Source organism: Ovis aries, chromosome 2 (assembly GCF_016772045.2).
Source record: "Ovis aries strain OAR_USU_Benz2616 breed Rambouillet chromosome 2, ARS-UI_Ramb_v3.0, whole genome shotgun sequence".
NCBI lineage: Eukaryota > Metazoa > Chordata > Mammalia > Artiodactyla > Bovidae > Ovis > Ovis aries.
In genome coordinates, this window is record NC_056055.1 from 41224058 (window position 1) to 41296146 (window position 72089).

General features: G+C 38.7%; 1 protein-coding gene across 2 annotated transcripts; it reads right to left on the bottom strand.

Annotated features, from left to right (window-relative positions):
• Positions 1–3731: 3731 nt before the first annotated feature.
• Positions 3732–56311, bottom strand: ADAM7 (ADAM metallopeptidase domain 7). Of its 2 annotated transcripts, none has more exons than XM_060410890.1 (23): positions 56097–56311; positions 54547–54650; positions 50852–50928; positions 45426–45504; positions 43766–43842; positions 41770–41962; positions 40139–40192; positions 38678–38749; positions 35378–35547; positions 31351–31435; positions 29587–29717; positions 27849–28023; positions 26284–26373; positions 25152–25347; positions 24405–24507; positions 19538–19724; positions 15066–15146; positions 13550–13628; positions 12531–12636; positions 12054–12153; positions 8000–8068; positions 6282–6338; positions 3732–4780 (listed from the first exon to the last, which is right to left on the bottom strand). In XM_060410890.1, the coding sequence occupies exons 1-23, from the start codon at positions 56176–56178 to the stop codon at positions 4736–4738; spliced, it is 2412 nt and encodes an 803-aa protein (XP_060266873.1). In that variant the 5' UTR covers positions 56179–56311; the 3' UTR covers positions 3732–4735. The 2 variants fall into 2 exon arrangements, with proteins under 2 accessions (XP_060266873.1, XP_042099059.1); XM_042243125.2 differs by having other exon boundaries at positions 8000–8071; positions 56097–56310.
• Positions 56312–72089: the final 15778 nt, after the last annotated feature.

The window sequence follows — 72089 nt, forward strand, 5'->3', positions numbered from 1 at the left end:
AGGCAAAAATTGAATTTGCCACATCTCAGCTATTATTTATGTAGCATTTACATTGTATTTATAACTATTAACAAAGGTACTATTTTCTTTGCATTGAGTATTATAAGTAATATAGAAATGATTTAAAGTATACATTTGCATTGCATAAGTCTTAGACTCTCAGTCTTGTTAGTCGCTCAGTCTTGTTAGTTGCTTAGTCTTGTCTGATTCTTTGCGACCCTACAGACTGTAGCCTGCCAGGAGCCTCTGTCCATGGAATTTCCCAGGCAGGAATACTGGAGTGGGTAGCTATTCCCTTTTCTATGGGATCTTCCAGATCCAGAGCTGGAACCCAATTGTCCTGCACAGCAGGTGAATTCTTTACCATCTGAACCACCAGGGAAGCCCATAGGTTGCATGCAAATAATAGGAAAAAAAAAAGGAACAACTTCACCATTTTACGTAAGCTACTTGAGCTTGGGAGGAGGTTAGTCTCCCGGGGGAGCCTGGAACTAATCGTCCGTTGATACCCAAGGAGGACTGTAATGGATGCTATTGGGAATGCTGCGTTTGTTTTAGTTTGTGTTGTTATCACTGCAGTCCTAGACTTCCCTGGTGGCTCAGAAGGTAAAAAATCTGTGTGCAATTCAGGAGACCTGGGCTCTCTACCTGAGTTGGGAAGGTCCCCTGGAGAAGGGAATTGCTCACTGCAGTCCTGGCAGGACTGATGTAAAAATATACTTGATATTCCTTGGCACCATAACATTTAGATAATATAGTGTAACAAATATAGATTTTAATTTTTCAGAGGATATTTTAAAATGACTTGCAGAAACTTACATTGCAGAATTCATCCCCTGCCCATCCTTCACCCTTTGAGATGTACAGCCACTAGTATCTCTGATCAATTTGACTTCTTTTTATATTTTATACTGTTTTTTCTATGGGGTTCCCTGATCCTGCATCACTCAGTGGTTGGAGATTTGGGCACTGGTTTTGTCCAAACGCTGGGAGCCTATAAACCTTTGGCCCTCAGCCACTGATCTGCATGTGGGCTGGGGAGCATAGTCAGGGTTCAGCTGGGTTTCGCTCCAGTCTTGGATTTTCCTCTTTGTGGTGTTCTCCTGAGTACTCAACGCCCAGGCAGGTCTTTCCCCAGTTATCTGGGAGGATGTGGGAGGAGCATCAAACCTACCATGCTTCTCCTATGCCCACATCCTTTTTGTACCATTTTAGGCTGGTCCACTCTCACCCTCCTCGTGATTACAACTTCAGTCTAACTAAGGTGCATCTTTGTCCTGTTTGTTTCCTATTGGCACTTTTAAAAATTAATTAATGAAAAATTAATTAATAATTAATTAAGTCTTATAAGTGGAATATAGTTGCTTTACATGGCTGTGTCAGTTTCTGCTGTACAACAAAGTGAGTCAGCCATATGCATACACATACCCCTCCTTTTGGGGATTTCCTTCCCATTTAAGTCACCGCAGAGCACTGAGTAGAGTGCTGTGCTATATACACACACTGAGTAGTGTGTTCCCTGTGTTATACAATAGGTTCTCATGGCTGATATATGTTTTGAATTTCTTCTTCCCAACCCACAATGGCCCACCGAATGTCATTTAAAAAAATATAAATGCAAAATTAGATAAAAGGTCTTAGCGGCACATGTGATGGGCCCTGAAGAGCCCCAGATTCGTTAGCTTCCAGATAAATCCACCTCTGTCCAGGGCAGAGGGCACTTGACCTAAGTGCAGAGAACCAGTCCAGCATCTCAAGACACAACATTCCAAGCTGGTAGCAAGTTCAGTCTAAGCTGAGGCATTAATAAGGGTTGTTTATTCATGACTGGACAGCAAGATCTTCAGGGGGCTGAAGTGAAGGGCAGAATTGCTAAGATAGTAGGTCTAGCAGGTGTGTCCATTCCAAGGAGGAGCCTTGACAGTGCTTGTGGATTCAAGGGATAGGATTCAAACCCTGAGGAAATGACAAGAGCCAGAAATTTTAGGGCTATAAAATAGTAACTGATCCGCAACCAGAGACAGAACTCTGTCTCCAAGGGGACCACTGGTTAGAGGTAGCTGTGAAAATGTTTCTGAGTCTGTAGACAGTATTAAGGACATGGAAACAACCTAGATGTCCATCAGCAGATGAATGGATAAGAAAGCTGTGGTACATATACACAATGGAGTATTACTCAGCCGTTAAAAAGAATTCATTTGAATCAGTTCTGATGAGATGGATGAAACTGGAGCCGATTATACAGAGTGAAGTAAGCCAGAAAGAAAAACACCAATACAGTATACTAACACATATATATGGAATTTAGGAAGATGGCAATGACGACCCTGTATGCAAGACAGGGAAAGAGACACAGATGTGTATAACGGACTTTTGGACTCAGAGGGAGAGGGAGAGGGTGGGATGATTTGGGAGAATGACATTCTAACATGTATACTATCATGTGAATTGAATCGCCAGTCTATGTCTGACGCAGGATGCAGCATGCTTGGGGCTGGTGCATGGGGATGACCCAGAAAGATGTTATGGGGAGGGAGGTGGGAGGGGGGTTCATGTTTGGGAATGCATGTAAGAATTAAAGATTTTAAAATTTAAAAACTAAAAAACTAAAAAAATAAAAAAATAAAATAAAATAAAAGAAGGTCCCTAGGAAATAGAGCAGAGAGAGGCATTTGAAACGAATGTAAAGTCTTGAAGGCCTAGGGTGAGTGATACGGACGAGCATGATGAATATTACTTAAAATTAAAAAGAAGCTTAATTGTCAGAAGGCTCCTGGGGTTGTTTGAAAAACAGGGCAGCAGATTAGAAGTCTAGAATGATTATCTAGGCAGGAAGCAACGAAGTGGGAGCACTTAAGGAATTCCAAACATTTATAATTGGAGAGAGAGAAATTTGAAAAAAAAAATCACTACAAATTGGTAGTTAGTTGAATGTGGAGCCCAGGACAGAGGAAATGAGTGATGATGGAGAGTTTCCTGAAAGAGATGTGGGAACAATAAGGAAAGTAACAAATAAAAAACAAAATATGATTATTTTAAAGGGAGAATAAGATGTCACCAAAATGTATATTGTTCATCAACACATGTATTGTTCAAGGGACTGGAATATGTGAACATCTCTCCATTTTGTCCATGAAAAAAAAAAAAAACAATTTATAGTTGATATACAAATGTTGTGTTAGTTTCAGATGTACAGCAAAGTGAATCAGTTGTACATATACATATATCCACTTTTTAATATTTTTCTCATATAAGTCATTACAGAGTATTGAACAGTTATCAATTTTTATATAGATATGTGTGTATATGTCAATTCCAATCTCCCGATTTATCCTTCCCCCCAGCCCTGTAATCATGTTTGTTTTCTACATCTGTGAGTCTATTTCTGTAAACAAGCTCATTTATACTTTTTTAGACTTCACATATAAGCAGTATCACATGATATTTGTCTTGGACATGAAGATTATTGCTTGCTTTAATGAGGCTAGTGTATATGATACAGACTTTTTCTTTTTTTCAAAAATTTACATAAAATGTTTCAATTAGCATGTTTTGCTTTAAGCATGCATTTATCAGTATTCTGTCTCAAGGAATGGCTTTAATAAGACCAGATGCTTATTGAAAGCACACTAGGTATAAAGTGCTGAGTCACTGCTATCCTTTGCTGATTTAACTAGCTCCTCCCATCAACCAGTCAACATTGCAACAGAAATTCACCAGGAACAACCAGCTTTCTTCTTTCATTTGCAGCTTTTATTTCATTGAATCAGAAAATTTGCATTTAGCACTTAAAAACTTTATTTCAGTAAATGAAAAAATGATTGCAGCTAGCTTGAGCAGTTAAGAAAAAAGAAAATAGAGAATATGGGAGAAAATGATGAGATGCACCCTTATAAGAAAGAGCTGAAATCATTCCCAGGACAATCCCACATACCAAAATCAAATGGAAACAGCACAGAAATGCCACACTGGAGTGCTCAAACCCATATATTGCAAGGATCTCAAAAGCCTTCAAGGGAAATTGTATTTCCTCTCTGCTGGAGTCAATTTTTTGAAAATTTTGTACGTCTATGAGTTTTCTGGCTAGTTCTTAAAGAAGTCTAAAAAATTAAGGAAGTTAGAATTGACTTCTTGGCTTTTTGAATGACCAGGAGAGCTTCATGTTCTCTTTGGCCACCCTCACAAGTTTAAGAAAGATATGGTAGCTGAAGTGGCTATTCTTTTTCCTCCTTCACCGATAGGGAATGATCAGAACAGCCATTGACCTTTTAATTAGGTAGTGGAATCTGATGCTTCCTGCATGGATTTCCTTGGCATCTCTGCAGGAGAGAACTTTATTTAAACCATAATTAGTGGTAATTATGAAGTACTTTTATGTTCCCAAAGAAATAACCTGTAATAAAAGATGTTTTCCTTCTTAGACTCAACATTGTAATTTACTTCCAAGTTTTGACTCATGTTTTAAGTAATTAGATTACTATTTTGTAAGAACATACTAGCGCAAGAAGAGTACTTATTGCTGTATGATGCTAAAGGAGCATGTGAAAAGGGATAGATTTTGTTTGTATATTAGCATATGTCTAAGCCACAGGTTGTGAATTCTACAAGTAAACGTTATAGAAAGATGCTGTTTCTCTTCTGCGTGTTTTGTCTGGATAAAGAACAGCTGAGAAACTATCAGAATTTGTGTAGCAAATATCTAGGGAAGGTTAAGAAGATCTTGCTTCCAGGATCCTCAGCCTAGCCTCGCACAGCCATTTTGGATATCCAATTTCAAGCTCTAAATAAAAAGAGATGGTTAAAAATGAATTATTTTCTGCAAAATCTATAAGCATGTTATATTTCAGTAATTCATTTATATCTGCTAATTACAGTAACCTTTTCACATTCTGTTTGTACTACATTTATCCATGCTTTCCCAGATCTCCTTAGCCATGGCTGATTAAGCAGTTATTGTAAAATCGACCAGTCTGTCACAGAAGAAAGAAAGCCATTTTGTTTTTTAATACAGAAAGGCAAACAGTCTGCTTGCCCTAAGGACTGTCTCTCTCCGCTCTCCAATATGAGGCCGCTTCATCTTTGTGGAGTGGAAGGATCGCTTGAAAACATTCCTGGAGGCTCAGCAGTAAAGAATCTGCCTGCCAATGCACGAGACATGGGTTTGATCCCTGGCCCAGGGAAGATCCCACATGCAGCGGGGCAACTAAGACTGTGCACCTCAACTACTGAGCCCGTGCTCTAGAGCCCATGCTCCGCAACAAGAGAAGTCACTGCAATGAGAAGCCCACACACCCCAACTAGAGAGGAGCCCCCGCTAGCCGCAGCTAAAGAAAAGCCTGCACAGCCTCAAAGACCTAGCACAGCCAAAAATAAAATAAATAAAATTATATTTTAAAAAAGAGCAAATTTCTAAAAAGCATTTCCTTCTCCATCCCCAAAGGGAAAGTGTAATGGGCAGGATTTCCAGTAAGAATGCTTTCTAGGGAAAACCCTCCTATTAACCCAGTACTTTGTAGGGACTCAAGAAAAGTCAATGAATGGATGAATGAGGGAATGAAAACAAGAACTCTAAAATGTAGTCAGTCACACAATGCTTTTTTGTCTCCCTTTGGCAAAAAATACAAACTTTTGATTAATTTTCTATCATTAGACATAGTCATTCAAAATAAAATTATCCATCAGGTTTAGTGAATTATTGATTTTTAAGTGAAAGCTTTAGCAAAGCAATCATGAAGCAAACTGTTCCATTAGAAAGGATAACTTTTCTATAATTGTTTAGTTGCTCAGTCATGTTGGACTCTTTGCAACCCCATGGACGGTAGTCTGCCAGGCTCCTCTGTCCATGAGATTTCCCAGGCAAGAATACTGGAGGGGGTTGCTATTTCCTCCTCCAGGGGATCTTCTTGAACCAGGGATCAAACTCTCATCTCCTGTGTTGGCAGGCAGATTCTTTACCACTGAACCACCAGGGGAGCCCATTTTCTATGATTACCAGTATTATCATATCTTTATTTTGTTTTTGTTATTATTTCCAAAATGTATTCAGACTCTGACATTGTTAAATTCTAGCTTGCTCCTTTGGTAAGGTTGAAAACTCCTGGACTAAAATGAGCACTGCTGAATTATCTGTGAGACATTTAAGCACATCACAGAAAACAATTTTAATCACCTCAATCTTTTGATAAGAACAGAGAATCTCTCCAATCAATGTGTAGGCAAAAAAACCCACAAAAATAAGCTAGCATTTGAAAAGGAGGGGACGATTTGATGTGGGAACTTACCATTTGGGCGCTTGAATTGGAATTTGCCATTCCTCTGTGCTCTTTATTTGCAGATTTCTACAATAAACATTTTGTTGTGTCAGGAACTGAAGCAGAAGATATCATGCACAGAAACACATACCCACTCAGACCACCCCTTTTTGATCCATGAAAAACTAAGCCTGTGTAGGAATGAAGTGGGCAAAGGTGGGTGAGGGTGGGGGTAGTACTGGTTAAGGGATGTTTTATCAGAAACCATGTTTTCTTCTTAGCCTTGCTGTAACTCCAACAGACAGTGCCACCCTGCCTGTCCAGCACTCTCTGAGACCCTTTTGTGAGATATGAGGATTCTGTGAAGCCACAGACTGAACACTATCTTGGTCACCCCCTTCTATCCATTAAAGAATGCATAATGAGAATTGCTGATTTTATAGAGATATAGTTGAGCATCTTGGTGATTAGCACCCAGGTCTAAATAATACATGTTTATGTGTACTTGAGGATACAGGTGCAGATAAAGACTCCAGTGGTTCAGGTGATCTTAGAGACCCTGTAATCTCTCTCTTCTTTTTGAATCTAAGTAAATGATGACTTCAGGAAGTAAGCCCATCAAAGACACTGGAGATTATGAGATATTGGTGCATATTCAGAGATTGCATGATTCACTCAAATTTCCTCTCATGAATAATCATCTCCTAAAGAAGGCTTAGCACTGAAGAATTGATGCTTTTGAACTGTGGTGCTGGAGAAGATTCTTGAGAGTCCCTTGAACTGCAAGGAGATCCAACCAGTCAATCCTAAAGGAAATCAACCCTGAACACTGGAAAGACTGATGCTGAAGCTCCAATACTTTGGACACCTGATGCCCAGAGCTGACTCACTGGAAAAGACTCTGATGCTGGGAAAGACTGAGGGCAGGATGAGAAGGGGGCAGAAGAGGGTGAGATGGTAAGATGGCATCACTGACTCAATGGACATGAGTTTGAGCAAGCTCCAGGAGATAGTGAAGAACAGGGAAGACTGGCATGCTGCAATCCATGGAGTAGCAAAGAGTCAGACACGGCTGAGCAACTGAGTAACAATAAGGTGGTAAAAATTGTAATGGAAACCTATAAATCTGAGCTAAGGAAAAATATCTGGGCTCATTTATCTTAAAGAAAGATGTACTTTACTTCTCTGCTTTCCTACTTATGTAATGTCTCTGTTTTGGCTCCATGTCTCTCACGCACGTGTGTGCTGATTTAGCTAACTGGTTCCTCTGTCATCAATACTCATTCGGGAAACACGCCTCCTCAGTTAGTGGAAAGCCCTCTACTGCTCAGGGCCTCTCTGGAAGCCATCATTCAACTTGACCCCTGAGAAGCAGGGCTGGGTCTAGAGCAGGGTGAGCAAGGCATTTGTCCCAGGAATAACATTTAAGGGCTACAGACAAACTCTGTGATCACAGTAAATAACATGTTACTGTGTGTTTTTTTTTTTAATCAGAACTAATTCCCAAGAATTCATGATGAGACAGTCAGTGTTTTAAATAAAGACAGCATCTGTGTACTTAACAGGAGTCATTGTACTCCTATCACCGTAATCCCAGCCTTGCCAAGAAGTTCCTATTTCTGCCCAGAGTCAGAGAGCTGTGTTATATCACTGGACCTTTTCAAGGAACTGATGAGTGGTTAAGTGGCACCAAGATTATTAGTGACATGGACACAGATTAGCACAACTAATAGAGAGGGGGGACATACCAAAGTGATGTAGTGCGGACTGGAGAAGCTGGTTGGAAGTTTCTCCAAGGACTCTGTGGTTCTTCGCTGCTGCTGAAAAGAGATACTCTTAAGCCTTCAGTTAATGCTCAAATAGGATTATTTCCCATGTCTACAAAATCAATTTTCGAGTCCTCCCTAGAATATAGTCTTAGTAAATGTACAAACGTTGAAACACACAGAGATAATATTCTTGCATATGTTGTCCTCTTGTGAAGGATGAGTCTAAGAACCTACCTATAAAGCAATCATACTTTAAAGAGTGGGAGTTTCTTTGCATGTGTTAGTGCTAAGTTATTTCAGACTCTTTGAGACCCCATGGACTACAGCCCACCAGGCTCCTCTGTCCATGAGATTCTCCAGACAAGAATAACTAGAATGCGTTGCCATGCCTTCCTCCAGGGGATCTTCCCGACCCAGGGATTGAACCCATATCTCTGTATGTCTCCTGCATTGCAGGCAGGTTCTTACCACTAGTGCCACCTGGGAAGCCCAGGAGTTTCTTTACGTTCTGGCCTAAGTTACCCTTTGTTAAGTGCTGTCTCTTAACCCTCAGTGGTTTTTATAATACAATCAGAAAGAATGGTTCAGTGGAAACAGAACTAGGGAGAGGCCCTGGGTCCCAAAAATCTAACCAAGCATCATTAACATAACTGAAAAAGGATCCCAAACACCATCTTTCCCCAAATTACAGTTTTCCTAAGAACTAGCCTTTTGATGGGTAACTAATGTATCAAACAGGCATCAGTTGAATAATTATTATTTATATAATTTTATGACAGATAATACAAAAAGCCTAAACAAGAGATGCAAGGACTCAAACTGTCCTATAAAATCTGCTGCTGCTGCTGCTGCTAAGTCGCTTCAGTCATGTCCGACTCGGTGCAACTCCATAAACGGCAGCCCGCCAGATACCTCTGTCCCTGGGATTCTCCAGGCAAGAACACTGGAGTGGGTTGCCATTTCCTTCTCAAATGCATGAAAGTGAAAAGTGAAAGTAAAGCCGTTCAGTCGTGCCCAACTCTTAGCGACCCCACGGACTGCAGCCCACCTGGCTCCTCGGTCCATGGAATTTTCCAGGCAAGAGGACCAGAGTGGGTTGCCATTGCCTTCTCCAGTCCTGTACAATCTACACTTAAATATATCACGCTATGTGCATGTGTGTGCTCAGTCGCTTAGTCATATCTGACTCTGTGACTCCATGGACTATAGCCCGCCAGGCTTCTCTGTCCATGGGATTCTCCAGGCAAGAATACTGGAGGGGTTGTCATTTCTTCCTCCTGGGGATCTTCATGAATCATGGATCGAACCTGCGTCTCTTAAGTTTGTTTCATTGGCAAGAAGATTCTTTACCACTGTGCTACCTGGGAAGCCTCATATTATTCTATATGGTTAAATTCAATCAAATATTTATTAAGCTCTTCTTCTAAGTTCCCCCGTTTAACTAAAATTTCGGATATCTCTTAAGGATTTTGTATTCTAGAAGTGCAACAAATATGCCCCAGGCTCTATCTGAACCTCTGGTAACTATTTATCATTGATCATGTGGTCAGAGGATGAGATGGTTGGATAGCATCACCGACTCAATGGACATGAATCTGAGCAAACTCTGGGAGATAAGGGCTTCCCTGGTGGCTCAGATAGCAAAGAATCTGCCTGTAATGCAAAGACCCTGGTTCAGTTCCTGGGTCGGGAAGATCCCCTAGAGAAGGGAATGCCTACCTACTCCAGTATTCTTGCCTGGAGAATTCCATGGACAGAGGACCCTGTTGGGCTATAGTCCATGGGACTGCAAAGATTCGGACACAACTGAGTGACTAACACTAACAACAGGAGTTAGTGAAAGACAGAGGAAACTGATGTGCTGCCATCCATGGGACTGCAAAGAATCAGACATGGCATAGTGACTGAACAACAGCAACATATAGTCAGACTACCTTCTCCCAACTACCTTCTCTGAGAGTGAAACTGGTTTGCATGTTAATTTAAAGCAAATGCAATTGGGAAAGTTATTGCAACGGTGCATGAGCATAGTAGATAATTAACAGACATTAGTGCTAAATATATACAAACACGGGGCTAAGTGCGGTTACATGCAGTTTCCTATTTAACCCTGACATTGGCATCCTGTGTTTCCATATCAGAAAATCTCAGTGTAAGCTTAAAAAATTACCACACAATATTTTCTCTTCATCTGAGTGGACAATGAAGACTTGTTTCTTGGGGTCACTCTTATCATAATAAAAAGTAAGAATGGATAAAAATGATAAATCATCTTATTACCACAGAAGGAATATACAATCCTGAGTAAGAGAAGTTTAGTAAAAGCCTTTCTGCTGTGTCATAGATACGTCCCTGGGGTATGGTGGGAGCTTGTTCTATAATACACAGGACTTATGGGAAAGGGAGAGTTGGGGCAAGCTCACTAACCAAAAAAAAATTCCTAATTTTAAAACACTAACACCATTATATTTTCATTGGCATTTGCATCTATCAATAATCAGTTCATACTTCCTTCAAGAAATAGGTCCTTGTGGGCAGTTTCAGTGGTATAATCTTGTCACCAAGTTTTCTTCATTGGTTTTTTTTTTTTTTTTTAAGAATGCTTTTGTAGCCTCCTAATCAGCACTCACACTTGTTTTCCCCTACTGAGCCAAGTACATTGGTAATCATAACTATTGTTAAAGGTACTAAACAAGCCATGACTTGCTGGGATTTCTCCAGGATTGTCATCTTCTCCCCACCCCCCCTCCCACCATGGGTATTATTTTAATAAGCTTTCCCTTTAAAGTAAAAAGATACACAAAGAAATGCATGAATAGAAAGTGTTGAGATGGGTGAATTGTCACAAATGATCACATCTGGGTAACCAAGCCCCACCAAGATCAAAAAAAGAACTTTATGGCCACCCCTTACCCCTCCCCGCAATCCGCTCTTCCCTGTGATAACAACTACCCTGACATCTAAAATCATAGATTGGTTTTGTCAGTTCGAACTTATGTAAGTTGAATTGTACAGTTTGCCTTTGAGTTTAACATGTTGTCTAGCAGTATGTTTGTGGTAGTAATACATCACCTACAATAATATGTTGTAAACATTAGTAGTTTGCCCATTTTTCCTTCTCTGTATTGTTCCATTGTATGAATATATAGTGAACTATTTTTTGTTACTAGATATTTGTATTATTTTTGCTTTTTGCAAATAATGCTGTTGGAACATTATTGTTGATGTTTTCTGATATGCACATGTACCGCTTTCTGTTGAGTGTATTCATATGACCGAAACTGCTAGATTACAGGGAATGTGTATGATCAGTTTTAGGCCATACACTCTATATATCCCCACTAATAATTGGCATTATCATCCTTATTCATCTCTAGTCATTTCATGAGAAAATATAATACAGATGAAAAAACATACACAAAACAGATTCATGGCTTAATGAAACATTTAAGGTAAATACCCTTGTAATTACTAAACTGATTAAGAAATTTCAAGTTTCCCATCGTTACTGCCACTCACTTCCTACCCCTCTAAATTAACCACTTTCCAAACTTAAAGTAATGACCTCCTCCTTGCATACAATTATACTTTCACACCTGAATATTTATCTCTCAACACTATACACTGTACATTTTTAATTTTTATGAGAAAAAGACTTTTCCCAATATTTTTCTGCCACTGATTTCTAACAGAATTTTATTTTGAGGACATATTTTATATGATATCAACTCTTTCAGATTTATTAAGACTTGTCTTATATCTCAGTGGTGGTTTATATTTGTAATATTTTCCAGCTGTGCACAAATTAGTATTTTATTTAACCAATATATTCTGTTCAGAAATAATGTCTTGATTTATTTGAGTCCTGCCATTCTTTCCTTCCCTAAGTGTCTATAGAAGATCATTGATGTGGAATCATGTTAGCTAGTCTTCTACATTTCCCACTTCACTTAGCTTAGGGATAGTTCACTTCAAACATACATATAGCTACTTTTGTAATTGATTAAAACTACTGCAATCAATATTTTCTTACATGTAGAGGATGAATATCAGGTAAGATGGGCTCATTCCTTGTCTGCTGCTCATCACCAAAGTATCCTTTATTCTCCACTCCTAGGGTTTCTCGAGGTGGGCTGTCAAGAAGGAACTGAATATTGATACCAGCTATAGCATGGGATAAGCCTGTGGTTAATAGTAAATCATCTAGGAGATTTTTAAAAGACTGATTCATACTCATGTGCCACTCTATAACAATTACATCTGAAGGAGGAACCAAATTTAGTGTTAAAAAAAACAACAACAACTTGTAATTCTGATGTGCAGAGAAGTTGGGAACCATGGGGTTAACATCTGAATGAGAATGAAGTATGTAAAGGCTCAACTTGTTACACTTTTACTTGGTCTTCAGTAAGAGGCTTATACCTTCTTCCCATCAAATATTCTTTGTGGCCACAAAGTTTATATTGTCTCAGTAATGGTCCCCTTCAACACATAAAGAATACAGACCTACCTTTGAACTTGCTTCAACCTAATACATTTTTTGTAACGAATTAGTAATATGACAACCACAGCACCAAAAATAACCAGGACAAGCACGACCACCAGGATGGAGATATCTGTAACATTAAAACACATGAGCTTCAACCAAGACATCAACCTTGGAACAATGGAATCTTAACATTTAACTGAGAAGTTACAGTTATGTTTCTGTCTTCCTTAAAGGACTTTAATTCTACCCTCCTCTGTTTTTTTTTTTTTTTTTTAATAAAGTCAAAGACCAGGACATTGTACAAATTATTATCTGTATTAGGAATGGACACTCCACCCAAGATTCCATTATGTTTAAGAGAATCCCAGTTAGTGGGAAAACTTGGGTTATCAGTGATTAACTGACTATAGAAAAGGCCTTACTGGGTTAAGGGTTCTTGGAGGAACTAATCCACATTTAAGTGGAAGAAGATACATTTATTCCAGATCAATTGTAGTAAATTCAAACTTGGGTATTTAAACATTAACAATAAGAAAAATATCATACAAATCCATACAGAAATACAACACATGTGTAGCAGACCTGGTATATAAGCAGAAAGTATTTTCACTGGTGAGGTTTCTGATATATGCAAGATATTATGAATACATACTTTGTTGTTTTATTGTTTAGTCACTAAGTCGTGTCCAACCCTTTGTGACCCCATGGACTGTAGCCTGCCAGGCTCCTCTGTGCATGGGATTTCCCAGGCAAAAATACTGGAGTCAATTGCCATTTCCTACACCAGGGGATCTTCCCAACGCAGGGATCAAACCCATGTCTCCTGCACTGGCAGGTGAAATCTTTACCACCCAGCCACCAGGCAAGCCCCTATATATTTTTTAATGATTATTATTTATTTATTTTTTGGTCACAGTTCACAGAATGCAGAACTTCCCTGACCAAGGATCGAACCTATGCCCCTTTCAGTGGAAGCACAGAGTCTTAGCCACAGGACCACCAGGACGTTCTAAGATAGTATATTATTCCGGGATACTCACTGGTAATATTTAAGGTTTCCTCCCATTCCGTAGATGCCTGAATTCCCTCGCACTGACACTCAGGTTCACCATCATCCACCTGGAAGAGACATCAATCACATAATTCATCACATGACTGACACAAAACTTGTGTTTTCCACCTCATTCAGCTTAGTGTTTACACACACCCAAAATACACACACCCACACACTCATGCACTTTTTATTAATTAACTAATCCAAAATCAAGGTTGGGAAAAATAAGACAATAAAATACAAGGAGCAGCTATCTTTGAAGATGGCCTTGGAGCAAGAGAAGGATTCTGACAAATTTGAAACTGAATGAACCAGATGGTTTGGCTTATCTTTCCAGAAGCCATCAGTCCTATTGAATGAATAGCTCTTGCTAAAGTTGGGCATATCATAGACAAAGAGAAGACTTCAACTAGATTTAGTGAGATGACATTAATGTGAGAAAAAAAAAAAAAGCAGTGGCATAAATGTTTACTTCATCCAAAAGCATCGTGTAATGGTTAAGGACATACACTGTTTCTATACTGAAAGCTGAGCTTTTCCTTCCATAGAATATCAGTGTGATTGCTTCACAATCTCTAAAAGAGGGCATAGGAATAGTACTTATCTTTTAATGTGATTATGAAACTTTTAAAATTTAATATATACATGAAACTCTTGAAAGAGTACAGTTCTATATAAGTGTTACTGATTAATTTGATTTAGGAAAGATGTTACCCACAAAAGCAAACTGCTAGATACTGCTAGTATTGAACAGCGTCAAAATGAGTGAACAAATTGTTGCTTTTTTTATTTGTTGTTTGTTTGTTTTTCTCAAAAGCTTTGGGCAAATGTTTGGTGATGGACAGGGAGGCCTGGAGTGCTGCAATTCATGGGGTCGCAAAGAGTCGGACACGACTGAGCTACTGAACTGAACTGAACTGAATGTTAATACTGGTATAATTTAACTGTAAGAGAAATTTTGATAGATGCAACTTTTTAAAAAGATTTTTTCGGAAGTAGATCATTTTTAAAGTCTTTATTGAATTTGTTACAATATTGCTTCTGTTTTATGTTTTGGGTTTTGGGCCAAGAGGCATGTGGGATCTCAGTTCCTTGATGAGGGATTGAACCTGCGTCTCTTGTATTGGAAGGTGACGTCTTAAGGTCTTAGCCATAGGCTGCCAAGGAAGTCCCAATAGACCCAACTTTAAACTTTTGGTTTAAACTTCATACATACATAAATTACCGGGTTTCTGGATTACCAGTCCAATAAGACATATACTTGCAGTATCGGCATTATCTATGTATAACACTTGGTTTGGCTCTTTGGTTCAGTATTATTAATGCATGAAAAAATATGGATCCCAAATGCATATTTGATTTAAAAATCACCAAGCATACATATATACATATATATACACACACTCATGGGTGCACCTGTACTTATACACAGGCTTAGGAATGAAGTCTTGCGCAAACAAGTGACTGGTAAGACATCAATTTAAAAAGGAGTCAAACCTTACAGAATTTTCATTGCACTGAGCAGAGCAATCAGTTGAATTGTAGGCCTTTTCAATAGTCACGCATTCACCATTGCTGCACACCTAGAAATGAAGCCACCAAGATCAATTAGAATTACTCACTCAGAATTTGCATTATTTGTCCTAATGAAAAACCAAATGTAGAGTCTTCTGTTGAAGAGGAAATCTTCTATAAATGTTAAGTGGGTATTTGAAAAAAAAAAACCACTGTACAGTCTAATATTGTTGTATACAAATACATTAATCATTATAATGTCTATGTCCTCATGACTTCTTCAAATGTTAACCTGTCAACGATTCTACCATTGTAATTGCAGCAATTCCTTTTATTATTTCTACCACATTTTCTTCTAATTTGGTAAGGATCCATGTTTGTTATATCATAGTTGCTAGCTGGGCATTTTGTCAATGTCCATTAATCTTATCATTATGATTTATACTTATTAATTTTGTTTTAAATTATGCTTTTGGGGGGGTAAGTTTTATGACCAAATTACTGCTATTGCTCTTGGTTATTACCTGGTTCATCTTAGCTCATTTATTTGCAAAGAGTCAGACACGATTGAGGGACTAAACATACAGTTTCTCTATCTAGAATTCCTATTAAATCTGTCTCAGATTTCTTAGAACTGCATTTCTTACTTTAATTCACTTTCTTTTCTTTTTAGAAACTTCATCTTAGTTTTCTTTTTTAAGAAGAATAGCTTTCAATTTACTGATTTTTTATAATTTTGATTCCATGGCTTACGGCATAAATTGCATAAAAGCAATTGTGATTCATTTTGTACTCTGAAGGCAGTGCTTCTGGATTTCAAATTGTATCATTTTTGTAAATTTAGTACCCTTTTTAAAAATTTTTAAATAATAGCATCTTTTATTTTTTTAATTAACTTTAGTGGCACATAGTTGCTTTATAGTGTTATATTTATTATATATTATATATATGTTATGTTTCTTCTATGTTGCTATATAATGTTATATAGCCATTAAAATATACATTTAATTTATTTCTAAAGGATTTTCCTCTTTCTAAAAGTGTGTCCGTTTCACAGGAACTATCATCTCTGATTGCTCAGACTGTCTCCTTTGTTCACCATCCTGGTTTCTTTCATGGCTGTTTTCTAGTCTTCTTTCCTTATGTTTATGGAATGGGTTGTCTATATACATGATTAAACAATGAGAAACTTTGTTTTAAAACCCATGCTGACCTCTTTTCAAGGATTTCAGGCTCAACCAAAGGAAAATGCTGAGATGTTTCTTATTTTTATTTTGCAGTTCTGAATGTTTACTAAAGAGATAGCTACAGAGACCAATTTTGAGCAATTCTGTATGAGAGAACGAACCAACGAATTTCCTCTTTTCTCTACTCTTGTTCTCTCTGCAGTCTACTATCTTTCTATCTTACCTTCTCTTCCCTTTAATTTTTTTTGTGTTTTTTTTTTCTTATCTATGTTGTAAATTCTGTAATTTACAACAAGGAAAAGGGCACTTAGGTATTTAAACTGACCAAGAAAGAATAACTGCTAAGAGAAACTAAAATGCTTTTAAGGCATTTAAAGTTCCTCATGTCTAAAAAACTAGTAACTCAGTGTAAATATGAAAATGGCAAATTCTGTAGGTAGTGTCTTTGTGGTATCTCTATAGACTGGCGTTTGCTATGCACGGCTTCCCTTATGAGGAACTGGGTTAAGAACCGACAGCGTTATGAGCAGTGCGCTTCTGCACTAAGCTTTCTCTTGACGGAAGCAGGTACTCTGCGCGGTGCTGGTGCCTAGTCACAGTGTGTTTGCACCGTCACCAAATGTTCCTTAACCACTGCTCCCCTTTCAACCTCTGTTTAATCCCAGTCACTCTATGAAGGGGACCTCATACTTTTGCTTGATACCTCTGGCTGATTTTCCTTACCTGAAATGAACAGAAAATTATTTGGTAGTTTCTTTGAACTGATGCCTCACACACTCTGCTATTGAAAGCTCTCCACCTTTCTAGATTGTGGTTGGTACACAAACAAATTTTCATAACTATTGACTCCTCACCATTTTTATATTTATTTAGTCATTTTCATGAGGTGTGTAGCTCACTTGTGTCCGACGCTGTGACCCGTGGACTGTAGCCTGCCAGGCTCCTCTGTCCCTCTGTAGTTAAAATTATACACTTGAAATATAGATCTCTATGAAATGATTAACTTCTGATTCCTTTTTTTTTAAAGAAATTAAGTCTTTATTGAATTTGTACAATATTGCTTATGTTGTTTATGTCCTGGTTTCTTGGCCATAGGGCATATGGGATCTTAGCTCCCCGACCAGGGATCGAACCTACACCCTCTGCATTGGAAGGTGAGGTGTTAACCACTGGACCAGCAGGGAAGTCCCTGATTCCTTTTTTATATGCTGAATTTTTACTTTCCAATTAATTTTTCTATCTCGTTATACGAATGATACTGTAATGTTTGTGGGTGGTGGTGTAGAGAGGGGGAGCCGTATCATAGATACTTTTCAGTTTCAAAGTTGCTGATTTTAATACAGTATTATATTTTTCAAATACTCTGGTGCTTATAAACCTTGATGCACTGGTTATTGTTTTTATTATACATTCTCAAGTTTTCATCTCAGAGTGATAAAAACTTTCCAAATCTAGCTTCATTCTACCTGTTCGACTTAGTTTTCTACCATTTCACCAAAACTCCAATCACACTAAAACTGTCAGTTACCTGGATATGCCATATATTATGCTTTGTACCTTTGTATATTATGTAGGTATGCCTTTAAAAAAAACAGTATTTCCTCAAACCATGAATAAGATGAAAAGACAACCCTCAGTATAGGAGAAAATATTTGCAAATGAAGCAATGGACAAGGGATTAATCGTCAAAATATATCAACAACTCATGCTATTCAAATATCAAAAAACAAGCACCCAATTTAAAAAAAGAGCAGAAGACCTAAACCGACATTTTTCCAAAGAGGACATACAGATGACCAACATACACATGAAAATATGCTCATCATCACTAATTATTAGGGAAATGCAAATCAAAATTACAATGATATCACCTAAATACATACAAATAATAAGTGCTGGAGAGGGTGTGGAGAAAAGGGAACCTTCTTGCACTATTGGTGGGAATGTAAATTGATACAGTCACTATAGAGAACTGTACATAGATTCCATAAAAAAAACTAAAAATAGAGCTACCACATGGTCCAGCAATCCTACTACTGGGTATATACACAGAGAAAACCATAATTCAAAAAGACACATGCACTCCAATATTTATAACAGCACTATTTACAATAGCCAGGACATGGAATCAACCTGAATGTTCATAGACAGAAGAATGGATAAAGAAGACGTGATACATATATACAATGAAATATTATTCAGAATAATATTTAAAAGGAACAAAATTGGGTCATTTGTAGAGATGTGGATAGACCAGGGGTCTACCATACAGAGTGAAGCAAGTCAGAAAAAGGAAGACAAATATATATTAATGCATATATGTAGAATTGAGAAAAACGATCTTATTTGCAAAGCAGAAGCAGACACAGATGTAGAGCTCAAACACATGGACACCAAGGGGGAAAGGAAGGAGTGGAATTAATTGGGAGACTGGGATTGACGTGTATAAAATATTGATACAATATTGATACAATATATAAAATAGATAACTGATGAGAGCCCACTGTATAGCACAGGGACCTCTACTAGATGCTCTGTGGTGATATAAATGGGAAGGGAATCCAAAATAGAGGGGATATATGTAAACATACAGCTGATTCATTTTACTGTACAGTAGAAGCTAATGCAACATTATAAAGCAACTATATGCCAATAAAAGTTAGTTAAAACATAGAAACATGTCTTTTCTCTTCCTCTGTATGTTGAAAAATGTTCGTAAAGTTGAAACTGAAATGTCTCTCATTTAATGGCATCAGGAGATGCCATTCCATGTTCTCTAGGAAACGTCAGTCACTTCCTTTGGACTCATACACATTGATCACGTCACAGTGAAAGCAACTGAGTTGAACTGTAGTGATACACTCGATTTAATCTAAGAAATTCTCAAGTACACACATCTTTACATCATCTGTGTCCTGCACCGATACTGGTATCGTAGTGCATGCCCAGTAAATACATCTGAATGAATAAAATAAATGAAGACTGTATGGCTACTTCATAGTCAATTAAATTCAAAACATTAAGTCTATAATTTCATTAAGCATCTACTGTAAGACACTAATTAAGCACATTTGTAACATTTACATAATTGGTATAAAAATATTAAGATGAATATTTACTATAGTGTTATTGCTACTCTGCTCATTTAAAAAATGTTCCATATTTTTTTCTGTGTTCCCATAGATGGGCCCTCTGGGGCCAATTACAGGATTCAATGAAGTTTTAAGTGACTGAACAAGAAGTTTTAATAAAACAAAGGGCATTCATCTTACCATTCCATCACCACATTTTGTGCCAGGTGCCACCAGGCCAAAATCCTTAGAATCATGGTATAAATAGAAGGTTTTGCATTCACTGGTATTCTGTTTCAGATGTTTCTTAAGGTGGTAGATCTTCTCTTCTCCAAGGACAGAAGAGTGATGCCCACCTGTGCAAAATATCTTTCCGCATTTGATATCTCTGAAGGGAAGCAAGAATATATTCTCACACTTGGGACAAGAAATAGAACTTTAGAAACTAGGCTGGCAGTGGAGTGGCCTGGTTTGTTGTTTTTTTTTTTTTTTTTTTCTTTTCTAAACCTAGGCTTGTTAGAGCCTAGGAGAGGCCAGGTAAGCCTCTGGACAAAGTCTTGACCCTGAAAACTGAGATGAGCAGACAAAGATGCTAAATGACTATATTTCTTTATGATACCTAGGTAATTCTCATAAAGCAATATTAGCTCAGGAGAATATTACAGGAGAATATTAATAGTAACTTGGATGAGCATAACTTGAATCAGTAGCATACTGGGCACCTATCAACCTAGGGAGTTCATCTTTCAGTGTCCTATCTTTTTGCCTTTTCATACTGTTCATGGTTTCTCAAGGCAAGAATACTGAAGTGGTTTGCCAGTCCCTTTTCCAGTGGATTACATTTTGTCAGAACTGTCCACCATGACTCGTCTGTCTTGGGTGGCCCTACTTGGTATGGCTCATAGTTTCATTGAGTTAGACAAGGCTGTGGTCTATGTGATAAGATTGGTTAGTTTTCTGTGATTGTGGTTTTCAGTCTGTCTGCCTTCTGAGAGAGAAGGATAAGAGGCTTATGGAAGCTTCCTGATGGGAGAGACTGACTGAGGGGGAAACTGGGTCTTGGTCTGATAGGTGGGGATATGCTCAGTAAATCTTTAATCCAATTTTTTGTTGACCAGTGGAGCTGTGTTGCCTTCCTGTTATTTACCTGGGGCCAAACTATGGTGGAGGTAATGAAGATAATGACGACTTCCTTCAAAAGATCCAACGCACGTACAGCTACACTCAGTGCCCACAACCCTGCAGCAGGCCACCACCAACCCACACCTCCACTGGAGACTCCTGGACACTCTCGGGAAACTCTGGGTCAGTCTCTTGTGGGGTCACTGTTCCTTTCTCCAACAGGAGATGGCAAGAGTGAACGGTGATGTTTTAGGAATCTGTGAGCTAAAATGGAGTGGAATGGGTGAATTTAACTCAGATGACCATTATATCTACTACTGTGGGCAAGAATCCCTCAGAAGAAATGGAGTAGCCATCATGGTCAACAAAAGAGTCTGAAATGCAGTACTTGGATGCAATCTCAAAAACAACAGAATGATCTCTATTCATTTCCAAGGCAAACCATTCAATATCACAGTAATCTAAGTCTATTCCCTGACCAAGAATGCTGAAGTTGAATGGTTCTATAAAGACCTACAAGACCTTATAGAACTAACACCCAAAAAGATGTCCTTTTCATTACAGGGGACTGGAATTCAAAAGTAGGAGGTCAAGAAACACCTGGAGTAACAGGCAAATTTGGCCTTGGAGTACAGAATGAAGCAGGGCAAAGGCTAATAGAATTTTGCCAAGAGAACACACTTGTCATAGCAAACACCCTCTTCCAACAACACAAGAGAAGACTCTACACATGAACATCATCAGATGGTTAACACCGAAATCAGATTGATTATATTCTTTGCAGCCAAAGATGGAGATGCTCTATACAGTCAGCAAAAACAAGACTGGGAGCTGACTGTGGCTCAGATCATGAACTCCTTATTGCCAAATTCAGACTTAAATTGAAGAAAGTAGGGAAAACCACTAGACAATTCAAGTATGACCTAAATCAAATCCCTTATGATTATACAGTAGAAGTGACAAATGGATTCATGGAATTAGATCTGATAGACAGAGTGCCTGAGGAACTAAGGATGGAGGTTCATGACATTGTACAGGAGACAGGGATCAAGACCATCCCCAGGAAAAAGAAAGGCAAAAAAGCAAAATGGCTGTCTGTGGAGGCCTTACAAACAGCTGTGAAAAGAAGGGAAGTGAAAAGCAAAGAAGAGGAAATACATACCCATTTTAATGCAGAGTTGCAAAGAATAGCAAGGAGAGATAAGGAAACCTTCCTCAGTGATCAGCGTAAAGAAATAGAGGAAAAGATCAGTGCAAAGAAATAGAGGAAAACAATAGAATGGGAAAGGCTGGAGATCTCTTCAAGAAAACTAAAGAACCAAGGGAACATTTCATGCAAAGATGGGCTCGATAAAGGACAGAAATGGTATGGACCTAACAGAAGCAGAAGAGGTGGCAAGAATATTAAGAGGTGGCAAGAATGCACAGAACTGTACAAAAAGATCTTCATGACCCAGATAGTCACAATGGTATGATCACTCACCTAGAGCCAGACATTCTGGAATGAGAAGTCAAGTGGGCCTTAGGAAGCATCACTAGGAACAAAGTTAGTGGAGGTGATGGAATTCCAGTTGAGCTATCTCAAATCTAAAAGATGATGCTGTGAAAGTGGTGCACTCTATATGCCAGCAAATTTGGAAAACTCAGCAGTGGCCACAGAACTGGAAAAGGTCAGTTTTCATTCCAATTCCAAAGAAAGGCAATGCCAAAGAATGTCCAAACTAGCACACAATTGTACTCATCTCACACACTAGTAAAGTAATGCTCAAAATTCTCTAAGCCAGGCTTCAACAGGATGTGAACTGCGAACTTCCAGATGTTCAAGCTGGATTTAGAAAAGGTAGAGGAACCAGAGATCAAATTGCCAACATCCATTGGATCACTGACAAAGCAAGAGAGTTCCAGAAAAACATCTACTTCTTCTTTATTGACTGTGCCAAAGCCTTTGACTGTGTGGATCTCAATGAACTGTGGACAATTCTTCAAGAGATGAGAATACCAGATTACCTGACCTGCCTCCTGAGAAATACGTGTGCAGGTCAGGAAGCAATAGTTAGAACTCGACATGGAACAATAGACTGGTTCCAAATCAGGAAAGGAGTATGTCAAGGCTCTATATTATCACTCTGCTTACTTAACTTATATGCAGAGTACATCATGAGAAATGCTGGGCTGGATGAAGCACAAGCTGGAATCAAGATTGCTGGGAGAAATATCAATAACCTCAGATATGCAGATGACACCACCCTTATGGCAGAAAGCCAAGAAGAACTAAAGAGCCTCTTGATGAAAGTGAAAGAGGAGAGTGAAAAAGTTGGCTTAAAGCTCAACATTCAGAAAACTAAGACCATGGTATCTGGTCCCATCATTTCAAGGCAAATAGATGGGGAAACAATGGAAAAAGTGGCAGACTTTATTTTTAGGGACTCCAAAATCACTGCAGATGGTGACTGCAGCCATGAAATTAAAAGACGCATACTCCTTGGAAGGAAAGTTATGACCAACCTAGACAGCATGTTGAAAAGCAGAGACATTATTTTGCCAACAAAGGTCTGTCTAGTCAAGGCTATGGTTTTTCCAGTAGTCATGTGTGGATGTGAGATTTGGACTATAAAGAAAGCTGAGTGCCAAAGAATCGACGCTTTTTAACTGTGGTATTGGAGAAGACTCTTGAGAGTCCCTTAGACAGGTAGGAGATCCATCTAGTCCATCCTAAAGGAAATCAGTCCTGAATATTCATTGGAAGGACTGATGCTGAAGCTGAAACTCCAATACTTTGGCCACCTAATGCGAAAAACTGACTCATTTGAAAAGACCCTGATGCTGGGAAAGATTAAAAGCAGGAGGAGAAGGGAACGACAGAGGATGAGATGGTTTGATGGCATCACTGACTCAATGGACATGAGTTTGAGTAAACTCTGGGAGATGGTGTTGGACAGGGAAGCCTGGCACGTTGCAGCCCTTTATGGGGTTGCAAAAAGTGGGACACAACCGAGCGACTGAACTGAACTGATTAAACATGAGTCAGGACAGTAAATTTTTTTCTTGCTTGCATAGAGCACATCAGATGATTCTCATTTAAAAAATTATATGAGATTGCTATTATCATAACCTCCTTTTCACAGATGACGCAACAGTTGGAAATAAAGCAAATTAAGTGACTGCCCATATTTAGAAGTATATTTAGAAGCAAAGTTGAACTTGACTCTAGGTTTTTATCATTGCATTCAGTACAGATCCTGTTTGGGAGAATACAGAAACCATGTCATACATCAGTAACAAACCCAGAAGATGGGTTTAGCACATGTGTTATAGAAATTGGGTCTAATATTCAATTCTCCCATTCTGTCTTCAATGTCAGCATCTATCATCCTTTCTTCTGATGACTTTCCTTCTTTCTTTTTCTTTTCCCCTTTTCTACCTATTTCCTCCTCCTCTTTCCTTCTATCTCTTTCTTTTTCTCCTGTTTCTTCACCTCCTTTTCTTTCTAAGAATCTTAAATCTTTCCCATCCTTCTTTCCTGCATTCCATGATTTTCAGTTACAAAATACAGAACATAAAACCAGTTAATTCCATCAGGGATGTGTGCTCTCTCCCTTCTTGCTCCCCTTTCTTTCTAAAAAGCAAAAGTTTTAGTCGCTCAGTCATGTCCAACTCTTTGCCACCGTGGACTGTAGCCCACCAGTCTCCTCTGTCTGTGGAATTCTCCTGGCAATAATTCTGAAGTAGGTCGCCATCCCTACTCCACAGGATCTTTCCGACCCAGGGATCAAACCCAGGTCACCTGCATTGCTTGCAGATTCTTTACCACTTGAGCCACCAGGGAAGCCCTGTCTTCCTAATCTCCTGAGTGAGAAAGAGAGACTGTCAGCTGTCAGAGTGAAAGCTGTTCTGATTTTGCAAAATGCTCTGAGAGGGCACATGCTTTTCTTTACAAGGTACTTACTTTTCTTCACAAGGAATTAATATGCGTCCCTTGTTTTTGCAGTATCCAAATTTATTTCCAATTGTATTCATCTTATAGCAAATATCAGAACTGGATTTCGCTTCTGGGATCCAAAGCAGTATGGTAAAAGCAAAACAATGACAACGTGAATGTGAAAAATCATAAATGCCTTACTTTTCTAATATCATTGAAATTTCATTATCACTTACATAGTAGTGAAACAGATGGGATAAATAAATAATTTTAAAACTGTCTTATTGCCTCAGGAGGATATTTTAGGAAGGAATATGAGTATAAAAAAGAAACAAACATACCTTAACCCACATACTTAGATAGTCAATTAATGTGTGTGTGTGTTCTCAGTTGCTCAATTGTGTCTGACACTTTGAGACTCCATGGACCATAGCCTGCCAGGCTCCTCTGTCCCTGGGATTCTCCAGGCAAGAATACTGGAGTGGATTGCCATTTCCTCCTCCAGGGTATCTTCCCAACCCAGGGATTGAACCTGTGTCTCCTACATCTCCTGCATTGACAGGTGGGTTCTTTACCACTGAGCCACCTGGGAAGCCAGTCAATTAATATTAGAGGTAAAATCAATGAATGTTAAAGGTATTATTTATAAAGGTGCCAGGCCATATCTGCCATAAATGACATTATCTCCAATCTTGCCCCCAAATTCCTAAAGGACAGTAACAGAGAAATAGCGGCTATTATCTTTATCTATCATTCACTGTTATTGTCTCTTACCATGATCAAACAATTCAGAGCACTGATCATCATGGGTGGGACAGTTCCCCATGAAGCAGTAGCCTTTTGCATCCTTGCAAGGAAATCCATTTACTTGGAATTGGTCCTTAGGACACCCCGAAGAGTGCCCAGTGCACCTCTCAGGGAAATCACATTCAGTTTTTGCTGGTCTGCATATAGACCCTGCTTTTTTCATCTGTGGAAGAAAAATGAAGAGATTAATTCTTGAGCAACCTTAGGCAGGCAAGGAAGGGTCAGTTGGTAGGAGGAAGTAAGTAGGTTGACCCATTTAATTTAACTAAAAGAAGTTTTAAGGATGGGTCATGAGATCATGACTTCCTTCTCCTTTCCACTGAGAATTACTCTTTTTTGGCTTGTATATAATTTTAGGAATGACAAGCTGGTGGTAATGAAATTTGGTATTAGAACAGCCTTGGGGCAGAGTTGGAATGGTTATAAAATGGGGAAATGCGCTTGTGTTCTTCTCATCTTGCCTTCTCCATTCCTTCGTCCCTCTCCCCCAGCCCACCATACACACAAGACTGGGAACCCCTGACTATAATGAGAAATCTCCACTCCCAAGAAATCAATATGTATTTGATTTTTCTGGGGTTTTCAGAGATTTGAAGATGAATTAAACACACTTTCTTTCCTTTTTCAGTTCATGATCCAGTGGCATTAAGGAAGAGTCAGTGAAACCTTGGACAGAAGCATTTGGGTTTCTGATAATCTTTCTTAGGGATCTATCTCTAGGTACTAGTTACTGCTGCTGCTGGCTTCCAGTATAACTGTTTTCCCTGTTAGTTCACTGAAGTTGGGGTGCCATTTCCCCCCTCAGCTAAGGTGAAATCAGCTAGTGGTCATTGAAAAAAGACCAAAAATAATGTTGGTTGTATGACTCCACTTCGAAAATTCTAAGCACTGCTTACCCACTTCTCCACTTCCCAAACCACAGCACAGATCAGGGTTTAAAACTCCGATCATTTCAGAAGAGGCTCTATTGAGTACCAGCATATCTGGCTGCAATCTGGGATTGGTAATGTAAGGTCACTCAGTGATCAGACAACTCTTTGGTTCTATGTATAGTTAATAAACTGAAAATAGAGAAACCAGTCTTAGCAGAGTCTCTTACCTGGCAATATTCACAGCATTCTCCTTCAGCACAAGTAAACCCTGGCTTCAACATACATTTGCGTGCATCACAGCAAGGATTAGTGCAGTCCTGGCAATCATCAGAAATGAAAGATCAGAAGTGCTTTGTACTTTGACTCCTGTTTAAAGAGTTCATTTACTGTGATTCTGTGGAACTTAGCCTTAGTTGTTTTTCAGAGTTCAATTTAAATGCATGGTCCTTGACTATGATATGTGTATAAAGGCTACTGCTTACAACTAGTGTCTGGGACTTTTATTTTGTTTCCTTCCCTTGGAGCTGTTCAGTACTCCACAGCTAGTGAATTCTCACAAGCCCAAAGTTTGTGACCTTTTTGGCACCAGGGGCCAGTTTTATAGAATACACTTTTTCTATGGACTGAGAGTTTGAGGGATGGTTTCAGGATGATTTAAGTGCATTATATTTATTATACCTCCAATGATACGATGGGAGGCAGAGCTCAGGTGGTAATGTGAACAATGGGAGCAGCTGTAAATACAAATGAAGCTTTGCTCACTCTTGCACTGCTCACCTGCTGATGTGCAGACCAGTTCCTAACAGGCTACAGACTGGTCCATGGCCTGAATTAGGAACCCCGAAGTAAGGTATTTCAAGTGTTAGAATGAAGCTGTAGCAGTATTCCAAGCAATGCACACGGGCAAAAGCATCTGTTTCTGAAGTTAAGATTTTCTTCACATTTAATCCTAGACATTTGAAAACTAGAAGCTGTAACCTCTGGACCTGTCACAGTCTCCACTCTGATCATGGAGTCTCTTTGTGGCCATCTTACTACACTTCTTTTGAATTGTGCAATGTCTACAGCACAGCTACTAAAGATGTGGTCCTTGGACTTCCAGCATCATCACAATGTTACAGGTTGGTAGGAATAGGATCTCAGTTCTACTCCAGACACACTGAATCAGAGTCCACATTCTAACAACATGATGATGAGCACTTGATAATGTGAGAAGTCGTTATCTAGGACACATACCTATGTGATGAGCTCTTGAAAGAAAGAGCTTCTATGTAGGAGAAAAGCAGATTAAGAATTAATTTAAAATATGCCTGCAAGGCTTATTCTAAAGGTTCCAAAGACTGCTATAAATCTGTGTACATTTGGAAGGTTTCTGCTCAATTAAATTTTCTAATAATGTCAACTGGTCAACAGGGATATAGACTAGCATCATAAGGCCCTGAGTCAAACTCAACTGACTGTGAGGGATTTTGTAGAACAAATCCTACTGTGCAAGACAGATCGGACTTAAGGAGACCTATGGGCCCTTCACACTAGAAGAGTCAATTAGCATATAAACCAGGCTAATGAAACGCTTTGGACCTGAGGCAAGATCACTGCACACAATTCATGACTTGGGAAGAAGTTTGCAAAGAGGCTACCCAACAGCATGTTTCCAATTCTTTTTTTTTTTTTAATCATATTTGTTGAAGCTTTACAAGGATTACCATGGTTGATTAATGGCTACATCCCTGCCTAGGTTCTAGCTGAGTTGGCACTTTGTAAATTGAAAGACAGCATTGTTGGCAAATACCTGAATAAGGCCACAATCACACTCCTCTCCATCATCCAACCTGTTGTTTCCACAATATGGGTAATCTGAAAACTTGTCAGAAAATGGAACATTGAACATGCACGTTGGCCTGTAATCCTTGAGAAATTGCTGGTACTGGGTTTTGCTGCATTTACTGAATTTCAGTGCAGGAATGCTAGAGATAGGACAAGTTAAAAATAAAGATTAATTATATCAATGCATAGTGGTAGAACAGCTGTGAAAATTCTATGAAGAAATGAGAACAAAAAAACAAAGAGAGGACTTCTCTGGTGGTCCAGTAGTTGGGAGTCTGCCTGCCAATGCAGGGGACGTGGGTTCGGTTCCTGATCCAGGAATATTCCACATACCTCAGGCCAACAAAGTCCATGTGCCACAACTACTGAACCCGTGCTCTAGAGCCCGTACCCCACAAGAAGAGAAGCCACTGCAATGAGAAGCCCATGTACCACACCTAGAGAGTAGTCCCTGCTCGTCTCAGCTAGAGAAAAGCCCCCAGGCAGCAACAAAGACCCAGAGCAGCCAAAACAAAACAAATAGAAATGATGGACTCAAAGTCCATTTACCTTTCTTATTCTTGCCTTACTGTTACAGCAGAGCAGGAACTGGGCTCTTTATTATATGAAATGTCTTTTTGAAATACAGCCAACACAGGCTAGTTTAGTGAAAACATTCAGACTATGTATCTTCCAGAATATGCTTCCTGAAGCCTGTGTGTGTACATGCTAAGTCACTTCAGCCCTGTTCACCTCTGCGACCCTATGGACTGTAGCCCACCAGGCTTCTCTGTACATGGAATTTTCCAGGCAAGAATGCTGGAGTGGGTCACCATGCCTTCCTCCAGGGAATTTTCCCAGCCCAGATATTGAACCCACGTCTCTTGTGTTTGCTGCAATGGTAGACAGGCTCTTTACCATTAGTCCTACCTGGGAAGCCCCCTGAAGCCTACATCTAGGCCAACTGTACCTGCTGTTTCCATGTCACTTCTTATTGTTCCACTTGAAATAATCTATATTTTTGTCTATCACGTGTGCAAGATTACTAGCTTCTCAATACAGGAACTGAATCATGTTCAAGTTTTTAAAAAGTAAGCACTAGCTAACAGGATACCTGGCAAAAACTGTTCTCCATAACGTTTCTTGAAGCAACTTATTTTCATAAACATCCTAGGAATGCGATATACTTCTTTTTAAATTGAAACTCACCTCCCTTCTATCTTCCTCTGGTTTTGACTCCCTGCTCATTATTATTGATACAATGATTAACTACAGATGGATTTTTAAAGTCTTGAAGACATTTGAGGGAGATGGTGTGTTTCCCTCCCAAATATTACTAATTATGTAGATAATGATGTAAAATTAGAAATCAGTTACTAAGTTCTTACCCGGGATATATTAGGAAAATTCCAGATAATAACCATAGTGCTAGCCATTCAGTTGTGTCAGACTCGTTGTGACCCCATAGACTATAGCCCACCATGCTCCTCCTGTCCATGGGATTCTCCAGGCAATACTAGAGTGGGTTGCCATTCCCTTTTCCAGAGGATCTTACTGACCCAGGGATCAAACCTGGGCCGCCTGCATTGTAGGCAGATTCTTTACCCTCTAAGCCACCAGGGAAACCATAGCCATATAATAACCATATAGCCCTATAACACTGAGTTTTAATCAAAGTCATTCCTCTGATATCGAAATATTTTCTCATATTGTTGGAATCTCACCTTCCACCACTGTTCATCACACATTTTTCCAAAGCACAGGTACATGGGTAATCATCATGACTCATCCCAAGGTTATGACCCAACTGGTGTGCCATTCTGCTTGCAATTGCACTGACGTCAGGTAAAAGATCCTGAGGCCAAAAAAACTTACATTAAAAACTTCTATAAAATAGCACACTACAGTACATAAGCTTTGAAGTAGTCACTAAGATCTGGTTTCTAGCTTCTGGCTAATTAGTATCTTATCTGAGAGATTAAGAACTTAATTGTCTTCCATTCTTGCACCTTAATTTCCTCACTTATATAATGAAGTTGGACAAAACCTTTTTATGGTCTCTAACTCTAACATTTGTATTTTTTGTATGTGAAGCAATAGTCATTATTGATTTTATATAGACTCATTCTTACAAATAGCTCAAACTTATTAATTAACATCCTAACAGTAAAATAAACATTATTGATTATCTCCTATTACTAGATATTCAAAGGGCATAAAAATAAAAATATGTGAGTTTAGGGTTTTCCATTTATAATCTCACATTAAGCAATAATGTGATAACAATCATGAGGAGAGAGTTACTACTGTGAAAAAAGTCAGAAGATCAGTAATGGAAAGTCAAAGGCAGCGTTGATTACTATCACTTTTCTTAGTTCTATTTTATATTTTAATTTCTATGTTAGTGGAAAATTTTAATTTCTGAAGAGGGGTGGGAATCAGGTTACTATAAAGGAAAAATACCCCTAATTTGGTAATTTCATCTTACTCATATGACATTTAAAATGTATCCTGGATGGGTTATAATGTCATAATTGGAGTGCACAGCCTATATTAGATTAATTTGACTCTATTATACAAAATTTTATTTCTGAAATACTATAGGCAAAATCATAATCATTAAAAGAACCATGAGAATGAAAAATCAGATAGTCATCTTAATAAGTACTAGCTTTTAAGTTCAAGGTCTTACAAGACTGTCTTGAGCATAGCAACAACTAGGTAAAGACACTAAAGGAAATCAATTTTGATATTTTAAAGCTTATCTTAGGGTTACTTGGACAGAATTTACTGGAAGCCTAGTGACTTGGGAAGGGATCAGGTAAACAAGGGGTGTTGGCAGTTTGTAAGTGGTAGGCTTGCTAAAATTGAATGGTAAGGCCATCTAGATATGATATTTGAAGTAGTTTATACATTTCCTGAATAAAAGCAACTATGTTCACTTGCTAAACCAGCCATCAAGTTTTATGTACATCACATCTTTATAAATAACTATATGTAATAGGCAAAAGAGCTTCCTTAGTTTTTGTATGTTAATTCATATATTAACATAAGTACTTAATACGCTTTTCATACGTAAGAACCTTGAAGTAGGCTTATACCATTAATAGGAGTTTGACAGAAAGTTGCTACTGAAATCTTCAGATTTCATATTTGACTTAGTAAAAAAATAGAAATATATACCAAAACTCTATCAGTGTGATTATTTTTATCATGCTAGAGAGGGTTTCAAAGGCAGGAAGAATCATCCAAAATCCAATGTTCTTTTAGATTCTGAAAAGCACTGACTTATCTTCATTATGTATTTATAGTTTTTATAATACATTTCCCACTTAAGAAAGAAACAAGACAGCTTCATCATGACATATTTTGATAGGAATATATGATAAGATGCATACGTGGTTCCTTTTAATAGAATACAGAAAATTACAGTAATTTAAGGTAAACATTCTAATTAAGTAATGTAACATAAATAAAACACAGCTCACCTTAACAACACTGGAGGAATAATAGGGCAGGCACATCCCCCCTGGATAAGAAGTTCCATGCGCCTGTGCGTAGAGCCACTTTCCACTATGAACAAGATGCAAATAAACCCGTAGTTCCATTAACACAAAGACTGAAGTGAAGTGAACCCCCCAGTGCTAGTACCCTGGTACATGAAAAGTGCCTTTTCTTTTTCCTGGAGTTCTGAAATGGAGGATGACCTTAGTTGATATCAAGGTCATTTTAAACCTGTGGCATTTTAGAGGCATTGAGAAAGTCAATGTAATCTTGAAATTAAATTATAAAAATGCCCTTTCCAAAAAAAAAATAATAATAAGGTCAAAGTCCATTTGACTTAACTTTAGTTTGCCCTACACTCAACTTTGGATAAGGTCACTTAAAAGACAGAAATATTTAAAAGGGTTCAGAGGGGAAAATGCAGCATCATGAACAGACTCAGCATCATGGTTAGTTTGCTGAGCTTGAAAATTAAAACAAAAATAATTAACCATAGAAACTCATAGAGAATTTGATAACTATTATCAGATATTTTAAAAACACTTGTCATGTAAAAAAGGCCTATTCCTGGATTGTCTAAAAAGACAGATGTAGATGCGTATTCTAAAGGGGCCCAAATCTCATATGCTTTCAAGAAGAACATTTAGAGTTTTACCACTCTAAAAAGAACTATCATAGGTTGGAGGGCCATTCTTAGAGTGTAATAAAGTGAAAGTAAAAGTCACTCAGTCATGTCCAACTGTTTGCTATGCCATGGACTATACAGTCCATGGAATTCTCTAGGCCACAATACTAGAGTGGGTAGCTGTTACCTCTCCAGGGGTCCTTCCCAACCCAGGGACTGAACCCAGGTTTCCCGAATCGCAGGCGGATTCTTTACCGTCTGAGCCACCAAGGAAACTCAGAGTATAATACGGAGAGTTCAAATACAAAAAAGGTTGTCAGGTCAGGCGACCACTCTCAGTCTTCAAATTTTTTCATCAAGAAGAGATGCTATTTTTCTGTCTTCACTACTGAAATATTTTTCTCCCTATATTTAAAAGTCTTAGTATTTGACTATGCATCTTGGAAGAATTTAGGATTCTGATCTTTCCAGACTCTGGGGATCTTGAGAGGATATCAGCTATGGAGATGAACCACCAGAGAAAGCACCATCTGGATTCTAACTTAGCTCATCGTCACTGAAAACCAAAAGTCACAGCATGATAATGTCATATACGGTATCCAATCACTTCTAGATCTATGTGAATATAGAAGGAAGAGATATAAGAAACCCAACATATAAGTTTGGTTTGCTCAAACTTATGTCCTTTGAGTCCAAATATGATGGCCAGTTAAACATTTAGCATTCCCCTCCCCATATTCCTATTTGTAGACATAGTATTAGTGTGTGAAGCTACTGCTCAGAATAAGAGACAGTCGTGGAAGTAAAAGTTTGTCTACATAAAACAAATTAATATTCCTAGACTAACTTATTAAGTATTTTAAGACATACATCAATGGATTAGGCATGGTCCTTGCCTGCTATGAAGGTCATGATGATATTTCAGCTTACCCCCCATGATTTTGGGACATAGTAGTAACCTGAATGTGTGAAACTAAACCAGATACAGTTATTCCCCTGGAACTATGTGTTACAGTCATTGTGATACCAGAAATGATATCTGGAGTTCTGGTTTGCTCATCAATCTGCCAAATAACTAGACCTAAGCTCTGACTATGCGCCTTGCAAGCTTCATAGTTCTGAGCTCAGACTGAAAGTTAACATTGAGATAATGCTGTTGTTATTGTTGTTCAGTCACCAAGTCATGTCTGAGTCTTTGTGACCCCATGGACTAGAGCACGCTAGACTTCCCTGTCTTTCACTATTTCCTGGAGTTTGCTCAAACTTATGTCCTTTGAGTCAATGATGCCATCCAATCATCTCAGCCTTTGTTGCCCCCATCTCCTCCTGCCCTCCCAGAATCAGGGTCTTTTCCAATGAGTCAACTCTTTGCATCAGGTGGCCAAAGTATTGGAGCTTCAGCTTCAGCATCAGTCCTTCCAACATTCAGGGTTAATTTCCTTTAGAATTGACTGGTTTGATCTTCTTTCAGTCCAAGGGACTCTCAAGAGTCTTTTCCAAGACTGCAATTCAAAAGCATCAATTCTTTGGCACTCAGCCTTCTTTATGATCCAACTCTCACATCCTTACATGACTAATGGAAAAACCATAGCTTTGACTATACACATCTTTGTTGGCAAAATGATGTCTCTATAGTTTTTAATACACTGTCTAAGTTTGTCATAGCTTTCCTTCCAAGGAGAACAAGTCTTTTAATTTCACGGCTGCAGTCACCATCCACAGTTACTTGGGAATCCAAGAAAAGAAAATATGCTGCTGCTTTCACTTTTTCCCCTCTACTTGCCATGAAGTGATAGGATCAGATACCATAATCTTACTTTTTGAATGTTGAGTTTTAAGCCAGCATTTTAACTCTTCTGTTTCACCCTCATCAAGAAGCTCTTTAGTTTCTCTTCACTTTCTGCCATTAGCGTGGTATCATCTGCATATCTGGGCTTCTAGGTGGTGTGAGTGGTAAAGAAGCCACTTGCCAATTCAGGAGACCTAAGAGATGTAGGTTCTATCCCTGAGTCAAGAAGATCACCTCGAGGAGGGCAAAGCAACCCACTCCAGTATTCTTGCCTGGAGAATCCCATGGATAGAGGAGGAGCCTGATGGGCTACAGTCCACAAGGTAGCAAAGAACTGGACACAACTGAAGCAACTTAGCACACATACACATCTGCATATCTGAAGTTGTTGATATTTCTCCTGGAAATCTTGATTCCAGCTTGTGATTCATCCAGCCTGGCATTTGGCATGATGTGCTCTGCATGTGACAGGCAGGGTGACAATATACAGCTTTGTTGTACTTCTTTCCCAATTTTAAACCAGTCAGTTGTTCCATGTAAGGTTCTGACTGTTGCTTCTTGACTTGCATACAGGTTTCACAGGAGACAGGCAAGGTGGGCTGGTATTTCCATCTCTTTTAGAATATTTCAGAGTCTGTTGTGATCTATATTCAATGAAGAAGAAGTAGATGTTTTTCTCGAATTCCCTTGCTTTCTTTATGATCCAGTGGGTGTTGACAATTTGATCTCTGGTTCCTCTGCCTTTTCTAAATCCAGCTTATACATCTGGAAGCTCTCTGTTCATATACTGCTAAAACCTAGCATGAAGGATTTTGAGCATAATCTTAACAGCATGTGAAATGAGCACAACTGTATGGTAATTTGAACATTCTTTGAAATTGCCTCTTTGGGATTGGAATGAAAACTGACTTTTTCCAGTCCTGTGGCCACTGCTGAGTTTTCCAAATTTACTGGCCTATTGAGTGCAACACTTCAACAGCATCATCTTTTAGGATTTGAAATAGCTCAGCTGGAATTCCATCACCTCCACCAGCTTTGTTTATAGTAATGCTTCCTAAGGCCTGCTTGACTTCACACTCCAGGATGCTTGACTCTAGTTGAGATCACACCATCATGGTTATCTGGGTCATGAAGACCTTTTTTGCATAGTTCTTCAGTGTATTCTTGCCACCTCTTCTTAATCTCTGCTGCTTCTGTTAGGTCCTTATTGTTTTCTGTCCTTTATCATGCTTATCCTTTCATGAAATGTTCCCTTGATAGCTCCAATTTTCTTGAAGAAATCTCTATAAAGTGTATTTGTGGGCTGTTTTGTAGGCCTTAAGAGAAATACTGGGATTACAGGTAGATGGAATAGGTAAAGCTGGTACCACCCTTACATAGTAGCTGTAAGGACATCAAAAGAGATGCTGAAAGACCATTATTAGGAAAAAGATCATTTACAAGGTCATTTGGAAATTTTCTATAACCACACATAATATTTTATTCCTGTGGCTTTTATCCAAAAGTCAACTGCTTTAAAAATATTTTAGTTTGTTTGTATTATTTTCTTTTTGAAAATAATCCATCTAATATGCAGAAAAATAGAGCAGTTACATACCTGAGTAACATACTGTGATCAAATGTTTTCCTTTTTTTAAGGATTATTTCTTGCCAAGCTGAAAAACGCAGTAAGGTAGTTTCTATGTTTGAATCTACCTCTATTTTGTCTCCATTTGTCCATATTTCAAGGCCAACTAATGTCACATGAATGTTCAAGGTTTTATAAATCTGTTCAAAGGAGAAACAATTTTTCACAATGTCAAACTGCAGAAGGATCCTTTATTGTGACTATATTTCTTTATATTAAAAAAGTAATTTTGATGTGTGAAGTACATAGTCAAAAGTTCAGGCCTCAGTTTATAAATAGTTGTATTGAAACAGAATATGAGGTTGAGTCATCCAGAATATTGGGTGAACCGCCATGGCCAACCAAGAAACTTGACTAAAAACATCAGATTCTCTTTGAATTATAATTCTGATAGGCACTGGGCTCAGGATATGTCTAAAATAAATACATAAGTAAAGCTCTGAGATAATACCTAGCCTGAAAAAATGAATTTATGAATCCTGGCACACAATGGAATGAATATTCCTTATCCATATCTCTACTGAGGTCATGAGTTGGTTTGGAAGTAGACTAGAATGTTGATATTGCATTGTCTGCAAAGGGATTTATGCAAAAATGTTCATAACAGCTTCATTCACAGTAGCCTAGATTGGAAACTACTCAAATGAATATCAATGGGAGAATGCGTGAACAAATTGTGATTTCCATACCCTAGAAAACTACCTGGAAATGTCAGAGAACAAACCACCAATACACACACAGCAACATGAATGCATCTCAGGCACTGTGCTAAGCAAGAGAAGTCAGACACAGACGAGGACACATGGTGTAATTCCATTTGTGTGAAGCTCTTAGACTTAATCTACAGTGAAATTTTTCAGAAAAGTGGTGTGGAGAGCCAGCAGGTTACTCCTAGGGATACAGGAATTTTGTGGGAAATGGATTCTATTATGGTCATAGGAGTGTGGCTCACATAGGTGGATTCATTATTCAAATTTTTATAGCTAAGACTTGTGCATTTCAAACTATTGAACTTACTACTCTCAAACCTGTAAAATAAGAAGAAGAAGAATGCAGACTTGTGTATTTCAAAGTATTGAATTTACCTCCCCAAACTTGTAAAAGTACAATAATAATAATGCAAGTGGTAGGCATTGGCTAGTGATATTGACAAAGAGTAGAATGATGATAATTGTTGAAATTGGATGATGGATATATAGAGGTTCATTATACTGTTCTGCTTACTTTGTATATGATTAAAATTTTCCACCAATAAAAACTTGTAGAAATTAAAAAGAAAAAAAAATAGTAACTTAGGTGTCATGTTTGTGCTCCATGTTTGATTTTTGGAATTACTTTGTTGTGTAAGAAAACTTATTGGGAATTGCTCAAAGCTTCGAAGCAGACAAAAATAGTTGTAGCTCAAGCCTTCTCACCCTTATTCCCATCTGCTTTTGTAAACACATAGTTGATAGATACTTTGATGCCAGGACAGAAAGAATTAAAGCAAATATTATGAAGATTTTGAGACAAAGAACTATGTGATAAATTAATTTTATATTTCAATATAGCCAGTACAAGTCAGTTTAAAGGAGGAGTGGATGATAAACTATAGACACTGAGTTAAGAACAGAAATAGAGAGGTCAACTTGATAATATTCATAGAAGATGTAACTGATTATTAATAAGTTTAATATTCACATCATTGCTATAATAATAATTGTGTATTAATTTTTCACTTTTTTTAACCTGCATAATATGACTATATAGAATTTCATGTGCCAACACAATAATCATGATTCATGGTCATTTCATAACCATGAAGAACTATGGTTTTCATAAACTCTTAAGCTAAACCATGATCTCAAACCTAACTAGATGTCCACTCCTTTGTCTTTCTTGATGAGTTAGGTCCTGTAAGATTTTTTCTTAATCTGATTCTTTGGACTCTCTACCTTCTTGGGTGGACTTCAGGTTCATAAAATTGTAATCGAGTGCAAATGGAAACAATATTTGCCATTCTCTGGATATATTCTCTTCCAGTAAGAAAATATCACTGAACTGAACTGAAAATATTTAGTACAAATTCAGCAATGTGCAACAGTTTAGGGATGGGAACTCAAGGAGGGAGATAGATCTGTGTTATATTTGGATCCATGTTTGGGGAGTAATAAAGATAACTGCAAGAAATAGGAGAAGCAGCCCTTGACATTCCCCCAGAGCAAAGCCCCTTCCGGACTGGTGAAAACCCCTGAAAGATGGGCATCCCAGCAGTGCTCAGCCTAAGAGATGGGCAGCTAATAGTCTTCAAGCCAAGTCAGTGATCCTGTTCAGCTAGGAAAGGGGATCAATTTGACTTAAGACAGCCAACAGAGCTTTACCAGCTTCAGAGCTGCTTCTCCTGCTGTGCCCAAGCAGAGAATCTGATTTGCAGCCCCGCTCATTGCTAAATATAGACTTCAATCTGTCTGACCAGGGACCCTCACCATGGAATCTTCATAGCCCATTCAACAGCCCTAGGCCCAGTAGAATTTGAATAGAGGTCAGCTCATGACTTCCCCTATCTGCAGAGCAAAACTGGTGGCTTCACTTAACCTGGGAATTCAGTGCACAGTTAGGGCTGGTTCAGGTTCCCAAACATTCTAGTGAAAAACTAGAAACAGATCAGCTGATGAATGAAAAAAATCACTGACCAAAAGGGGTGATTTCTACAGTGTTTTTTTGGGGGGCCGTCTTTATCCTAGTAAAGGAGCTGGCTAACTCAAAAGGAGTCAGTTTTTAAAAGATGTGTAAAACTCACAGTATTATTCATTTAAAAGGGTTCTAGTTCATTCTAAGTTAGACAAAGTAATCATTCTGCTGCTTTTTATAGAAATATTTCCCCTGATCTCTCTGTCTGAAGATGGACTATAAATTAGTGCTTGAAAGCCCTTTTGCTATACAATGCAAGGTCACGGAACAGTAATTTGAAAGAATGGGTTTTATTATTCATGGTGGGTAGTCAAGTCTTTGTACACTGCCTTGTAAATTTTGTGCTTAGTAATGAATGTTTGAAACTTATCTAAATATTAAATGTCATTTACTTAGAAAACTTAAAACTTGCAGTTGTGATTCATTTGTTGCTTTGATTTTTTTTTTTTTTCCCAATGGAATTTTGTTAATTAGCCACCTTGGTAAATTATATTTTGGGTTGTATCAGTATCAGGATTACTACAAAAATCCAGCAGAGATCTCGCCTAAAGTTTCTTTCATTTGTGTTTTTGGCTTGATTCAAACTGTGTCAAATCTTACCATGTTGACAAAATTGACCATTCCCCAAACTCGGTTCCTCAGTCTACTGTGAGGTTGACTATTTCTGCGATACTGGAAAAATAGACATTCAATTAACATTCATCGATCATAGAAACTGAATGCAATTTCAACAAAATTATTCCCATCATAGTATATTTCAAAGAAAAAATTCATTGGCTTTCCTTCCAGTGAGCTGAAAAATCTAGACAACTTATGCAGAAATACACTTTTAATATAAAATAACCAGATATAGCAGTTTCTAAAGGCAGCTTTAACTTGGCACTATTTTAAGGTGTTTCTTTATAACTCTGTTCCCTCTTCACATTACGTTATATAACATTATACTTATTTATTAAGCCAACTGATAATTGTTCTTTAAAGCAGGGGTCCCCAACCTCTGAGATCAAATGCCTGATGATCTGAGGTGGAGCTAAAGTAATAATAATAGAAATAAAGTGCCCAATAAGTGTAATGCACTTGAAACCATCTCCCCGTTTCCTGGTCCATGGAAAAATTGTCTTCCAAGATACCAATTCCTGGTGCCAAAATGGGTTGGGGACTGCTGCTTTAGAGTCCATATTTATAACAAGACTTATTAAAGCTACATAGCAACCACTATATTGCAAAAAAACAACAACTTTATCAGCCCTCCTGTATCCATGGTGGCCACAGGCTCAGGAGCATATAATCAAGGATCATCCTGGAGCCAGAGATATGATGGAGAAGGACAAGAAACTGGTCCACCCCACTTCTTTCCACTTGGGCTTCCCTGGTGGCTTAGCAGTAAAGAATCTGCTTGTGATGCAGGAGACTGCCAGTAATGCAGGACACACAGGTTCAATTCTGGGTCAAGAAGAGCCTCTGAAGAAGGAAATGGCAGCACATTGCAACATTCTTGCCTGGGAAGGACAGAGGAGCCTGGCGGGCTACAGTCCATGGGGTGGCAAAGAGTCAAACACGACTGAGCAATTGAGCACAAACCCACGTACAGACTGTAAACATGTTTTCAATTTTTTTTGTAAGTTGTTTATCATTTCCTTATGTTTATAATGAAGAGGGAGGGTTCTACTTTGGCTTAGTCTGCTGTTTACCCAAAGGACCTTATCAGTTCAGTTCAGTTCAGTCGCTCAGTTGTGTCCAACTCTTTGCGACCCCATGAACCACAGCACCCCAGGCCTCCCTCTCCATCACCAACTCCCAGAGTTCACTCAGACTCACGTCCATAGAGTCGGTGATGCCATCTGGCCATCTCATCCTCTGTCGTCCCCTTCTCCTGCCCCCAATCCCTCCCAGCATCAGAGTTTTTTCCAATGAGTCAACTCTTCGCAGTCTCTGACATATGTCCGGGGAAGCTAAAAACAGAACTCTGAACCTGGAATTAAATTCTGATGAAAATACTACTTTCTCTTTGCTAAAAAATCACAACTACAATAGAGAGCAAATGTTTAAGTGAAAACTTACCACGTTATCATCGGCAACAATGAATAGTTCAATATGCTTTTCTTTTTCCTTGCTCTGGAAATGAATGCAAAATTGAATGAAGTATGGTTAATATTTCTTATCTTAACATTTTAAGTTAAAATTTTCAAGGTGAAAAATGTTGGTATTATGTAAGGTGAGGTCCAAGAGTATATCTAATAATTCTAGAAATTTAGGTAAATAAAACCCATTATGTTATTAAAACATGTGGCTCTATTCATCAGGTTTTAGTGAAACTGAAACAACATTCCATATTTTATATTCCTTCATTTCTTTGTTTAGTCTTTCAGGTAAAATAAGAGTTATAAGTAAATAATCATGAATACAGGTTTTAACATTTAGGGTTTTTTTTTTCTTTTATAAAGTAAACACTTACTAAGTAAGTTCATGTAAAAAAGGCCATCTATAGTTGAGAGCAGGGCATATAACCAGTCAATAGGATTGACTGTATTCCTTCTACTCCTCTGTCTCCCAATCTCCCTTTGTTGAAATTCAATTCCAAGGAAACTTGTAAAACATTGCTAATTATAGATCTTTATTTTATAAAACACAGTTCCAGGGAATTCTAAGTTTTCAGCCTTCAGTATCAGGTGCTAGGTACATGCATATTCTCTTGAGTATAAACCAGAGGCATATCATTCACCTATTTGACTAAGTTATTCTTTTCTGAGCTAACTAATCATTTATTAATTGATTGATTTAATCAGAAAACCCCTCTTAGGCATCTAGAAAGTTTCAGACACAGCCTAAACCATGGATATGTGAAGAAGACAAATACTCACAGATCTTAAGGCTAACACCTCGCGGAGATTTAAGATGATATGAGCTAGGTTGCTGCTACCCCTGCTGCTGCTAAGTCGCTTCAGTCGTGTCCAACTCTGTGTGACCCCATAGACGGCAGCCACCAGGCTCCCCTGTCCCTGGGATTCTCCAGGCAAGAACACTGGAGTGGGTTGCCATTTCCTTCTCCAATGCATGAAAGTGAAAAGTGAAAGGGAAGTCGCTCAGTCGTGTCCGACTCTTCGCGACCCCATGGACTGCAGCCTAGCAGGCTCCTCCGCCCATGGGATTTTCCAGGCAAAAGTACTGGAGTGGGGTGAAATCACCTTCTCCAACGAGCTAGTATAGAAAAGCCTAAAACACAGAAGACTATCATTGTAGTGTCATTCCACTAGAAATTCTACCTTAACAGTTAGACTATTCGGCTTGATGTGAGGGAGATAATCTGGTTTATCACCAACAACTCCTCCCCCAAAAACTGTGACAAGAAAGACTAAGGAAAGAAAAGAATATTTAGGAGAGATTTCAAGGTGTAAATTTCATTCCTTCCAACCACGTTTAGCTCTAATACTATAAATCTATATATTTAGGGTTGTAGATATCCACCTTCTTTGAAATTGGTGAGACAAACTAAGATTTGCTATAGGAAATGAACACTTTCTATAAAGATAAGAACAACAAAATTTGACATTTCAGATTTCAAACAGTGAAGAGTCAGATTCAGGTAGCATATACACTGCTTTCATTAGGCTTATAATCTCTCTTTTGAGATGAGAAGGAAAATAAGAGGCATTTGACGTGGGATAAAAATGATTTTAAAATAAAGCACTCACTTCCATTTTGGACTCTTCCAGGGATTTAGTATTATCCTTTGGAATAGTTGTCCTGGTAAAGTTGAGCTCTGTACAAGAATAATTGGCAGGCTGCTGAATCAAGGGGTCATATTTGAACACCAAATGTTCTCCCTCATCTGAATATTTCACTGGTTCAATGAGATATCTTTGATCTCTCACCCTGAAGAACCCCCTGTGGAAATTGGGAATACAATATCTATTTACAATCTCTCTCATTTTACTGCTACTTTCAGTTCAGTTCAGTTCAGTCGCTCAGTTGTGTCCGACTCTTTGTGACCCCATGAATCACAGAATGCCAGGCCTCCCTGTCCATCACCAACTCCAGAGTTCACTCAGACTCATGTGCATCGAGTCAGTGATGCTATCCAGCCATCTCATCCTTGGTCGTCCCCTTCTCTTCTTGCCCCCAATCCCTCCCAGCATCAGGGCCTTTCCCAATGGGTCAACTTTTCACATGAGGTGGCCAAAGTATTGGAGTTTCAGCTTCAACATCAGTCCTTCCAATAAATATTCAGGACTGATCTCCTTTAGGATGGACTGGTTGGATCTCCTTGCCGTCCAAGGGACTCTAAAGAGTCTTCTCCAACACCACAGTTCAAAAGCATCAATTCTTCGGTGCTCAGCTTTCCTCACAGTCCAACTCTCACATCCATACATGACCACTGGAAAAATGGTCAAACATTTCTGAATGTTGAGCTTTAAGCCAACTTTTTCACTCTCCTCTTTCACTTTCATCAAGAGGCTTTTTAGTTCCTCTTCACTTTCTGCCATAAGGGTGGTGTCATCTGCATATCTGAGGTTATTGATATTTCTAGGACAGTATTTCTCTGTTCCACTTTATGGAGTTTGCCTTTTTAAGAAAGGGAAACATATTATAAAACAATTATCCTCCAATTAAATAAAATTTAAAAAGTAAGAAAGGGAAACAGTGGAGTCACGGCCTCATGTCAGCAGGTAGCCAGGTATTCTGAGTGAATAAGAGGTGATATACTGATGAGATGATTGGATGGCATCACTGACTCAACGGACATGAGTTTGAGCAAATCCTTGAAGATAGTGAAGGACAGGGAAGCCTGGTATGCTGTAGTCCATGGGATCACCAAAGAGTCAGACATGACTTAGAGACTGAACAACAACAAGAGGTGATATGGCATGTGACTCCTTGCTAAGAGACAACTCATCTGGATTTCAGAAGTTTGACAGCTCCATCTTTCCTCTGAAGCATGAGTAGAGTAGCAATTCCCACTCATGGTTGAGGACCCCTGGCAAGTCTGAGTTCATGCAAAAATTTTGTGAATTTGTATGTATTAATTAAAGAGTAAATATATGAAGGTACAGACACTGCTATGTGGTAATTGTGTTGTTAAAGGGTTTTTTATTCTTGGAAATACTGAAAACTGAACACATAAAATCCTCATAAATAAACATACAAGTTCCTTGTTTTTCTACTTTGCTTTCCAACATCTTCTTCCTTTGTCCTTGAGCCCAAGATCTAGAGACAACTTATATCGGCTTTACTTCTGATTTTTTACTTTCCAGAGACTGGAAACACTGCCTAATTTAGTAAAAAGTTGTGAAGCATTGTGCTGTGATGTGGTAGGAATGTACAGGATTAGGAAGTAGAAGGCTCATTTTGGGACAGAGTTCAACCACCAGCAAAATGAATGTTCAGGAACAAATCTCTGATGTCAGTATCCTGATTGATAAAATGAGAGGCCAGGCTGGATGAATCTCACTTATCTTCCAGCTCTGAATTCCTTGATCATATATTGAAAAATCAGTCTTGTTTAGAGCATGTTGTATCTTTTTGTCTAAAATGAACATAAAAAATGTGCTAGATTGGATATTCATGCCAAAAATATACAGTATCTTTTGCCATTAATTTTTCTGTATGAAGTGTCTTTAAAAAAATAAAAGAGAATGTCTTTGAAAATTCATAGAATAACTCATTTAAGTAGAAAGATATGGTGCATACCTCAGACCATGACATGTGCTGATGCTGACAGCAGAATCAAACTCATGTAAGATAGATCCTTGGTAAAAACAGTGGTCCTAAAAGAGATGAAGAGGCTGTTGACATAAGTACATGATTGGGTATTATATAAATATTAATATCTATACATTTTATATTCATAATACATTTATATTCATAATAATCATTATTTTATTTTATTTTCAGAAATTACACTTATATTCATGAATGCATTTGTTCATTGCATTCTTGTGTTGGAAGATATATTCATTAATGCATTCATTCATTGCATTCTTGTGTTGGAAGATTTTAAAGCTACTTTAGAATCCTTTTAATTGCTTGATTATTTTGTTTAAAAGAGTATATAAATTCTTCCCTCACAATTTTAACAGTCTATGAGTTGATGCTAACCTCAGAGTGTGACCCTTTTCCTTAGAAATATTATCCCTTAATCCATCTTAATACCTCTATCAAACTACCCTCCCTGTGCTATCATTATCCATTTCCCCCTGTTGCATATGAAAGCAAATCAAAGTTTTTGATGATCACAAAAATTAGGTCTCAGTCACTAACCAGGTTCCTTCATGACTTCCCTGCCTCTCTGCTTCGATCATTTGGTATCTGTATTACTTCCTCCTTGGTGCTCCATTCATGGTGATTCCACCGATAATTTCTCTTTCCATCAATTCCTTCTGTTCACTTCCTGTCTATGTGTGACAATTTTTATGGCCCTAGACCTCAGACCCTCACAGACTAATATCCACTCCCTTTGTAGAAGAATGTAACCCAGCTTTCTTACTGTTCTATTTTGCAAAGAGTGCATGATGACTTAGATTTCATAGCTGATAACTGCCTTCAATAGAGGTGATATGGTTTAAAAAGTATACATTTGGTAGAGAGAATAAAGTCATTCTTGGCTAGAAGGCTGCAGTGGGCATCTTCTGAAATGGAAAATAAATATAAAAACAGAAGTTGTATCCACTGAAATAATGCTATAATAAATGAACCAAAACTCATTTAGAGAATGAAAGAGAGGACTCAGTGTTGGTGCATCAGAAGCACCAGGCAAGGGGATTGGATTTACATAAGAGTCAAATAGATGGAGGTTTTAAAATAGTTTCAGATCTTTAAGTTTTATCCTTTAGCTTAACTACTACCCCATCAGGGTACCTCATACTTCTTTGGTGTCCTGCTTTACCCTTCTTCCAGACGTAACACCATTTTGGTACTGAGAAATCAATAAGATACATTAGCAGTCATTGATTTGCTTGTTAGGCAGTAATCAACCTCCTTTAGCATTAAGAGGATCATAGCTTCTGTTCTAGGATCATTCAGTGATGGTAGCCAAAGCAAGATTAATTTATTTTTTTAAATTTTATACTTACTCTATTTATTTCCCACACTCTTTGACCAGTATTAGTGCGAAGAGCAAGTGAACAGTAATGCTTAGAAGATCTCATGAGCTGATAGAACCAAATTACTCTTCAGTTTTTAAAATTTTTAAAAATTATTTATGATTATTATTTTTTAACTAACACTTCCCACAACTTTCTGATTCTGATGTAACACTTTCTGCAACTACTTGTAAAGCTAGAATGGTTTCAAAATTATGCAAGGAAATAATATTTTCAAAGAAGAGATAGAGGAAGGTCCTGTAAGATACCGTGATCTGAGGATGTTTGGTGATTTCCTCTCCTTTTGTGGAGTAGTACGTCTCACTGTAATTTAAGGCTAAAAGCTCCCTGGAAAAGAGGACAGGGAGATGGTGAGATTCATTTATTCTAATAAGAGAACAGATAAAACTTATTATGTGAGAGAGATGCCTCTAGTTCAGTACAGTCGCTCAGTCGTGTCCGATTCTTTGCAACCCCATGAATCGCAGCACGCCAGGCCTCCCTGTCCATCACCAACTCCCGGACTTCACTCAGACTCAAGTCCATCGAGTCCGTGATGCCATCCAGCCATCTCATCCTCTGTCGTCCCCTTCTCCTCCTGCCCCCAATCCCTCCCAGCATCAGAGTCTTTTCCAATGAGTCTTTTCGCATGAGGTGGCCAAAGTACTGGAGCTTCAGCTTTAGCATCATTCCTTCCAAAGAAATCCCAGGGTTGATCTCCTTCAGAATGGACTGGTTGGATCTCCTTGCAGTCCAAGGGACTCTCAAGAGTCTTCTCCAACACCACAGTTCAAAAGCATCAATTCTTCGGCGCTCAGCCCTCTTCACAGTCCAACTCTCACATCCATACATGACCACAGGAAAACCATAGCCTTGACTAGACAGACCTTAGTCGGCAAAGTAATGTCTCTGCTATTGAATATACTATCTAGGTTGGTCATAACTTTTCTTCCAAGGAGTAAGTGTCTTTTAATTTCATAGCTGCAGTCACCATCTGCAGTGATTTTGGAGCCCCCCAAAATAAAGTCTGACACTGTTTCCACTGTTTCCCCATCTATTTCCCATGAAGTGATGGGACCGCATGCCATGATCTTCGTTTTCTGAATGTTGAGCTTTAAGCCAACTTTTTCACTCTCCTCTTTCACTTTGATCAAGAGGCTTTTTGGCTCCTCTTCACTTTCTGCCATAAGGGTGGTGTCATCTGCATATCTGAGTTTATTGATATTTCTCCCGGTAATCTTGATTCCAGCTTGTGTTTCTTCCAGTCCAGCATTTCTCATGATGTACTCTGCATAGAAGTTAAATAAGCAGGGTGACAATATACAGTCTTGACGTACTCCTTTTCCTATTTGGAACCAGTCTGTTGTTCCATGTCCAGTTCTAACTGTTGCTTCCTGACCTGCATACAGATTTCTCAAGAGGCAGGTTAGGTGGTCTGGTATTCCCATCTCTTTCAGAATTTTCCACAGTTTATTGTGATCCACACAGTCAAAGGCTTTGGCATAGTCAATAAAGCAGAAATAGATGTTTTTCTGGAACTCTCTTGCTTTTTCCATGATCCAGTGGATGTTGGCAATTTGATCTCTGGTTCCTCTGCCTTTTCTAAAACCAGCTTGAATATCAGGGAATTCATGGTTCACGTATTGCTGAAGTCTGGCTTGGAGAATTTGGAGCATTACTTTACTAGCATGTGAGATGAGTGCAATTGTGCAGTAGTTTAAGCATTCTTTTGCATTGCCTTTCTTTGGAATTGGAATGAAAACTGACCTTTTCCAGTCCTGTGACCATTGCTGAGTTTTCCAAATTTGCTGGCATATTGAGTGCGGCACTTTCACAGCATCATCTTTCAGGATTTGAAATAGCTCAACTGGAATTCCATCACTTCCACTAGCTTTGTTCGTAAAGCCCACTTGACTTCACATTCCAAGATGTCTGGCTCTAGATTAGTGATCACATCATCATGATTATCTGGGTTGTGAAGATCTTTTTTGTACAGTTCTTCTGTGTATTCTTGACACCTCTTCTTAATATCTTCTGCTTCTGTTAGGTCTATACCATTTCTGGATGCCTCTAGGCTGCTTTCAATTCTCAGCAAGATCCTCTTATGCTAAAGATAAGCAAAAATCAATCCCAGTCACATGAGAAGACTCTCTATCTAGATTTCAGGGTGTGGTACAGGCAGCAAAAGAAACAGAAACAATCCTGGAAGCTCTAAAACTGCATCATTTTGAGAAGAACCTAGGAAAAATATTATCTAAGGAAAAATCTCTTGCCTTAAGTGCCAAAATTAATGGAAAATATTTGTGATATTATATATCATATATGTATATATGATATACATGTATATGCTGCTGCTGCTGCTAAGTCGTTTCAGTCGTGTCCAACTCTGTGCGACCCCATAGACAGCAGCCCATCAGGCTCCACCATCCCTGGGATTCTCCAGGCAAGAACACTGGAGTGGGTTGCTATTTCCCTCTCCAATGCACGAAAGTGAAAAGTGAAAGTGAAGTTGCTCAGTCCTGTCTGACTCTTAGCGACCCCATGGACTGCAGCCTACCAGTCTCCTCCATCCATGGGATTTTCCAGGCAAGAGTACTGGAGTGAGGTGCCATTGCCTTCTCCAATACATGTATATGTATAGCATATATTTTATCAAATTATGTACTTGTTGGGTTAATGTGCATTAAGATATATGTATCATGTACATATGACACATGGACTTAAAATGATTGCAGTTTTTACATTTTATAAAAAATTATGCAATATTCCCTTGTTCCTCAGCTGATAAAGAAGGTAAAGAATCTGCTTGCAATGTGGGAGACCTGGGTTCGATCCCAGGGTTAGGAAGAACCCCTGGAGAAGGGAAAGGCTACCCACTCCAGTATTCTGGCCTGGAGGATTCCATGTACTACAGTCCATGGGGTCGCAAAGAGTCAGACACAACTGAGAGACTTTCACTTCACTTTCATACAATATTAACTGTAAATATATATCTTAATCTCTAAAATAAAAACTTTAAGTTAAAGCAGAGAGATATTGCTAAAAAGACAATAGATAAACAAAAAGCCAGTAGATAAAGTAAAAAAGAAGTCAAATAATTCAAAGATCCAAAGAAGAGTAGGAAAAGAAAGCCAGAGAAACAAAAACAGAGACAAACAGAAATTAAATACAGCCAAATCATTGATTCATAACATTAGAATGTATCATTCATTACATTAAATGTTAATGGCTTAAACTTTCCAATTAGCAAGCAGACTTTCCAATTAGAAATAGTGTCAGAAGTCACTAAAAGGCAGCAACCAACCACTTGCCATCTTACAGGAGACACACTTTAAATGTTAAAGCACAGGTAGGTTGAAGAAAATGGATGAAAAACCGTACATTATGGAAACAGTAAACATGTGAAGACAGAGCTAAACTGTATTAATATGAGGTAAAATACACTTCCCAGCAAGAGTGACATTTTATAATGACATAATGAGAAAAGAGTCAGTCCACCATAAAGAAAAAACAATAATAAGTATGAATGAATCTAACTGCTAAGCTTCAGAATACATAGAGCAGTTATTTAAAAAATTCAAAGGATAAAGATTCTAATCATAATTGGATGTTTTAATACTCATCCCTTGGCAATTGACAGAACAAATAAAAGAGTAATGTAAGTAAAAATAAAAGACCTAAATAATTCTATTAACCTAGAACTCTTCATCCAGTAACTGAAAAATATTTGTTTTTCCCAAGGGCATATGATATGTTTAATGAGTTAGAACATAGGTTTGGCTATAAAACAAATTGCAATAAATTTTTATTTAAAAAATGATATCATACAAATCTTGACAAAGGTTATACCATAGACTATCAGATATTGGTATCAAGTAAATAACACACGCTTAAGTAATCCATGAGTCAAAGAAGAAGTCTCAAAAGAAATTAGAAAATATTTTGTAAAGAATGATAATAAAAATAAAACATGTCAAGGTTTTTTAGATGCATGTAAATTAATACTTGAAGGAAATATTATGGTTTAAAATAGTTTAAATACTTATGACAGAAAAGATGAAATGTTTCCATAAAAAGAGAAAAGTAAACCCTAGATAAGTAGAAAAATTAAATAATAAAGATAATAGATGGATTCTGTGAAATAAATAGATTAGAGCAATAATGAACAAATCCAAATTTTGGCTACTTGAACAGATGAACTAACTGATAAACCTCTTCATATTTGTCGAGAGAAAAGGATGGGGAACTCAGATTACCAGCATTAGAAATTATAAAAGTGTTATCAGATACTATAGATATTAAAGGAATAATAAAAGAATATTATAAAAAACACTTTATACCAAAAATTTGACATCTTACATGAATGTGCATTTTTCTTGTGAATTACAATTTAAAACTGATACAAAGTGAAGTAAAAAATTTGAATAACCCTCTCTGAATAAAATTGAATTTGTAATAATAAAACCACTCCCCCCCCACATACACAAATCCTCAAGGCACAGGTAGTTTCATTCATAAATTCCATCAAACATTCTAAAACTGACATCCTTTGGGAAATATAGGAAGAGAGAATACTTCCTAACTCATTTTTGAGGCCAACATAATGTTAATATAAAAATGTGACAAACCACAAAAATGTAGAAATGCTTAATAATATTCATCATTAACATGGTTTCAAAAACCTTCAACAAAATCTAAGTGAACTGAATACAGCAAAGAGGGTTTTATCATAAGGATGCAAGTATGGTTTAACATTCAAATATCAATCAGTATAAATTACCATGTGGACATTTCAATGGATGCAGAGGTTAACACTTTCAGAACTTTAGGGGACTAAAAGGGAACTTTGAGGAAAGGCACATAGAAATTTCTCAATAAATGTTAGCTTCCTTCCATCCTGAGGATGTTAGAATATGCAGATTTTGAACAAATTATCAATATAAGTATGTTATTAGGTTCATATTTCTGTACATTTGTCCAGTGGGAGATTCAAAGTGGAAGGAGATTTTGTTGTTGTTTATTTAATTTACTTAATTTTTTTAGCTAATAGGCCAGAGTCTCAATTCTTCAGTGGAGTTATCCTTATATTTTACTCATTTGACAATTCTTCATGAGTTATATTTTACTCATTTGACAATTCTTCATGATTTCAATGTTTGAGTCTGGGAGGAAGAGCTATTGTGTGTAGGACCAACAGAAAAGAAGTGGAAATTCAACAAAAACAGCAGCAACAGTTGTGAGGAGAGCTAATGAAGAAAGTTTAATGCATTAGAATTATTTAAGGTACACAAAATAACTTGATAAACTAAATTCTTCCCATCCCTTAGAGTCCTCTCTAGCAGAACTCTATTTAATGTCTATTTTCAACAATTTAAAAGTCACTTTAAAAAATTTAGTTTTCAAGTTTCTTTTGTTCCACTGATTCACAAAGCATTAATGTATGAGCTCTTAAAGTGAGCATACTCCAGGTGCCCCAGCTAGGAAGTAATTTAGGAACAGGAGAGCAGTGTATATAATTGTTGTTAAATGTTACTAAATTGTTGAAATAATACAAGCTTATTTTAGAAGAGTTAGAATTCAGATTACATATACATAAGAAGGGCTTAAGGACTTCACTTTACCAGAAATTTTTTATGAAAACTAGGATACTATAGACTAATACATCTATAAGGTATTGAATTATCATAGAACTTACCTTGATTTTAGAAGGTGAATTATTAAGATTTTTCTGTTTAGGTTTAGTTGATACAACAATTCTTCTTCATAAGCTTCCTGAAAAACAGTATCCATCATGTGACTTAAATGTCTGCCCATTGAGTGTGTGTTGGTGGTGGGTAGAGGGGTAGGTAGAGGGGAAAATTACAGATCTTTCACAGTCTACCCAGCAACCCAAAAGTCCTTTCAGGCAAAATAATAAATACTGATAAAGCTGAACTTCTATGAAAAATTTTGCTTTCAAGTTATTTTTCAAGTTTTTTTTTCACATAGACCATTTAAACAATCTTTATTCAATTTATTACAATATTGCTTGTTTCGTATTTTATTTTTTTGGCCAAGATCCAAAGATCTCGGCCTGAGGGAGCTTAGATCACCAACCAGGGACCCAACCAGCCTCCCCACATTGGAAAGTGAAGTCTTTCTTGGACTGCCAGGGAAGTCCCCTCAAGTTATTTTTTTAATTTTATTTTATATTGGAGTATAGTTTTTAAAGTTTATTTATTTTAATTGCAGGATAATTGTCAAGTAATTTTTTTTTAATTTTGGTGGACTTTTTCTCCAGTTATAAAATGAAATTAATTGAAAAAAAAATGCATACTTTCCCTTCTTTCCCCTTATTCAGAGGTATACAAGTTACTATATATCCTTATAGTTTTACTGCCCTGGATCTTCTGTTTATGTATTATTAACAGTTGGTATACACTGTCCTATACTCTACATCTTCACATAAAAATAAATCATGACCATGAGCATTTCCTGTTCTAATATATCTTCTTTTACAGTATATATTTTAATGTTCTTTCCTGGAAGACACAAAAGGAACTTATTTAATCTACATCTATGTTAGAAATTTCACTTGGGATATTCACTACAGTTAGAATTTCACTATTAACAATGTGGGGGAGGGGGGAGGTAAAGCTTTTGGTAAATATTACCAGATAGCTTTGAATAAAGGAAGTTCAAAATTAGAATTTCAACAGAAATTTATAGTCATTCTTGTTTCCTTGCCTTAGATATTGTTGCTAATAAAAGTCTTTTGAATAATGAGATGATAACATTGTGATAAATTATTCTTTTTGATTACTTTTGAAATTGATATTTTCCTTTTATTTGTATATGACTTTTCAATTTATATCCTTTTGTTGTTGTTGTTTTTCAGTCACCAAGTCGTGTCTGACTCTTTGTGACCTCATGGACTATAGTCTGTCAGGCTCCTCTGTCCATGGGATTGTCATTTCTTCTGAGGCTCCTCTAAATTGTGATAATTTTTCAGACTTCCCTTATTTCTGATGACCTTGACAGTTTTGAAGAGTACTGGTCAAAAATACTGGTCAGATTTTTTGTGGGATGTCTCTCAGTTTAGGTTTATCTGATGTTTTTCTCATGTTTAGACTGGAGTTATGAAGAATTGATAGAAAACAACAAAATCAAATGTCATTTTTCATAGCATCATATCAGAAGAACATACTGTCAGTATGACTTATTACTGATGTTAACCTGGACCATCTCACCGAGGCAACATTTTTCAGCCTTCTTCACTGTAAGTTATTTTTTTTTTCTTTCTTCCATATTATTCTATCTACTCTTGGGAAGGAAGTCATGAGGTACAGCCCATGCTCAAAGGTGGGGTGCTATGCTCTACCTCCTGGGGAGGGGGGTGAATTTCTGCATCAAGTTTCTGATTCTTCTTTAAGAGAGATTTGTCTATTCTCCCGCATTAATTTCCTTGTTCAGTCACTTTTTACGTAAACATGGGCTTCTGGATATTAACTGATACTTGGTGCTATGGTCTAAAACCACGTTATTGACTTTGTTGCTCAAATTTTTCTTTTGGAAACTGGGAGATCCTTCTGTTGATCCCTCTGTTTGCTTGACACATTCCCATCAATGTGAGGTTGGGTTTGTTTGGGAGCCTCCTTACTTTCTACAGCTGCAAGATGCTCCAAACTCACATTTCCTGCCCTGTCCAGGCTTGTTTTGTAGGTTCATCCTGGAACTTTTCACCTTATTCTGGATTAAGTCTTCAGACAATAGATACCTGAAGAGCCCACCGGCTTTTGCACAACAGATAGTAGAAAGCAGGTTTTGACCTCTTGGGTGAGCACCAACATCCAACCATTAAAAGGTCTGAGAAGATGAGGAAAGAATTGAAGATCAAGAGAAAAACTATTTGCAAGGAGATTATCAAAGAAAAAAATAGACTTTATTTCCATATGGCGGTAGATGGAGAGATACTTTTTTAATCATCTTAAGCCATGGGAGAGAGGCCTTATAGGACGATTTGGAAAGTTGAACTGTGTCTTACTTGTGACCGAGAAACCTAAAAAGTTAGAGCCTGGAAGGCTGGCTCCTGTTACGGTGGAGGGAGAACAAGTCATTGCATTTGAAAAGTCTGCTTTCTCAAGGAGTGCAGGGGCAAAGTGACAGTCGGGATGCTCCATGGGTCAAATGAAAAACCTAAGTCTCAAAATGGAAATGCCTGTAGTAAGTATCTAAAACCAGTCATTGACATGTATAAGTATGGCTGAGTCACTTTGCAGTTCACCTGAAACTATCACAACATTGTTTGTTAATCAACTATACCCTAATACAAAAAAAAAAAATTTAAACAAAATAATTTAAAAATAAAAATAAAAACAATCATTGAATGTCTTTGACAATGCAGTGTTGCTGAGTTGCTAAGTCATCTCCAACTCTTTACAACCCCATGGACTGCAGCAAGCCAGGCTTCCCTGTCTCTCACCATCTCCAGAGTTTGCTCAAACTCATGTCCATTGAGTCGGTGATGACATCCAACCATCGCATCCTCTGTCACTCCCTTCTCTTCCTGCCTTTAATCTTTCCCAGCATCAGTTTCTTTTCCAATGAGTCAGCTCTTCATATCAGGCAAAAGTATTGGGGCTTCGACCTCAGCATCAGTCCTTCCACTGAATATTCAGGGATGATTTCCTTTAGGATTGACTGGTTTGATGTCCTTGCTGTCCAAGGGACTCTCAAAACTCTTCTCCAGCACCACAGTTTAAAAGCATCAGTTCTTTGGCACTCAGCCCTCTTTATAGTCTGAGCCACCAGAGAAGTCCTCTTTGACAATAGTGGGCATTGAAAAGAACCTAATTTTGAAGCTTTCTCCCCAGTAGGAGTATTGTGCATTTTCTACATAAATATTTATTATTTTCAGGATTAACATTTTAAATATTTTAAAATTTTAACACTTGAATTAAACACTCTTCTCAGCAGCAGGCCTTTGTACTCCTGTGAAAGTTGTTCAGCCATGCTGTAGATTCTGTGAGGTCAATAAACCTGCAGATCAGATCACTGGGAGAGCAAAATGCTCAAGGGGGACACTCCATGGCCATCAGCTCAGAACAAATGAGGCTGTCTTGGATCAGCCTGGAAAACTGTTAGTGGAACTCCTCACGTAAACTGGAGGATTTTAAATACTCCCCCATCCACCAACAAACCTGAACTTTTTTTGTTTGTTTGTTTTCTAATCCATAAAAGGCTTGGTCCCCCCCTCCCCCGCCCCCTGCCACCCAACCTCTACTCCACTCTCCACCCAAGCATATGTGTTAAGAGGAGTAAGAATCCTCAGAAAAGACAAGATACAGCACTTGTTTGCTTTCTTCATACCTGTGAAACAATGCATTTCATTTATTAAATCAAAGCCCATACCTGTATGTCATCCTCATGGATGTGCCAAACATTTCGCTTCTGAATCAGAGGAAGCCTTTTAGGATGAACCAGTTCTTGACCCTCTACTCCAAGGATGACCTTTTCTAAAAGGGAACATAAGTGGGGGGCCGGGTCAGGGAAGGGGGGAGATATATTTGACATTAACATCCCTCCATGGTAATTGGATAACAGAATTATTCTCATGGAGTTCATTTGCTCCCAATTAGCAGCCAGGTGGAAGAGCATCCCCACTTTACAAGTATGGAAATTGAGACTGATATATCTAAGGAAAATATGGACTTCCTTGGTGGCTCAGACACTAAAGAATCTGCTTGCAATGTGAGAGACCCAGGTTCGATCCTTGGGTTGAGAAGACTCCCTGGAGAAGGGAATGGCTACCCACTCCAATATTCTTGCCTGGAGAATTCCACTGGAAAGTAGGCAAACAGATTGGGCTACTTCAGTTTCTTACATCTTTTCACTTTATTCTGCAGGTGTAACCTTTGTCTTCTTCTCCTGCCTGTCTCTGGATCCTGCCTCCTATTGAAGCCAGTCACTGCAATAGTTTGTTTCAATGTAAATTACTGATTTTATCTCTATGGGGCATTTGTATTTGAAGTCAACTCTCATAGTTAAATATAAGACTTTCCTATGTGAAAGGGATTTTAGATAGTTTGAATCAGTGCTAAAATAATCTCTACATTACCTATCAGATTGGTAATCATCTGTCAGGTGAGCCCTGCCAACCCCACTACAGGGTGATGTAGAGGAAAGGCATAGGCTTTTGAAATCTGTTATTATTGGAACCAGAGTTTTACTGGTTTATTACCAGTATGACTATGAGTGGGGTTTCCCAAGTGGTGCAGTGGTAAAGAATCTGCCTGCCAATGCAGGAGACACAAGAGATGTGGGTTTGATCTCTGGGTTAGGAAGATATCCTAGAGGAGGAAATGGCAACCCACTCCATTTTTCTGGGAAATTCCATGGACAGAGGAGCCTGTGGGCTACAGTCCATAGGGTTGCAAACAGTTGGACATGACTGAGCAACTGAACACACATACATGACCACGAGTAATACGTCTAATCTGTCTGATCTACAGATATTAATCTCAATTTTCTTACCGCTAAATGGAGATAATATAGAATTTTAAGCGTGCTAATACACCAAGTGGCTAATGGCTAACATGTTGTCTCAGTTCCAGTTCAGTCATTCAGTCATGTCCGATTCTTTGCGACTCCATGGGCTACAGCATACCAGGCTTCCCTGTCCATCACCAAGTCCCGGAGCTTGCTCAAACATGGTGTTTACTGCCTTGCAGATATTCAGTAAAATCCTTCTCACCATCTATCAGAGTACTTAAGATTAATACAGAGTTTTATAGAACTATTGAATCTCAAGATTAACCATAATCTAGTCCAAATTCTATGCTATGTTCTCAGCAAAATCAGTGAATATTAATATTTTATCATTTACAATTTAAACTTGGTGACAAAAGAGATGTTGCCTCATAGCATACTAAGAAAACTATCATAAAAAGATTAACACATACCTTTAATCTGAAAAATGAGTAAAATCATGAAACATAAAGTCCCGGGAAACATTCTGAATGATTCTGGCAAACTGGGGCACATGTGTTTGAGAAAAGACGTGCACTGTTCTTGGTCCTTGCTGCCACAGAGAGGATGAAGACCCTAGCAGACAGACAGGCAGTTTTGATCCAGCACAAGGAAGTGTTCCTTATCCTGTTACACAATTTGTGAGGTGCTTTAGGCTAAAACCTGGAGGGTGGACGTCATGTACTAATTAAAGGTAACCAGTGAGATGGTGGTGGTGGAAGAAGTGGGCTGGACAGAGATCCCTATATTGTACCTGTTATAAATATGACTCCAGATGTACTAAATTATTTTTAAAGTGAAAACATCACATTTATCTTGGAAAAAATTACTGAAACATGTTCATATAAACTGTGGGGGAAGAAAGTCATCTATGCTGAAAGCCACATGTAAGAACTGTCAAGGAAAATTTGATAAAATAAAGTAGATAGCAATATCAAGAACTTTTATTTTCTTAGCCAAATAAAGGCCTGGACCATGTAGGACATGAGGATAATGATGTTTACGGTACTAAATGAAACTAAAGACATGGATCCATATTTCATCCCCACCTTGATAAAAGAATCCAGTCACTAGGGTAAGAAGGAGAGACGAAGGGAAATAACTTTCCCTTTTCTCCCTGGTTTTATTAAGATATAATTGACAACAGATTAAGGTATATGTCATACAGATTGACAGTATATATTATGAAATGGTTCATGTCATATAGACACCAACCCCCCCCCCTTTTTTTCCTCTTTTTGATGAGAACTCTAAAGATCTATTGTCTTAACAACTTTAAATATACCACCTAGCCCTGTTCACTACAGTCATCATGTTGTACATTACATCCCTAGTACTTATTGGTCTGATAGCTAGGATAGATCACTTTCATCTAAACTTATTTATGAAAACTCATTTATGCTATAAATCACAAATTAATTTCAAAAAAGGCAAATAAAAACTCCCAAAATACATACAACATATATAATAAAATGTGAGGGCATAGATCCTGATAATATAGAACTCTTTCAAATCAATACAAAAAGAAAACATTAATGGGGAAACATGCGAAGGACCTGTACAAACCCTTCTATATGCAGGTGTTTGCTCATTATATTAGAAGAGATATACCTTTGCAATATAACCCCATATCTGCTTGGGATTCTATCCTTCCACTATCTCCATTATTGAGTATCCCCATAATATTCCCATAAACTGAACCAGTCTACCATAACTGGAAGTTTTCTTTAACTCTTTATTTTGTATTGGGGTATAGCCAATTAACGGGCTTCCCTGGTGGTTCAGATGGTAAAGAAAATGCCTGCAATGCAGGAGACCCAGGTTCAATTCCTGGGTCAGGAAGATCCCCTGGAGAAGGGAATGTCTACCCACTTCAGTATTCCTGCCTGGTGAATCCCATGGACAGAGGAGCCTGGCAGGCTACATTCCTGGGGTCGCAAAAGAGACATGACTGAGCAACTGAGCACACATATTAACACATTGAAGAGTTTGGAAAAATACTCAGTAATAGTAATCACCCAATAAAAGTAGACTATAATTATTTAACTTAACTAGGATGAGGTTTTATAATACAGTAAATAAAAGTAGACATTTAGATCCAAACCACCTGGGTTCTATTCTCAGCACTTATTTTTCCTACCTACAAACCTTGGACAAGGTCTGACCTCTCCATACCTCAGTTTTCTTTTCTCCCAAAATAAGTATAACAACAGTATCTTGGGGGTTCTCTGCTAGTTCAAATGGTAAAGAATCTGCCTACAACGCAGGAGTTAATCCCGAGGTTGGAAAGATCCCCTAGAGGAGGGTAGAGTTAATAACCAGGTTTAAATGGGGTTAATTTAACTGAATCACTTAAAAGTGGTACCTACTACATATTAAAGGCTAGATAAGTGATGATTTTTTTTAAAAGAACTACATAAATGTTGAATTTTGCTTTTATTATTTTTTTCTGTACTGATTTTATCTGCTTCTCATCTTCCTCTCCTTCCCTGAGACTCAGGAGCTCTGGCTTCCTTTCTTTACCCCAACATGCTGTTTTCTCCTATCCAAGAACCTCTGGATACACTTGTTTCTCTGCCTCTCTGTGGCCAGATTAATTCCTCACGCTTCAATTCTTAGTTCAAGGGTCACTCTCTCAAGAAAGACTTCTCTAACTTCAAGGTCTAGAACAAGCTTCCTGTTGAAACAAGATACCCTTTTCTTTTCTGAAAAGTTGTTAGTTTATCACAAACTTATTCATCCAATTGCTTATGTGTTTCCTGAAACAAAATATAACTTCCAGAAAGCAAACTCTGCTTGCTTTTTCTTACTCTGGAACCATAAATGTAAAAGTGTCTTGCATATAGACAGTGTATTCAATATAAATTTATTGAATGCAATAAAACTAATTTGCAATATGAATAGGATCTGCTTCCATCTTCATGTGTTTCTCGAAATTTTGAACGTAATTGGAATAACTTTAAGTGATCACTTCTACCAGCAGAGTTTCTTTCAGGTCAATACAAGAGATAGTTGAAGACCAAACGGCATACTTAATATATCCGACCTGTCATCAAACAAATATTCATCCACATATCAGATGGAACTTACCAGCTTCATTCACAGTGATGGTTACAGACAGCATTTTAAATTGGGTGATAAGTAGGAACCATATTGAAGTTCCCTTTATTACAGTAAAAATAGAAAAAAAAATTAAATACCAGTTGTTGAATCCTAATTATTTATGGTGTCATGTTAAATGATAAGGCTTAAAGGCGTTTGTCTGATGCCTTTAGTTACGGCCGAGCTAACTTTCCAGCATGTCTAAAATATTAGAGATATGGCATTATCCACAGTTAATCCAGGTGAAACAACCCAGAACTTTCAAAGAAGAAAAATTTTTGTAACTTAATCAGGCCCCATAATCAATAAGGGGAAAGCAGGCATTAAAATTTCTTCCTGACCCCATGTTCTTTTTATATGCTAGTGGTTTTTTGGACACAGAAACAAGCTTTATTTTCCCATAATCACTCTATAGTCAAGCATTCAAACCTGGAGAATATTATACTTCAATTCTGAACCCTACCAAGTGACTAGAGTAGCACAATGAAATATTATAGCTAGTTTATATTTTTTTTTCACTCTCAAGTCACAGCTTTCTGTTTTCAAAATAACAGCATCACTAAAGTATATAAAGCTTTAAAAACAAACAAACGATTAACCCTGAAGCAGATTTCAATGAAAGTGGCTCTGGGAAGTCCAATTATCGTACAAAAGCAGATTTTAAGGATTAAACAAATATGAGAATATTCTGTTTCCTCCTTATTTCTCTGCTGCAAATTTGTGGAGCAACCTCTCATAGGAGGTTCTCAAATCTACTCCTATCTTGGTTTCAGTGAGGGTTTTGGAGGTTGTAGTTTCTTTTATTATTATTATTACTACTATTTCAATGATTTTTATTTGGTTTTTTGGCTGTGTCACATGGCTTATGTGATCTTAGTCCCCTGACCAGGGATTGAACCCACATCCCCTGCATTGGAAGCATGGAGTCTTAACCACTAGACCACCAGGGAAATCCTGAGATTTTAGATTCTTGTGTCCAATCCTTATGGATACTAGGATCAACCCTTTAAGTCAGGCAGGAGTATGTGTCTTGGGGCCTCCTAGCTTTGATAAGAGCATGTCTGCTTTCTCCCTTTGACCTCCCTCACAATCCATGTACCCCTTCAGGTTTCCTCTTGAGATTCCTTCTCCCTTTCTTTTCTCCAGTCTTGCTCCCCCTCTCTGAGCTAGCAACTTAGAGAGCAAGTCCTCAACCCTTCTTAAAGACTTAGAGTGAGTTCACAATCGTGGAGGCCCAGGAAGTGTGACAGGTGATAAAGAATACACTCTAAGTCAGAAACAAGAAGCTGTCCACTATGCAGACTCAAACAGCTTATTCTCTTCTGTCCTTCGCAAAGAGAAACATGGGAAAAGGGGCAATAAATTAAATGAATAAAGAAAATCTTATCCAAAGTACAATAGCAATGGCAAAAACTAAACACAGAAATACTGGATGAAAGATTAGCATTTTCTATCCGACTTTAAAAGAAATATCATTATAAAGTATTCCAAAGTCACATTCATTAAAGGGAACTTGCAATTCTTTTTGTAGAAGCCAATTTCAGCCCATTAACTGTGTTTTCAGTGCATTGAAAAGAACACTAGATTCAAAATAAAGAACTCTATGTTCACCTGTGAGTAATTATTCTTTCTTTGGCAAATCATTTATTTTCTTGGCCCCAGTGCTTCATGTATAAGTTAGGGATATTAGATTGTTTGATCTCTAAGATCTTTTTTTTTTTTTTTTAAACATCAGGGTGCTGTGTTTCCATGCTTTTACTGAATTTCCTTTTCTAAGACCTCTTCATTGTAAATAGAAATTTTGACTTGTTAGACTAATGACGTTTGGATTTTTTTTTTCTCACTATCTTTTTTTGTTGTTGTTCAGTTGCCAAGTCATATTTCTGCGACTCCATGAACTGCAGCACACCAGGCTTCCCTGTCCTTCACCATCTCCCAGAGTTTGCTCAAACTCATGTCCACTGAGTCAGCTATGCCATTCAACCATCTCATCCTATGTCACCCCCTTCTCCTCTTGTCCTCAGTCTTTCTCAGGATTAAGGTATTTTCTAGTGAATCCTACTGTCTATTAATTGATATATACAGTAAATGTCATGATATAGATGCCACAAGAGTAATAAAAAAATTGACTTACTTTGCCATGCAAAAAAAAAAAAAAAGTTATTTGTGGGGAATAGCAGATCCTGAATAAAAAGAGTGCATAGACATTTCACCCTTTAATTTTGATAATCAAATTACTTAGCTAATGACATTGAACAAATTACTTAATATTCCTAGAGTTTTGGTTTCTTCATGGCAAATTAAAGGTAATAGTGCTTCCTATACCAGATCACTGTGTAGATTAAGTAAGATCATTAATGACGAGTACTAATACATAGCTCACATACTACTCGCAATTTCGTTGAAGGGTTGACATTATTCCTCACCTTCAATTTAACTCTACTTCATAACAGCTTTAGGAAATACTTTAACTTCAGTGAGGTCAAAATGTTTAAACAACATAGACTTAAAGTCAATGGGTGACAAGGTGTGAAATGAAATGTAATTGTTTTCTCCAGTTGGATAAGTGGCAGCATTCGTGATCCTATCCATAAGTCCAGTTCCTACAGAGCGGTGACACACATTCACCTCACTTCTCAACAAACTGTAATATTCATGTTTTAATAAATTATAGTAACTTTCTTGATCTCTCATGCCCTTCCAGCAACCTCGATCTTTTTCTGATCCCTTTATAACAAAATCCTCTCAAGGAGTTTTCAATAATTCCTGTTCTTATTCTTCATTCTCTCTTTAAGTTACTCCCTTATGTCTCCTGCATTGACAGGCAGTTACTTTACCACTAGTGCTACCTGGGAGGCCCTTCTTAGTAGCACGAATGGTCAAATGTAAGGAGACATATGTTATTCTAGCTAGCCACTGTTTGCACAGTATTTTAAGATCATCAGCTAAAAGAGAGGTGGAACTTTGAGTGATTGTTCGGTTGGTTGGCCTGTTCAGTTCTTGGTGCCCCTGCTCCTTTCATCAGTACACCCGTGTGAGTTCTCCTTTACAGTTGGCCACCCTTTCATCTGCCTACAGAAACATCTTTTTCAAGGTTGGTTAAATAGAACTCAGTATACTTGTCAGTCTTTTGTGGTTTCATCGTATTCTTCATTTCATGCTATTCTTTGCCTCCAATTTGACAAATATAATAAAAACTCTCAGTGAGGGGCCACCCTGCCCACCTTCCCCAAACCCAACCCATCTAGTAACATATTCTTCATGATATTTCTGTTAGCCACCATAGCACACACTGGTCCTTCCTTCCTGTGATTCCTAAAACCCTGTTTAGCTCTGGTGTACAGTTGGCATATTGGTATGTAAGCATCTTTGAGTGAATCTTTCTTCTCTGCTTGTTATAATAGACTTGATATAATGGAGTCTGCAGTATTGAGTGAGCTTTCTTGTTTATATCTTAATAAAGTAAAATGAGAGTTGGACCATAAAGAAAGCTGAGTGTTTAAGAATTGATGTTTTGGAATTGTGGTGCTGGAGAAGACTCTTGAGAGTTGCTTGCACTGTGAGGAGACCAAACCAATCAATCCTAAAGGAAATCAACCCTGAATATTCATTGGAAGGACTGATGCTGAAGCTCCAATACTTTGGCCATCTGATGTGAAGAGCTGACTCACTGGAAAAGATCCTGATGCTGGAAAGATTGAAGACAAAAGGAGAAGAAGGTGGCAGAGGATGAGATGGTTAGATAGCATCATTGACTCAATGGACTTGAGTGTGAGCAAACTCTGAGAGATGGTGAAGGACAGGGAAGCCTGGCGTGTTGCAGTCCATGGGTGGCAGAGTCAGACATGACTGAACAACGACAGTGTTTGAGTTATCCTGTGCCTATCACTGCTCTCAAATATCTGCAATGATAGAGATCACTAGTATAATTTTCACCTTATCTCCTGATGTATGTGTGAGCCTTTTGAAAACAGAGACCTTGGCGAACATTCACACGTCCCCCGTGGAGTCTAAGAGTACCAGAGCTTGTATGTTGTTAGTACTCAACAAATAGCAATTTAAGAAGCTGATTGTAATTTATCATGACATTATTGCTGCACTTAATTTACAGATGATAAATACGAGTTTACCAGAACTGAACAAATATTCTACTAAAATTCCTGTTTTCCTGAATTTGAGCTTCTTTGGCTCTCTGGTATAGCTAACCCAAGGCTTAAAAGCCCCAGAGTCTGGGGCTAGGAGCTATTCATGGACCATCAAGTACTGGGAGCCAGGGTCATATTAATATTTCAAATAGCTGGATATTCATTGTGCCTTTCTTCTGAAACCAGGAAAGGATGTGATACCATCTCTAGAGTCTGCCCATTCAAATTCTGCAGTTTACTTTCACCCACAAGGATACCTTCCGGCACAACTTGATCTCGGTGTTCCTGTACCAGTAGCACTTCATTAATCATGGGCAGAGGCTGGGAATGGCCCTCAAGCCTGTGCCAGAAACTCCCCCACAGGGCCGATGTTGTCTTCCCACAGAGGGAACATTAAGGAAGGGAGGGGATGTTGGCACCTGGATATCTCCTAACTCAGAATGTACAGTCTTGATTCATCCTTGAAATTAACCCCACCACTTCATAATGATATAAAATTTATACCCTGAGCACTCACTCTGTGAGGCATTTGCTTGTTCAGTGTTAACGATATGTGGCAGTTAAATGAAATAATAACTCAGCCATGTGACAAATGAAAAAACTGAGTCTCAGAAAAGAAATCCATCCATTTGAGGGTGGTCAGCAAGTGGTGGAGCTTTGTGTACACCCAAGTCCCTAAGGCAATGTGTAGTGGTTTGGTTGCTAAGCCATGTTTGACTCTTAACAACCCAACAGACTGTAACCCTCTAGGCTCTTCTGTCTATGGGATTTCCCAGACAAGAATACTAGAGTGGGTTGTCATTTTTCTCCTCCAGGAGATCTTCCCAACCCAGGGCTCAAACCCAGGTCTCCTACATTAGCAAGCAAGTACTTCACTGCCGAGCCACCAGGGAAGCACTCAAAATTAATGTGTGCTGCTAAGTCACTTCAGTCGTGTCTGACTCTGTGCGACCCCATAGATGGCAGCCCACCAGGCTCCCCCGTCCCTGGGATTCTCCAGGCAAGAACACTGGAGTGGGTTGCCATTTCCTTCTCCAATGCATGAAAGTGCAAAGTGAAAGTGAAGTCACTCAGTTGTGTCCAACTCTTCAAGACCCCATGGACTGCAGCCTACCAAGCTCCTCTGTCCATGGGATTATCCAGGCAAGAGTACTGGAGTGGGGTGCCATTGCATTCTCTGGGATTAATGTGTGAGGTTCCAACTATTCTACTCTCTCCCTTCTGAGTATCACCAAGAAATCCTACAGCAGTGATAATCTTAAAAAAAAATTTTTTTTTTATCTTTCAAAGTAACCAGCCTCTGTGTAAGGTTTGAAATTTCCTTCCTGTTTCCAACTCCAGCCACATGCCATACAAATATGATGGGAGTATTTCAAACCTTTGATTTTCATGGTGTTCTGTTGGTGATGGTCCTACAGCCTGCTTGCGCCCACGGTTAGAAAAAGAAATAGATATTTGAGAGTTTTAATTTTCTCATCCATTTCTTCTTTTAAGAATCATATTCAGGGAATTCCCTGGCATCCAGTGGTTAGGACTCAGCCCTCTTGCTGTCATGACCCGGGTTCAGTTCAGTGCCTCATGGTATGGCAAAAAAAATACATAAATGAAAAACCGTTTAAAAACAAACAAAAGAATCACACTCTGTTCTTCCTTATGATTAAACAGAATTCAGCCAAGAAAACTATTTGCTCTCATCCTCTTCCTATGAAGTCAAGAAATGTGTGTTTAATTCCGTGTTACATTATTTTCTTTTGTTCCTTGCTGCGGTTTAAGCCCCTCATGTGTTTGCTGTCTGTGCATCAGCTCTTTTCCTTTGTTGAACTTTCTCAGTTGCTTCAGCTGAGTAGTATGTACTTATGGAAATTGTATTAGTCTCTTAAGTCGGACAAAAACCAAAACTCTAGCTAGATATTAATGGGGAGATGAGATTTGTTCACATGTATGAACTCTCTTTGGGTTTCCCAGGTGGCTCATTGGTAAAGAATCTGCCTACCAATGCAGGAGATGTGCATTTGATCCCTAGGTTGGGGAGATCCCCTGGAGAAAGAAAAGACAACTTACTTCAATATTCTTGCCTGGGAAATCCCATGGACAGAGGAGACTGGCAGGTTACAGTCTATGGAGTTACAAAGAGTCAGACACAACTGAGTATGCATGCTTGCAAACATACTCTGTATAATACAGCATCTGTCCTTTGTAGTATTTTCCCAATGTTGTTGAAAACTTCAGTTCAGTTCAGTCACTCAGTCGTGTCTGACTCTTTGTGACCCCATGGACTGCAGAATGCCAGGCTTTCCTGTCCATCACCAACACCCAGAGCTTGCTCAAGCTCATGTCCATTGAGTTGGTGATGCCATCCAATCATCTCATCCCCATCATCTCCTTCCCCTCCTGCCTTCAATCTTTCCCAGAATCAGGGAAAGGTTTCCAATGAGTCAGTTCTTCACATCAAGTGGTCAAGTATTGGAATTTCAGCTTTAGCATCAGTCCTTCTAATGAATATTCAGGACTGTTTTCCTTTAGGATTGACTGGTTTGATCTCCTTGCAGTCCAAAGGACTCTCAAGAGTCTTCTCCAACACCACGGTTCAAAAGCATCAATTCTTCAACACTCAGCCTTATGATTCAACTCTCACATCCATACATGGCTACTGGAAAAACCATATCTTTGACTAGATAGACCTTTGTTGGCAAAGTAAAGTCTCTACTTTTTAATATGCTGTCAAGGTTGGTCATAGCTTTTCTTGGTTGCAGTCACCATCTGCAGTGATTTTGGAGCCCAAAAAAGAAAGTCCGTCACTGTTTCTGTTGTTTCCCCATCTATTTGCCATGAAGTGATGGGACCGGATACCATGATGTTAATTTTTTGAATGTTGAGTTTTAAGCAAGCTTTTTGACTCTCTTCTTTCACTTTTATCAAGAGGCTCTCTAGTTTATCTTTGCTTTCTGCCATAAGGGTGGTGTCATTTGCATATCTGAGGTTATTGATATTTCTCCTGGCAGTCTTGATTCCAGCTTTTGCTTCTTCCACCCTGGTTTCACATGATGCACTCTGCATATAAGTTAAATAAGCAGAGTGACAATATACAGCCTTGATGGACTCCTTTCCCAATTTGGAACCAGTCTGTTGTTCCATGTCCAGTTCTAACTGTTGCTTCTTGACCTGCATACAGGTTTCTCAGGAGGCAGATAAGGCGGTCTGGTATTCCCATTTCTTTAAGAATTTTCCACAGTTTGTTGTGATCCATACTGTCAAAGGCTTTAGCATAGTCAGTGAAGAAGAAGTAGATGTTTTTTCTGGAATTCTCTTGTTTTTTCCTGTGGTCCAATGGATGTTGGCAATTTGATCTCTGGTTCTTCTGCCTTTTCTAAATCCAGCTTGAACATGTGGAATTTCTTGATTCATGTACTTTTGAAGCCTAGCTTGGGGAATTTTGAACATTACCATGCTGATAGGGCCCACATGGGGTCTCATTGATAAGTTGGCTCATTAGGTCAACCTCACAAACAAAGAATAAAATCACAGTGATCTGTGAGACTGACCAAATTGCCCAAATGGCATGATATTTTCTCACTGGTGCCTATCTTCTCAGAGCTGTGAGACCACCAGATTCCAGACCTCTGGCTACGTGACCATCCCTTCAGAGAATTTTTCATTGATGGGATATAAGAAAGACCCCAACAGAAAGGGAGGGTGCTGGTTCTTAAGGGCCAGTCACCCTCTCTTTTCCCTTTAATAAATTTCCCTTTTCTTGCCTGACTGCTGGGCTCGCTCTCTTTTTCTCTGCACTCGCCTTACATTCTGGTGCTGAAACCTGGGAAGGAAGAGCACCACAACTGGGTGGGCTCCTCTCACGAGCCCACCTCCGGTGGTCCCTCCCTTGGACCTTGCCGAGAAACTGACATGTGCTCCAGGACAAGACTATCCACTTGCTTTGCTGGACTGACATCCACACACTGGCCCACATTTCATCCATCAGTTAGAAGGGCAAGTGAAATCCCATTCTCTTGGATCCTCTCTGGCACACACACCTCATTTCCAAGTCCTAGCGCTAGGCGGGAGGATCTCCAAGGTGCTTGGGCCCTTGGCCTTGTGCCCATGTCTAACTTTGAAGTAGGGGACCCCCATTTCAAAGCAGACTATTATTACACTCTGAGAAAGGTCTGAGAACAGGGATGCCTTTTCTCTCAGACCTTTCTCCTCCTTTCTCTCACCCTTGTCTAACTTCGCTATTCAGCTGCAATGGGAAATTCTCAATCCCAGCCCTCAAAATCTACTACTCCTCAAGGATGCCTTCTGTGAAACCTTGGTTTTTCAAGGAGAGTTAAGACCAAAAAGACTTATTTACTGTTCTAACACACTCTGGCCACAATACAGACTTGATAACAGGTCCCAGTGGCCAGAAAACGGAGCTCTTGGTTATAATACTCTACAGGACCTCGGTAACTTATGCCGCTGCAATGGCAAGTGGTTAGAAATCCCTTATGTTCAGGCTTTCTTTCCTCTTTGCTTTCAGCCCTCTCTCTGTGAGTCCTGTTCTACTTCTCAAATTCTCTTAGCCCACTCTGGGTCACATCCCCCTAATACAATGTCTCCTGATCCCTGTTCAGACTTTTCTTCTTCCTTGACCTTTGAGACCACAGCCCACCCCCTATCACTCCCAATCCCATTCCAGATCCAGTTCCACAGCCTCCACCTTAAGTCCCCATCCTCCCTCCCTCCTTCTCAAGTGCAGGCCACAGCTCCCAACCCCATCCTCAGCCTGTGCCTGAGGCAAGCTCTGAGACCTCAGCCCCACCCTCTACCCTGAGGGTCCCTCGATCCCCTCCCCCAACAAAACAGGAAACCTCACTGCAGGATCCTGCTCCTCCCCCTGCTCCACTGCTCCTTTTATGGGAAGTAGCTGGAGCAGAAGGCATTGTTTGGGTTGATGTCCCATTCTTCCTCATGGATCTATCTCAGATTGAAAAGCGTCTTGGCTGCTTTTCCTCAGACCCTGATAACTATCTAAAAGAATTCAAGTATCTTATCCAGTCTTACAAGTTAACCTGGCATGATATTTACATCATACATTCCTCCACTCTTCTCCCAGAAGAGAAGGAATGAGGATGGCAAGCCTCTCAAGGCATGCTGATGAGATACACAGGACAGATAACACTAAGTCCCTGGAGCTGTCCCTGGAGGGGCTGTCCCTGGAGATGATCCCAACAGGGATTATCAGGCAGGGAGACCAGTCATAATCATATGACTGCTTGCCTCATTGTAGGCCTTCAAAAGGTAGGGCATAAAGCTGTCAACTTTGATAAGTTCCAGGAAAAAAAAAAAAAACAGAAAAAACTAGATGAAACCCAGCACAACGTCCAGCCAAGTAAACAGAAGCTGGCAGCGGTAAGGAGACACCCTTCGTCCAAGGTAAGGAGCAGTGGCTGTGCTTTGCTGGAGCAGCCGTGAAGAGATATCCCACGCCCAAGGTAAGAGGAATCCAAGTAAGATGGTAGGTGTTGCAAGAGGGCATTAGAGGGCAGACACACTGAAACCATACTCACAGAAAACTAGTCAATCTAATCACACTAGGACCACAGCCTTGTCTAACTCAGTGAAACCAAGCCATGCCTGTGGGGCATCCCAAGATGGGCAGGTCATGGTGGAGAGGTCTGACAGAATGTGGCCCACTGGAGAAGGGAATGGCAAGCCACTTCAGTATTCTTGCCTTGAGAACCCCATGAACAGTATGAAAAGGCAAAATGATAGGATACCGAAAGAAGAACTCCCCAGGTCATTAGGTGCCCAATATGCTACTGGAGATCAGTGGAGAAATAACTCCAGAAAGAATGAAGGGATGGAGCCAAAGCAAAAACAATACCCAGTTGCGGATGTGACTGGTGATAGAAGCAAGGTCTGATGCTGTAAAGAGCAATATTGCATAGGAACATGGAATGTCAGGTCCATGAATCAAGGCAAATTGGAAGTGGTCAAACAAGAGATGGCAAGGGTGAACATCAACATTCTAGGAATCAGCGAACTAAAATGGAGTGGAATGGGTGAATTTAACTCAGATGACCATTATATCTACTACTGTAGGCAGGAATCCCTCAGAAGAAATGGAGTAGCCATCATGGTCAACAAAGGAGTCCAAATTGCAGTACTTGGAAACAATCTCAAAAATGACAGAATGATCTCTGTTCGTCTCCAAGGCAAACCATTCAATATCACAGGTATCTAAGTCTATGCCCCAACCAGTAACGCTGAAGAAACTGAAGTTGAACGGTTCTATGAAGACCTACAAGACATTTTAGAACTAACACCCAAAAAGATGTCCTTTTCATTCTAGGGGACTGGAATGCAAAAGTAGGAAGTCAAGAAACACATGGAGTAACAGGCAAATTTGGCCTTAGAATACAGAATGAAGCAAGGCAAAGGCTAATAGAGTTTTGTCAAGAAAATGCACTGGTCATAGCAAACACCCTCTTCCAACAACACAAGAGAAGACTACACATGGACATCACCAGATGGTCAACACTGAATTCAGATTGATTATATTCTTTGCAGCCAAAGATGGAGAAGCTCTATACAGTCAGCAAAAACAAGACCAGGAGCTGACTGTGGCTCAGATCATGAACTCCTTATTGCCAAATTCAGACTCAAATTGAAGAAAATAGGGAAAACCGTTAGATCATTCAGGTATGACCTAAATCAAATTCCTTATTTGTGAAAGTGGAAGTGAGAAATAGATTTAAGGGACTAGATCTGATAGATAGATGCCTGATGAACTATGGAATGAGGTTCGTGACATTGTACAGGAGACAGGGATCAAGACCATCCCAATGGAAAAGAAATGCAAAAAAGGCAAAATGGCTGTCTGGGGAGGCATTAAAATTGCTATGAAAAGAAGAGAAGTGAAAAGCAATGGAGAAAAGGGAAGATATAAGCATCTGAATGCAGAGTTCCAAAGAATAGCAAGAAGAGATAAGAAAGCCTTCTTCAGTGATCAATGCAAAGAAATAGAGGAAAACAACAGAATGGGAAAGACTAGAGATCTCTTTAAGAAAATCAGAGATACCAAGGGAACATTTAGTGCAAAAATGGGCTCAATAAAAGACAGAAATGGTCTGGACCTAACAGAAACACAAGATATTAAGAAGAGGTGGCAAGAATACACAGAAGAACTGTACGAAAAAGATCTTCATGACCCAGATCATCACGATGGTGTCACTCACCTAGATCCAGACATCTTGGAATGTGAAGTCAAGTGAGCCTTAGAAAGCATCACTATGAACAAAGCTAGTGGAGGTGATGGAATTCCAGTTGAGCTGTTTCAAATCCTGAAAGATGATGCTGTGAAAGTGCTGCACTCAATATGTCAGCAAATTTGGAAAACTCAGCAATGGTCACAGGACTGGAAAAGATCACTTTTCATTCCAATCCCAAAAAAAGGCAATGCCAAAGAATGCTCAAACTACCGCACAATTGCACTCATCTCACATGCTAGTAAAGTAATGCCCAAAATTCTCCAAGCCAGGCTTCAGCAATACATGAACCGTGAACTTCCTGATGTTCAAGCTGGCTTTAGAAAAGGCAGAGGAACCAGAGATCAAATTGCCAACATCCGCTGGATCATCAAAAAAGCAAGAGAGTTCCAGAAAAATATCTATTTCTGCTTTATTGACTATGCCAAAGTCTTTGACTATGTGGATCACAATAAACTGTGGAAAATTCTGAAAGAAATGGGAATACAGACCACCTGACCTGCCTCTTGAAAAATCTGTATGCAGGTCAGGAAGCAACAGTTAGAACTGGACATGGAACAACAGACTGGTTCCAAATAGGAAAAGGAGTCCGTCAAGGCAGTATATTGTCCCCCTGCTTATTTAACTTATATGCAGAGTACATCATGAGAAATGCTGGACTGGAAGAAACACAAGCTGGAATCAAGATATCCAGGAGAAATATCAATAACCTCAAATATGCAGATGACACCACCCTTATGGCAGAAAGTGAAGAGGAGCTAAAAAGCCTCTTGATGAAAGTGAAAGAGAGTGAAAAAGTTGGCTTAAAGCTCAACATTCAGAAAACGAAGATCATGGCATCTGGTCCCATCACTTCATGGGAAATAGATGGGGAAACAGTGAAAACTGTGTCAGACTTTATTTTTTGGGCTCCAAAATCACTGCAGATGGTGATTGCAGGCATGAAATTAAAAGATGCTTACTCCTTGAAAGAAAAGTTATGACCAACCTAGACAGTATATTCAATAGCAGAGACATCACTTTGCCGACTAAGGTCCGTCTAGTCAAGGCTATGGTTTTTCCAGTGGTCATGTATGGATGTGAGAGTTGGACTGTGAAGAAGGCTGAGCACTGAAGAATTAATGCTTTCGAATTGTGGTGTTGGAGAAGACTCTTGAGAGGGAGTCCCTTGGACTGCGAGGAGATCCAACCAGTCCATTCTGAAGGAGATCAACCCTGGGATTTCTTTGGAAGGAATGATGCTAAAGCTGAAGCTCCAGTACTTTGGCCACCTCATGCGAAGAGTTGACTCATTGCAAAAGACTCTGATGCTGGGAGGGATTGGGGGCAGGAGGAGAAGGGGACGACCGAGGATGAGATGGCTGGATGGCATCACGGACTCGATGGACTTGAGTCTGAGTGAACTGCAGGAGATGGTGATGGACAGGGAGGCCTGGCATGCCGCGATTCATGGGGTTGCAAAGGGTCGGACACGACTGAGCGACTGAACTGAACTGAACTACAAAAATATACAAAATTAGATCTCACTTCAGCAGAAGGCACCATTGTCCTTAAGACCCATTTTATCTCCCAGTCATCCCCAGGTATCTGAAAGAAACTGAAAAAGGCAGAAGAAAGCCCTCAAACCCCACAACAAGACCTTTTAATTTTAGTCTTTAAGATTTTCAATAACCGGGAAGAACAGGCAAAGCTAGAGAAGGCCCAACAAAATCAGGCCAAATGCCACCTTTTAGCACTGCCCTACATGGCTCCAAGCCTCCAACAACCAACAAAGAAAGGAAGCCATGTGGGCCCTGCTTCAAATGTGGTAAAGAAGACCATTTAGCTCACTCATGCCTAAAGCCAAGGCCTGCTTCAGCTCCATGTCCCATCTGTGGTATAAAGGGACGTTGGAAGGTCGACTGCCAAATCTCCTTCCGGGAATCCAAACATC

Bases quoted from the DNA above. Each gene is read 5' to 3' on its own strand.
- ADAM7 (XM_042243125.2), bottom strand. From the start codon at position 56,178: ATGTGCCCCAGTTTGCCAGAATCATTCAGAATGTTTCCCGGGACTTTA. The intron at 45,505-50,851 runs GTAAGTTCTATG...CCTCTTTTCCAG, and splicing joins ATTCACCTTCTAAAATCAAG to GGAGCTTTTAGCCTTAAATT. The intron at 25,348-26,283 runs GTAAGAGACTCT...TTTCTTCCACAG, and splicing joins AATGCTGTGAATATTGCCAG to ATGAAAAAAGCAGGGTCTAT.